This window comes from Mustela putorius, unplaced genomic scaffold (assembly GCF_011764305.1).
Source record: "Mustela putorius furo isolate JIRA1106 unplaced genomic scaffold, ASM1176430v1.1 tig00000129_pilon_pilon_pilon, whole genome shotgun sequence".
NCBI classification, from domain to species: domain Eukaryota; kingdom Metazoa; phylum Chordata; class Mammalia; order Carnivora; family Mustelidae; genus Mustela; species Mustela putorius.
This window is the reverse complement of record NW_025421290.1, coordinates 42,079,852-42,151,940: the sequence shown is the minus strand read 5'-3', so window position 1 is coordinate 42,151,940 and position 72,089 is coordinate 42,079,852. Positions and strand designations below refer to the sequence as shown.

Below are 72,089 nucleotides of genomic sequence, written 5' to 3'. Positions count from 1 at the left end.
TGGATTTTTATTAGGAGAGCAGATTAAGGAAAAGAGCACGAGAACATGGATCTGCAGATAATAAAACACATGATAATCATGGTAAGCCAGACATGAAATCTCAGCCTTTATCTTGTCAACAGTGGGAGAAATGCAATTGGGCTTCCATTTTTTTTTTTTTTTTATAAACATATATTTTTATCCCCAGGGGTACAGGTCTGTGAATCACCAGGTTTACACACTTCACAGCACTCACCAAAGCACATACCCTCCCCAATGTCCATAATCCCACCCCCTTCTCCCTAACCCCCTCCCCCCAGCAACCCTCAGTTTGTTTTGTGAGATTAAGAGTCACTTATGGTTTGTCTCCCTCCCTATCCCATCTTGTTTCATTTATTCTTCTCCTACCCACTTAAGCCCCCATGTTGCATCACCACTTCCTCATATCAGGGAGATCATATGATAGTTGTCTTTCTCTGCTTGACTTATTTCGCTAAGCATGATACGCTCTAGTTCCATCCATGTTGTCGCAAATGGCAAGATTTCATTTCTTTTGATGGCTGCATAGTATTCCATTGTGTATATATACCACATCTTCTTGATCCATTCATCTGTTGATGGACATCTAGGTTCTTTCCATAGTTTGGCTATTGTAGACATTGCTGCTATAAACATTCGGGTGCATGTGCCCCTTTGGATCACTACATTTGTATCTTTAGGGTAAATACCCAATAGTGCAATTGCTGGGTCATAGGGCAGTTCTATTTTCAACATTTTGAGGAACCTCCATGCTGTTTTCCAGAGAGGTTGCACCAGCTTGCATTCCCACCAACAGTGTAGGAGGGTTCCCCTTTCTCCGCATCCTCGCCAGCATCTGTCATTTCCTGACTTGTTGATTTTAGCCATTCTGACTGGTGTGAGGTGATATCTCATTGTGGTTTTGATTTGTATTTCCCTGATGCCGAGTGATATGGAGCACTTTTTCATGTGTCTGTTGGCCATCTGGATGTCTGGGCTTCCATCTTAAAATACTCAAGGAGTGTGAGTTGGAGGCATTTATAAGACTCAAAGCAGAGAGTCCATTTATGAAACACTTGCAAACTAAATGATGTCTACACTCACACAAAGGCAGTAGTAGCTGAGGGAAGAGAAAGGCTTACAGATATTTAGGAGACAGAATGGAAAGGGAATTCGTGACTAACAGATGAGCATGATGAGGGAGACAGAGAATGATTTCCAAGGTACTGATTTATTAGACTAGATGCCATTAATCAGATTAGGAATGACAGGTAACAAATGAGTAGATGAAAAAAGGGATAATGATTTATTTTTTAACATGTCCATGTAAAGTGTTGTACATGAAGTCTTTGCAAGACGTTCTGTACACTAGGGTTTCTCAGCCTTTGCACTGTTGACATTTTCGGCCAGATAATTCTTTGCTGGATGTATGGAGAGCTGTCCTATGGTTCGTAGAATGTTTAGCAGCATCCCCTACCTTCTAGTGTTTTCCTGGCTCCTCGGGGGTCTCTTAGAAGCTTAAAGGGGCAGGAAGAAGCTTTGGGCTACAGTAATGTTCCACAAACATATCTCTACAACAATGTTGGGGCTGTTCTATCCAGTTGAAGGGACAGCCTTTGGGAAGAGAGGAGCTGAGATGACATGACTGGGTTTATCTCTTGGGACTGGGCATGGAAGCTGCCTTACTCCTGATACTGTGCCCCACAAATTCCTGGGCATGATTATGAAATGGAAATGGATTTATGCGAAGTGACAAGAAAACTCCATAAATCTCTCTTGATCTTAGAACAATGTAGACCAACTACTTCATTTATGCTAATGTTCTGGAAATCCACAGAATAAAAAGATAAATACATCATAATGTTTTCTACAGGTATCCTACAAGAAAGGGGTTCTAACAAGTATTAAATGTATGGGTTTTTTTTCTCTCACTCTCTTATTTAGGGAGGAAAAAGCCAGCTACTTCATAATATAGACCAGGACAGAAAATTATCTCAGAATTCCTTAGGAAGTATTGAAAAGTTACCCTGGATCCCCTGAGAGTGGCCCTGACGGTCCAGGGAGAGATCAGTACCAAATAATTTGTTGTTTAAGGGTTATAAGAAAATCTAAACCACCCTTTGTGGCAAAGACCAAAACTTGACATGGGGTAATACCTCTTAAGGCAGCAGTTCAAAAAAATCTGAATAGTAAGAATTCAATCCTAGAATCCCAAACACAGAGCACAGGTTAGCTTAACACAGAAGGAACAGAATCCTTGGGATGCCTGGTGGTTCAGTTGATTAAGCAACTGCCTTCTGCTCAGGTCAGGATCCCAGAGTCCTGGGGTTAAGTCCAGCATCCACATTAGGCTTCTTGCTCAGTAGGGAGCCTGCTTCTCCCTCTGCCTACAGCTCCCCCTGTGCATGTTCTCTCTCTCTCTCTCTCTCTCTCTCTCTCTGACAAATAAAATCTTAGAGAGAAAAAAAAGAGAGAAGAAAGAAAGAATCCTTCCAAGAACCTCTTCTTGGATTCGTATTCTCATTGCAGGACAGTGGCCATGTATCCATGAGATTGTGTAGGAGTAAACCTCGTAACACTCCATGAGTCATCAAAAAGCAACAGCAAAGCTGGACTAAATTGATCAAATTCCAGTATGACATTCAAAGACAGCTAACAATTCTCACACCCTTTAGGTTGAGTATGCCCCTGAGACATCTGGCTCATTCTGGAGTGAAGCACAGGAAGTATCCCAAGGAAGATCATTGACTGATGACTGATATGGCAAGGAGAGCCCCAAAGGTGATGCTGAAAGTCAAACTGCTAAATCTCAAGTGACGATCCCAGCAAATTTTGGGAGGGAGATGGTTGTGGCAATAGCTTGGATATCTGCTGGTAGATCTGGCTTTATTCTTAGGGTCCTTCAAATAAAGGATTAGATGCCTTCCTAAACAAGATTACAGGGAAGAAGAAAAGAGTAATTCCTAGATCTTTTTCTTTTTAGACTTTATTTATTTATTTGACAGACAGAGAGTGAGAGAGAGAGACAGTGAGAGAAGGAACCCAAGCAGGTGGAGTGGGAGAGGGAGAAGCAGGCTTTCCGCCAAGCAGGGAGCCCGGTGAGGGGCTCCATCCCAGGACCACGGGATAATGACATGAGTCAAAGGTAGACGCTCAATGACGCAGCCAGCTAGGTGCCCCCGTTATTCCTAGATCTTATTAGTAATGAAATTGCTCATAGTGTTCTCATATTATCTTTTTAATCTAGGCTATTTCAGCACATATGTCCCCATTTCTAGGCAATTATTTTTTTCTTTTCTCATTATTAATATCACAAAGGTTTATCTAATTTGTATTTTTTAAAGAAAAGTTTTTAGTTTTATTGACTCACTCTATGCTTTTTCTATTTCACTTATTTCTGCTTATATATATATATTTTTTTTTAAATATCTTATTTATTTACTTGATAGACAGAGATCACAAGTAGGCAGAGAGGCAGGTAGAGAGAGAGAAGAGGAAGCAGGCTCCCTGCCGAGCAGAGAGCCTGATGCAGGGCTCCATCCCAGGACCCTGGGATCATGACCTGAGCCGAAGGCAGAGGCTTTAACCCACTGAGCCACCCAGGGGCCCCTTCTGCTTATATTTTTATTCTTTTTATTTTCTTTGGCTTTATTCTGTCAATCTTTTCCTAATTTACTGAGATAAACATTTAGCTCATTAATTTTCAGGCTCTAACCATTTCTTAAATAAGCATGCAAGGCTATAAATTTTCCTTGGAGAAACATTTTCATTGTATACCTCAAGATTTGATATATAGTGTTTCATTATCATTTCCTTTAAGCATTCATTAAGTTCTAATTCAATTTATTCTTTGACATATCAGTTTACTTATAAGTGTGTTTTCAACTTCCAACTACATAGAATTTCTAACCTATCTTCCTATTTACTTCCAACTTAATTGTATTATTTTCAGAGAATGTATTCTACATAATACCTATTCTTTAATATTTGCTTAGATTTGCTTTATGCCTTATATGAATCATGTGTGCTGAAGAAGGGTATGTATCTGGGACACCTGAGTCGCTCAGTCAGTTAAGTGTCTGCCTTTGGCTCAGGTCATGATCCCAGGGTCCTGGGACTGAGCCCCACAACCATCCGGCTCCCTGCTCAGTGGGGAGCCTGCTGCTCCCTCTGTTTGCCACCCCCTGCTTGTGCTGTCTCTCTTTATCTGACAAATAAATAAATAAATAAACTCAAGGGCGGGGGGGAGGGGAGAAGGATATGTATCCTTTAAATGTTGGATACAGAATCTGGAAGCATGAGATACTCCAGCTTCTCAAAATTGTCTTTCTTGATCTCCATGCCATGACGTGCTTCTAGTATCCTGCTGCTTCTCAGACCATTCCTTTTCTATCTCTTACATTGGCTTCTCTTCCTTTTACCTACAGACTTTCTTTTTCTTTTCTTTCTTTTTTTTAAGATCTTATTTATTTATTTGAGATAGTGAGAGAGAGCAGGAGCAGGGGGAGATGTAGAGGGAGGAGCTGATTCCCTGCTGAGCCAGAAGCCTGATGCAGGACTCGATTCCAGGACCCTGGGATGATGACCTGAGCCAAAGGTAGATGCTTAACCATCTGAGCCACCCAGGCGCCCCTACCCATAAGTTTTCTAATCCTTAGTTCCATGCTTCATCTTTTCTTTATTTTTTTTTTTTTTACTCTCCTCTCTAGAGGATCCAATTCCTACTGTCTTCAGATTCCATCCGTGTCATCATGGGTTACAAAGTAACCTAATCCTGAACTTTCGCCTGAGTTCCAGAAACATATTTGCAACTGCCAACTGGACAGCTCCAGCTGGCTGTTCTGTCTTGGATTGCAAGATTTTCACTCTTGCCTGTATTCTTGCCCTTAGCTAAGAAGACTTGCCACTCCTCTCTCTTACTGCCTGATTCCAGTGAAGCATCAAGTCCTGTCCATTCTCCTCAGGCTCCTGTCCTGCATGAGGGGCCTCCTTGGCATTGCCACTGCTGCTTTTCTAATCCCAACACCCGATCTGTCTTGCCTGAACATTGTTGCTAGGGGAACTTTACTTTTAAATATTTTTTTAAAGATTTTTTATTTATTTATTTGACAGAGAGAGATCACAAGTAGGCAGAGAGGCAGAGAGAGAGAGGGGAGGAAGCAGGCTCCCTGCTGAGCAGAGAGCCCGATGCGGGACTCGATCCCAGGACCCTGAGACCATGACCTGAGCCGAAGGCAGTGGCTTTACCCACTGAGCCACCCAGGCGCCCTGGAACTTTACTTTTAAAAGTGCTTTCTTGGGCGCCTGGGTGGTTCAGTCTTTAAGCATCTGCCTTCCGCTCAGGTCATGATCCCTGGGTCGTGGGATGGAGTTCCGAGTCAGGCTCCCTGCTCAATGCAGAGCCCGTTTCTCCCTCTTCCACTTCTCTTGCTTGTGCTCGTGTTCCCACTCTCGCTGTGTCTTTCTCTGTCAAATAAATAAAATCTTAAAAAAAATAAAAATAAAAGTGCTTTCTTGTTCTAAAATCTCTACCAACTCCCTGTTTTCTGCCCACAGGACATAAGTGTGCCCCAGCTTGCTTTTCAGCATTATCTCTCAACTCCAAATCACCACCCAATACACTGAACCCCTACAACACTGGGCTTCTCATAGATTCGGAAACTGCACAGGATGTTGATGTCTTTGAGCCCTTGGAAGTGGTTCCACTTAGAAACTTTGAATGCTATTTTCTCTCTTTCCTCACACCCTAAGCTCGATATCCAGGAAAACAAATGTGTATGCATACACAGGCGCACACACACACACTTAGAAAGACCTACTCATGTATAAGCAAGATTAGAATGATGGGGAAAGTATTTTAAAGGTTATTGCTCTGCAGATGTTGACAATTAGGGACTAATAAAATTTAGTTGGAGGAGAGCAGGTGAGTAGGGAGAAGCCAGAGAACGGTTAATAATACCTTTACTAGCCAATCGTCCCCTTCTCTTCATTTTCTCTTCTGCTGACTTGTTAGGAAATTTTCTTAAGTCCCCCATGAAATGATAACATGTTCATTTCCACTTCTCCTCAAACACTTAATTGCCCAGGCATTTAGATGATTGGATGACCTTATCTCCCAATCCACTTTCATGTTACTTTCTCTTGGGATTGGTTGCCTGGTAACTCTGATACCAGGCTTGCCTTCCTAATAATTATGCTTTTTGTATTCTCCAGTAATTATCTCCTGCTGAGTTTTCTTGTGGCTTACATTTTATTTCTAGATCTAAAATGTGTGGACATAAAAAAATAATAGTATTTTCTTAGGACCACGTATGGAGTATATTTATGTAATAACCCCTACCAAACACTCTTGGTGGGAAGAAAATTTCTGGGCTCATTTTCCATTTCCTGCCAGATAAAGTGCCCCTTCCCTTCATAGATCTCTGTCCTTGTGAGTATGGATTTATGTGAACCTGACATATAATGTGAGATAATTCTTAACTTTCCTGTGGGTGCTCAAGTGTAAGCGTCAATGTCATTTCATAGATCCATATTAAAAGAAGATTTGAAAAATTGACTTTAAAAACAGAAAAAATGTTTGAAATGACAGACTTTGTTATACAGTGCCTTTTCTTGTGTCACCTGTCCATGACATGAGTTCTTCCTAAATTATAATACCTGAAGAGTATCAATGCATATACCATTTGGACATACAGTATATCCATGTAAAATGTAAAACCATTTCGTACATGTGCTAACATTCAGGGCATTGTATTGTATTTTATTTTGTTGTTTTTTAATGATTAATGTGAGATTTATTTGGACAGCCATGCATATAGTCACCATTACCACACTTAATATGAGGTGTTAAATATTTGATCCAATTTTCTTTCCTATCCCAGTCAGTTTTGAAAACAATGGTAGAAGAAGAGGGGCCAAATTCCAAACTGAACTCCTCAGAATGAGGTCTTGGGTCTGAAATTGGGGTAGATATTTGCTGATTTTGTGTGAATCAAGGAAGGATCTTCAGGGGGCCCTTGGTTGTTGAGATCGTTGTACCAGAGCAGGTAGTCCTGTTTAAGTTGGGACCTTAGGCCAACCATGGCCTTGTGCCTTCCATAGTTTGTCGAGATTCATCATATTCACCTGGGTGGAGCATATGGGGCAGGTGGCCAGGTGCAATGGTTGGTCAGGACTTTGCATTTTAATATGTCATCCACTAACCTGAGAATATTGTCTGATTCATGGACAGGTCACTCAAAGAAACAGTTTGTCTTTTCAGCATTCATTCATCTATTCATTTTTATTTATTCATTTGCTTCTCAGTTGTGGACACAGAATGACCCTGTGAACCAATATTGTAATACAAAGTGAAAATTGAGGTGATACAGGTTATTACAGGTTTGTAGAAGAAAAGTCAACTGCAGAGCTGTGGAATAATAGGGGAAGGTTTCTATTCTCAACATGTTTAAATTTATGATTTTAGATGAATAAGACATAGTTGTACACATGTATACACTCAAAGATGAAACAAGTCATTCATAATTAATTTTTACTGCAAATTCTATTACCTTCTCTTGGCAGAAAACTGTATTTACATATAAGAGCTGGTCAGATCTCAAAAGCTAGATTAGAAATCACAATGAAATCTGTGGCATTTTGATATAGAATAGAAATAAATTTGACTGTGACATGTCATTAAATTGAAATAAATGGTATTAAAAGATCACACTTGTGTGTATAAATTCAATAAAAATACTTTTCTTTAATCAAGCGTAGGGAACATAGAAAGAACTTACAAACATAGGGTCTTTAAATTATTTGATTATGTCAATATTGCTTATTATCTGTGCAAAGTATTAAAAATACCTGACTGGACTCTAAGAATCCCCTAAGTACAAAAACTTGATCCTGGCTTAATAGTTCTTGATAGAACTAAATTTACAATATCACTACTGCATGATAGTTCCATACAATTTGTTCAACCATACTCCATAAGATACAGCTGTGGTAAAAGTTAAGGAATAAATAAACTAGAATTTGTAATGACTATTACCTTGGTCATTCAAGTTGCCCAAGCAAATACAATTCTAAGCGTAAAAGCTAGTTTAGCTAAAACATAACAAAGTTAAAATACAACTGAATTGAAGAAAATATCAGCAAAAATAGAAATAATAGTTAACATTTATATATGAAGCACTTACAATATGTCAAGCACTGTGCTAAGCACTTTAAAAAAAAATTTTTTTTTTTTTTTGGACAGAGATCACAAGTAGGCAGAGAGGCAGGCCAAGACAGAGAGGGGAAGCAGGCTCCCTGCCAAGCAGAGAGCCTGTTGTGGGGCTCCATCCCAGGACCCTGGGATCATGACCTGAGCCGAAGGCAGAGGCTTTAACCCACTGAGCCACCCAGGTGCCCCTGTGCTAAGCACTTTTAGAAGGTTGCTGCAACTGGCCCTCCCAACAAACTCATGTGCGGTGACTATTAAATCTCCAACTCACAGAACCGGAGGGTAGAATGGTGGCCTCCAGAAGCTGAGGGAAATGGGGAGATTTGGGTCAAAGGGTATAAACTTTCAGTTGTGAGACGAATAAATTCTGGGGATCTACTGTACAGTGTGATGGATTGTAGTTAATAATATTGTACTATATACTTGGAATTTGCTAAGAGAGTAGATCTAAAATGTTTTCACTACCCACACAAACCCACACACGCACACACAAAGGTAACTGTGAGGTGATATGTGTGTTAACTTGATTGTGTAAACATTTCACAATGTATACGTATATTAAATCATTACATTTATAATATAAATAAATATAGTCTTTATTTGTCAGTCATACTTCAGTAAAGCTGGGAGGAAAGGTTGCCGACTTACTTATGAGAGAACAGAAGCTTAAGGAAGGTGAGCAAGTCACTCAAACTCACAGTGATGAATGGTGGAGCTCCAGGTGCTTTTCTTCTCTCCTATTTTGCTCTTCTGCCCTTAATGTATTGAACATAACAACTAAAATTTGATCTAGTAGCAAAAGAAGAGTATGATGGCTCCTAGAAGAGGAATGTGCAATTTGCTTAACCAGAGAAATCACTGGTGCAAAGACACAGAAGTGGAAGGGATTTTGTTCAAAGGAGTGTGGGGATATTATGCCTTGAGCATATAATATGATGCTAGAAAATGAGACAGAAAGAGACTTAACTTGCTTTGGAGTTGCTTTTGTTGTTTTTTGTTTGTTTGTTTATTTGTTTGTTTTCTACTTAGGAGTTTTGATTGGATCCTAAAGGCATAGTCAATGGAGGCTTGTATTTGATAATAGGAACTCAGATGTCAATGTGAAGGGAGAATTGAATACATACTACACATTAGTTCCTAACAATCCAGACAAGAGGTGAGGCTGTACTAATCTATGGAAGGAACTATGAAAGTAATAAAGATACAGACCTTGCAGGGGTAAGAGAAATTTGCTCTTCTCCTCCCCCAGAGCAAGACACACGAGCACTTCAATTGACTATTGGCTATGGGCAAAAATGGGAACAGTCAGCAAAGGAATGCTGTCCTGAGTTTTTCACACATCAGTAATGTTTCCCACTGTGGATTTTTCTTTACCAGTCCAGATGGGGAGTCATCATTTGCAGACTTCAGAGGAAAAGGTAATTATAAAATTCATTAGGCTTCCTGAATAAAGAAGTGTAATGTCTTCCAAGAAAATAATTAAACTACCATGGGCAAAGAGCCTCATCTGTGTAATTTAAAGCAATGTAGCAGGTCATTGTTTAGTGTCTCAAATCTAGTCTACACGTAGCTAATTCATAATCATGCCCCATCTGGCCAAAATTAGTCACATTATTCTGTAGGCCAAGCAAAAATACTGCTTTTGTTTTAGAGGTTTCAATATTCTATCTAATGTTGTCTAATGTGCATCGGGATCATCCATTCTCTTTTTCTCAATATATTTGAATCTTGCTAGAGTGAAAAAAAAAATAGAATCTATAACATGTAGAATAAATAGGTCTTGTTTCAAGAGCCCAGAGCCTTTAGTAGAAGGAGTTTAGGATGGAATATTCTTATACCTGTTTAAAAGAAAAGGAACCCAACCAGATGTGGGCCAAAGGGTTGAGGATAACACACTCAAGTGAAAATAACGAGCAAACCTTTTTGTTTACTTACTGCAACAGTATAAACAGGAGGGAAAGAGAAGGGCACTAGCTCACCAGGGCACCAGTGTTCCATTTCTCCCCATGGCATGGCACCAGGCAGGGATCAAGTGGAAGCACAGCTGGGGATATCATCCCACTGCCAAGGAACCCTGAACGAAAACCCTTGCTTTTTTATGGACTTGTGGGGCCGCAGGAAGGAAGAGGGGAAAGGGCTTGGTGTGAAAAGGTACTGAGTCCAAGTGGAGAAAACTGCCTTGGCCAAGCTCTTGGTGGAAGTGCTGGATAAGTGTCTCAACAACCCCTCTCCCCTGCCATAAGGAAGCCTCCAAATAGAGGTGCCTATAGGCTGGGAATGCTGATATGCTTATGAGTATGGCTGGCTCAAAAAGAGCCTGAGTCCGGGACATCTGGGTGGCTCAGTGGGTTAAAGCCTCTGCCTTCGGCTCAGGTCATGATCCCAGGGTCCTGAGATCAAGCCCCGCATCGGGCTCTCTGCTCCGCAGCGAAGCCTGCTTCCCTTCCTCTCTCTCTGCCTGCCTCTCTGCCTGCTTGTGACCCCTGTCTGTCAAAAAAAAAAAAAAAAAAAAGGGCCTGAGTCCTTGACTGCAACGCCCTCCAGATGTACCGGCTGTGCATCAAATCTGGCATGGGGAGGGCAGCTTCCCCTGGGGAGCCTGCCAGGCAAAGCCCTGTTATTGCCTGTGGTCAGACCTGACAGATCACACATGGGATTTTTGGCCTGGAGCCACAGTTCTCACGGGGAATCCAGGAGATGGCAGATCTGGTAGTAAATCGAGGTGGACTCAGCTGTCCCGCACGCCGGTCTGCCAAAAGCCATAAATTGGGAAATAGGGGGCATAAAGGAAATTTTCTGGTCTAATGTCATGCAATTACTAAAAGTATTCAGCAGTTTTGATCTTGTCTATCTGGGAAGCCCAAGACCAAAGATTAGACGTAGGGCTTAGAGGAGAAACTGGCATTTTCCTTCTCAGGTCCCAGCTCCACTGGCTTCTCACTCATCTCTAAAACGGACTTGGAGGAGGGAAGGGAAGAGAAAAGGCGTGGTGCTCTGAAAATGTTTGCCCTTCCTCAGCCCTGTGAGCACTCACTTTGTCAGCCTCTATCACGGGAGAAGGCGACCTCAGCAGCTACTGTGTAATTTCAGAACACCGGCAAGTCCCCCGATCTGGGCTGGATGCAAGTTATATCTCAGATGTGTCTTAAATTTGTTCCCTCATTTCTACTCTCGCTGCCTCTCACTAAGACTTGTAATAGACCTCTGAGAACTGTCCCTACTTTTGGCTTTTTTTTTTTCCCCACTGAATATGTAGGAAGTAATAAAGGACCCAGAACCGAAGCCTCTTTGGAAGTTACTTCTGTAGAGGCGATCACTGAGCCCACGGGCATGAACAAGCTCTCCTAGTCGATGACATAGGATTAAGAAACAACCACCAAACTCTTCCACTAATGAATTAAGGAAAGAGCACACACCCAGTTTTTTTCATTTATTCAATAAATAATTATCAAGAATATTTATTTTTATGCTGTTGCTACATGCTGGGGATTAAGAAATTCTTCCCAGGACATAATGAAAGCAATGGGGTGGGGTTTTCAGCCAAGCAGGACAGGCCGGATGAGCAGGTTTCTCTGAATGCCACGGGAAGGGGGAAAAGCTGGGGGAGAAGGTAGGAGAAAGGAAGGGAAATGGAAAAATGTTGACATGAAGAAACACCCTGCCATATTCAAAGTTTTGTAAACATTTCCCTCTGGATATTGGGGCTTCAGGGGATAATGAGTAAGATGAATGAGTGTAAGATACAGCAAGAAGCAGATTGCAGTGCAGTAACTGGAGGGCTCATATTCCACTGGAGAAATAGATTTATTGATTTATTTATTTAAGAGAAAGAGAGCACAGGAACAGAGTGGGGGAATGGACAGAGAGAGAGGGAGAAGTGGACTCCCTGATGAGCAGGGAGCCCCCCACGAGCCACCAGCTGATCCCAAGACCCTGAGATCATGACCTGAGCCGAAGTCAAATGCTTAACTGACTGAGCCACCTCGGCGCCCTGAGGATTTTTTTTTTTTTAAGTGTTATTTATCTGAGAGAGAGAGCATGAGTGCACATGAATAGGGGGAGAGGCAGAGGGAGAGGGAGAGAGAAGCCGACTTGCAGCTGAGTGCAGAGGCCTCTGCAGTGCAGGGCTCAATCTCACAACTGAGACTGAGTCAGATGCTTAACTGACTGAGCCACCCAGAAGTCCCAGAGAATTTTTTACTTAGAGTAATGAAAAGGTCAGATTCTGACAGTTACATGAAAGACAGGTTGCAAGGTATAGTGACTGCAGACACTTCAGCCTATATTCTAAGTGAAAAAGAACATGGGTCTGAGTAGGGAAAATAGCAATGGTGTCAAGAGGATGGACATCGGGAGGGTATGTGTTGTGGTGAGCGCTATGAATTGTATAAAACTGATGAATCACAGACCTGTACCCCTGAAACAAATAATACATTATGTTAACAATTTAAAGATTAAATAATAAAGAAACTTTAAAAGAGGAAGGAATGGATGTGATGGACATCCAGTAGAATTTAAAGGACTTAGTGGCTGAAAGGTTTTGGGAGTGAGGCAGTCCGAGGTGACTCCCAGTTATTTGAGTTGAGTGAATGGGTGGATATCATTCATATCTCTTTTGGGTCATTAAAATAGCCCCCTTATTGATCTTCAGTCTCTACCCTTTCCAGTTTATCCTTAACATTCCCATCAGAGTGATATTTCTAAAATACAATTTATATATATCCTATCACTTAAAACTTCTCGTTGCTACCTATAAGTCTGCAAAAGAAAATCTGTGTGGCTTACTTTGGGGTTCTTGGCAGAGAACAGTGCAGCCTCACTAAAAACACATATTTTTTATAGCATACATCATAAGGACATAACACTATACAATTATTCCAAGAGTATCTTAGAAAGCAGTTCCCCAAACCCTAAGTACTTTGATTATTTTCTGGAAAGACAATAACTGATGGTCAAAATATCAAGCCCTCCATATTCTTGACAAGTTGTCTTCTTCTGTCACCATAAGGTCCCAGACACACCAAGAAGATAATTGCCTTTTCTTCCCAACTATGGATCTGGCCCCAAACCAACATAAACACCACCTAGCACAGGCAGCTCCCAAAACTATCGATGAAGCACAGATGAAGGGAGTTCTTTGGCTCCATACTCCTAGACCTATTCTCTAGTTATTACTCACAAATAGTTGTCATCTTAGAAACAAAGAACAACTAAAAGTGACCCAAGGAAAAGAAGCTTCTCCATGTCCCTAAATCTCTCAGATTTTATGAGCCAGAAATTTTACACTGGCAGCTGCTAGGCCAAATTCCACTTGCAAACATCTTTTGCCAGCCAACACACTGATGGTTTAAAAAAAATAGTAAAATGGTTTTTTAAAAAATAGTGAAATCCTTATCCCTTCCCTACTGTCAAACGTGAAAAATGAATTTGCAGTAGGGTTGGGGGCGCTCAGTACATTTTGGCATTCCCCAATCAATAGGAGCTAGAATAGTATTCCTCTTTGGATGGAGTATTTGGCTTCCAATTCATCACCCCTGGCCCAGTTCCCTCATGTGGGTTAGGCCTCTTGATCATTGATGTGCATACAAATCACCTGAAAAATGTTGTTAAAATTCAGATTTTTGATTCAAGAGTTCTTGGGTGAGGCCCAAGATCTGTTCTCGGGCAATGCTAACACTGCTGGTCCAGAAGCCCTACTTTGGTGACAAGGAACGAGGTAGGTAGCACAGTACTCATGTGCTCTCCTTTGGAGCCAACAGTCTGGTTTTGGATTCTAGTCCATCCACTTACTAATTGAGCCACTCCGAGAGAATCTCCTGCATTAAGGAGGGCTCAGCTTCCTCATTTAAAAAAGGATGATAATAATAGTCCTTAATTCAGAGGAGTTTAGAGAAGATTAAGTGAGTCATCGTACATGACCCGGGCTTCCAAACAGTGCGTGACACACAATAAGAAATCAATCAATGTTAATTATTATGATTCATTTTTGAAGTTATCATGGGTCATTCCCTTCCTTAAAATTATGGAATGGTTTTCCAGTGGCCTCGGCATGAGTTCCAGACTCCTTGACATGGATTCCAATGCCCTCCATGGCTTGGCCCTTATTTTCCCCTCCATCCTCATCTCTCTACTTTTCAGTAGAAACATTTCATCTTTCTCATCTTGACATTTCATCTCTCTCATCTTGATCCCACTGCCCTAGGAGCTCTCTTTACCTAGAATACTCTTCTGTTTCTTCAGTCAACTCCTAAAAGCCCTTCAACATTTAGTTGGATCAACTCAAGTGACTTGCATTGGAATTCTTCCTGGACCCTTCCCATCACCGCCGTGAGTTCTAACGATAGCTCTCTTACGGGTCCCCATAGCATTGAGGGCCCAACTCTGCCACAACACTTTCCACATTATATTGTAATAGTCAGGTTGTCTGTCTCTCTTCTTTGGGGAAGCTCCTGTGGTCATAAGCTTTCAATTAATGTCCACTGTGGAGTTAATGAATGAACAAATGACTAAATATATTCTTGGTGCTATTGTAGAGCTCTGTTGGCCCAAATGCTTTTATGAGGCCTCTTAGTTCATGGGTCACAGAACCTTGACCTTTAAGGATCCAGACAGGCTACAGCCCCATGCCCTCTCTTCTCAGGGATGCACACATACTTACCACTGCCATGACCCCCCCAAGTAACTGGTAACATAACAGCCCTAGGGGTAATATTCAGACATTGCAGTAGTTCCTGCATTTTCAGATTCAAGAATACAGCCAATCGAGGTATGGATGTGGGGCTCCGTCATCAGCTAAGCTACTAACCCAAAACAGTGATTTTAAACCTACATTCAACAGACTCAATTCAAATGCTGTGTGCTTTGCTTAAACCATATTCGCTTAACCATTTTAACTCATTTTCTGGCCTCTGAGACCTCTTCCAATCTTGCTCCAGTCTGCTTCTTAAACCAGGTCTCACTGCCCTCACAGTACTCCAGCCACACTAGCCTACTTTTGGTTCCTGAGGTATCCATCTACCGTCTCCAGGATCTTCACAGCCGCTCGTTCCTTGACCTGAGATGCATACTCCTCCCAGCCGCCACTCCTATACACACATACAGACTCCAGACTGTCTCTGCCTCCTTTTCACCTCCCGAATGCAAGCTCCTTGAGGCCCAGACTTTGTTCTTGTTTTAATTTTCCTTCCCCACTGCTCTATTTCGAACACTTAGTGCCATAGGAAAAGCTTAATAGATACTCGTTGAATGTTGAGTAAATTAACACTTCCTATAATGTCACTGTTTAACCTTGACGACCGCCCCTCCCCTGCTCACCCATTTAAGGGCAGCCTCCCCCGCCCTGCCCCACTTTAATTCTAGATGAGTTTCCTACTGGGTTTGTTTGTTTTTATGACATCTATTACTGATGATAAATATTTTCATTTGTTCACCTTTTTCTTCTTCTTTTATTATCTCCAACAGACTCTAAGAGGGAAGAAACTATATTAATTTTGTTCAGTATCTGGCACCTAGTACTTAGTTGATAAATATTTTTTCTTTAGAATTGTTCAGTGAAAACTAACTGGCCAAAGATAAATAGTGGCACTATTATTTCATTTTATTTGTCCGACATACAAAATCCTGCAAAAGTTTCGGGGCTGTTGTAGCTTTAAAATAGGACGAAACCACTAGTATTAACTTAAGAAAGTTAGAATGGGAAAAAGCCTTAGATGTTATGAGACCCAGGAAAGGGAACGAATTACACAACTGGTTAGGAGCAAGACTGGAAATAAAACCCAGGATTTCTCATTGTACATGATTAATTCATCAATGAGGAATAATTTGAGTCTTGACTTATGTGCTCAAGATGAACTAGGCTTATGCAGCGGCTCTTGGCCCTGGTTGCGTGCTGCAGTCACCTGGAGAACTTTAAAGAGTACTGACGGCTGAGACTCAACCCCAGAGATTTTTATGTAATTAAGTTAAAAATTCTAATGCCCAGGCTACAGTTCCAATCAATTAAATCAGAATTTCTGGGGAAGGGACCTGAGCATCATCATTTTTAAAGATCCCAACATGACTCCAGCATATAGCCAGGATTGAGAAACACAGTTTAAGAGGAAGAAAGGGATGTACATATTTTGATTCATTTGAAAACGGAACTCAAGACTCTTGGCTAATATCAGTCTAATTCCTTGACCAGGTTTTCTTCCCTAATTATCAGTTCTTGGCAAGTCATTTGTAAAGAGCCATCCCCAACTTATCAGAATAGAGCCAACTGTTCTTGCAGGTCTGGATCAATTAATTTTGTAGAGAAGGACTTTTGAGATGATTTTCGTAGTCAAGTTCACAATAATCCAAGGTAGACAGGAGGCGGGGTTGATTTCTTTGTGATACTTTCTACCCAGAAGAAATTTCCAATGGTTAAGAGGAACAAAACATATAAACTTATAGGAAGAAAACAGCTACTACATAAAACAAAACAAGACAAAAACAAACAAACAAAACCTTACAAAAGGGGAGCTTACAGATATTTTCACACTTATTCAAAATGTTATTCATGGAAATAGGAATGTTTTTAAAACCTCAGATTATGTTTCTGTCAAAGGGATTTAAACCACTTACTAGACTACCATCTTTTTCTTTCAAATTCATTATGTTATTCTAGAATGTTCCAGAGTCTGGGAGTTTTGACTGCCAGATCTGATCACTCTGGTGACATCTTCAGGTGCTCTGCAGCGAAAGCAGGCAGGACACCTGAAACTTTTCAGTAGGTCCATTCAAAGGCCGAGGGAGGTAAAAGACAAGTGCAGGTTGCTACTTTTTAGGAACAGATTTTTCCATTTAGAAAGTAGTATTTGGGCTTGTTCAGGAAAAACTGCATTCACTTCTATTATGCTCATGAAGAGTTCACTTGTAGCCAGTTTCGGGAGGTGGTGGTAGTAATTAGACCAATTACACAAAGACCGCATTTTGATAATCATGTATTGTCAACAAATGACTCACAGTTTTGGTATCTGCAGCTGGTTAAGAAAATCCTGTGGAGGCACAGTCACCTTGGCTCACGCCTTCTCAGAGTAGGCAATGGAAACTGGTGGGGGTATAAAAAAGTCTTACCCCCTTTGGTCATAAAGCACCACTATACATGCAGTCCATAAACAAATACATAATATAGCAGCCCTGTTAAAATTTCACAGAGACCACATATTAAATGAATCCTTTTATATGAAGTGTCCAGAAAGGCAGATCTATAGAATTAAAAAGTACACTAGTGATTGTCCAGGACTGGGAGAAATGAAGGTGGAGGGCTAGGAGTAACAACTAGTGGGAACAGGGTTTATGTTGGGGTTGATGGAATGTTCTAATATGGATTGAAGTGATAGTTGCACAACTCTGAATATTCCAAAAGCCATTGATTTGTATCTTTTAAATGGATAATTGTATGGTATGTGAATCATATCACAATGAAGTTGTTAAAAAACACTTCCCTCCTTTAAAAAAAAAAATCATGGGGGTGGTGACTACAGGGGGAAAAGAAAAAAAAATCTAAAGAGATGACTTAAGGGGCCAACAATGGAAAAAAGGGGAGGAGGGAGAAACTGCTTTCAGTCTCATTCCCAGCCCAAACATCAGCCATGATAGTTCGTCTCATTAGCCTGAGCAGTTCCTTATTTAATCTTACCAAAGCCAGGTAGTAACCCACATCTCAACCAATGGGTAGAGTCTGGAACTAGTTCTGCTGGCCAGAGTCTCTAGTACCAGTTGGGCTGAGGAAAGGGGTAGGGAGAGCTATGCCTTGTGCGGATCAGGCGTCATGGATGCCTTGCAGGGGTCATAGTAGAAACTCTTTCCTAAGAACCGGGATGCTTGAGACCATGAGAGGCTCCATGAGAACTTAGCTCTTGAACTAGTGTTGCAGGGGGAAATTCTCAAGGATATAACCTCTGAGGTGGTTAACAAACATGGCTTTTAGAGCAGATACTCTCGGAATCAACTCCTGTAGAAAAGAGAGGAAGGAAGCAGGAGTCAGTTGAGGGAAAAGTTGAGCTGTCATGCTGGCCTGGAAATGGGCTCAGCCAGCCCCAGGAGAAGCTCTGGAACTGAGACAGCCCTCCAGAGTTGTCCCAATAACTGAGCTTAAGCCCTTTATTCCTGAAGGGATATCTGAGGGTACATCACAGCATTCATTGCACTCAACGTTTTCTAAGAGTCAGAAGAACTCCAGCAGCAGCTCATGAGATATCCTCATTGTGTGGTGACTAAGGCAGACTACAGAAAATGGCCGTCAAGAGGAATCCATTCTTTCAGTCACAGAATCATAGAGAATGAATTTGTATAGCATCATAACATATACACAATTAACATTAGCTAATATCACGAACTTATAATGATATTGACAAAATGCACAAACCAACTATCATCAAGGAAGCCACATCTGTCAATGTGAATATTTAGTAAATGCTGCCAATAACATAACATGCATTTCAATACCATGCATTGGTCGGTTGTATTATCTCGCATGTAGGATCAGGTAAGATACACCATATCTGTAAGCCAGATTGTCAGATGATAATATAAAAAAATATAAATATGTTTAGCTTTTTCATATATATATTTAAGAATGTACTCAGTAAGATTTCCCATGTCTGTTGGACGTAGTTTTGTGAAACCCTGCTCTTATCAAAAGCTACTCCTCTTCCTAAGCCTTCCATGCTGTGCTCTTACCAGGTCTTTCTGGCTGTGATTGCTCTCCTTCTAGAGAATCCTATGAAGGTTCTATGAAGAACCCTATGAAGAACCCAAACTGTCTGGAGAAGGGCTTTGGAGAGACTGTGAATTCCCTAGAATTGAATGAGAAGTGTGTGTGTGTCATGGTCTATGTACATTTTTCCAGGACAAGAGTCCATAACTCCCATAAGGTTCTCAAAGTGGCCATTCCTTTGAGTTTATTAATCATTCCATCTTCCACGATGCTCTTTCTACTGTTTTATTGTATTCACTGTGTCTATTTGTGTTCCATCACATGTTAGGAACCAGACGAATTCCCATATCTCTTCTCTTCTGAAGTTCCTCCTTAAAAAAAGAAAATTGCTATGGGTCCTTTTTGAACAGATAAACTCTTAGCTGAAGGCTTGTATTAATATTTGGCACCTGATAGTGAATATATCCTAAGTAGGTCCATTTCTAACACATCCAAGAAGCTCCCTAGAGTGGTTGGTATGACTTCATGATGACAGCATGTTCAGGGTGTTCCTTTCTTTGCCTCAGTTTCCACTTATACTCCCTGTTCTGCTATGAAGAGAAATCCACTGGGCCTGGGACGTTATACAAGCAAAAAAAAAAAAAAAAAAAGGCATTGCATTGTCTTTTTGGTATAGTTACCATTTATGAGCACTTAAGCAAGTGTCAGGCAGTGGACTAAGTGTTATAGAAATAATTTCACTTAAACTCATATAACAAGCCTATAAGGTGGATGTTAACTGTTTTTCTCATTTTACGGAGGAGGAAACAGAGGTTGAGCAAGGTTAGAGTGCTCAAAGCCACACAGATGGTGAGTGGTGGAGGCACGTTTGACTCCCAAGCTGATTAATTCCAAGGCTCACACTCTTGACCACTGATATTGACTGTCCCGAACCATGAAGGCTACCTTTCTAATTTTGTTCACTGGAGGGGAGGAATGTATATACATGTGCATGTGTGTATGTATATATATATGTATATATGTATATGTGTGTATATTAAAAAGTTACAAAACTTAATAATTACAAAATGAATGCCATTTAACCACCACCTAGACCAAGAAATAGAACATCGTGTCTCTTCTCATCCCAACTTCTGCCCTCTTCACCGAAGGTAACCACAATCTTGACTTTTATGATAATAGCTTTCTTGCTTTTCTTTATATTTTTACCACCTAACGATGCATACCTAAACATAATTGATTGGGTCTGCCTTTTTGAGGGGGAGGGGGGGTTATATGAATGAGCTCATACAATATCTCTTTTCATATCTTCAGTTTTCATTTACTCAACTTTATGTTTTTGATTGATCTAAATGCTTATAGTTGTATTTTGCTCATTTTAATTCCTGAATAGTGTTCAGTTGTGGTAATATGCCACAGTTCATTCTTTCTGTTGTCAGGAAACATTTAGATTGTTTTCATTTTGAGGCTATTTTGAATAATGCTGCTATGAACACTCTTGAACCCGAGGCCTGGGGCACATGTGCATGCATTCCTGTAGGATATAAAGCTCCAGGAGGGATTCTGAGTCATGGGGTATACATGAATTCAACGTTAGAAGAAAATACCAAACTGTTATCAAAGTGACTTACTGGGATGCCTGGGTGGTTCAGTGGGTTAAGCCTCTGCCTTTGAATCAGGTCATGATCTCAGGATCCTGGGATCAAGCCCCGCATAGGGCTCTCTGCTCAGAAGGGAGTCTGCTTCCCTCCCCCTCTCTCTGCCGGCCTCTCTGCCTACTTGTGATCTCTCTCTCTCTCTCTCTCTGTCAAATAAATAAAATCTTTTACAAAAAAAGTGACTTACTACTCTGCACTCCCACCTGCACAGTATAAGATTTCCCATTGCTCCCCATGATTATTTAAAAAACAGACTGTAACTTTGTTCCTTGTCTTCTTTGGGGAAGAATCTCAAGTCTTTTCAGCTGCCTGCCGGTCTCTCTTACACAGTCTCCCAGGGCTGCTTTGGTTATTGAACTTCCATTTTCCAGCCACATTTCCTTTTTCTACTTATATTCTGTCTTTTGGAAAAGAAAATGCTTCTGAATTCTTATCAGAAACAAATTCGGGGGAACTCATAGGAGGAACAGGAAAAAAAAGACCAATAATGGAAATTTCCTAGAAAGATATTCTGTATCAGTTTAGCTATGCTACACAAAGGTCCCAGAAACAGGAATAATTGTCCTTTTTCCAGGTTTTTAGAAATCCAGTCCCAAGTTTAACAAAGTGTTTCCCACAGATGCTACATTAAGATTAGTAATGAAGACTTAGCAGGTTTAGTTTGTCAGAGGATTCAGTAAGCTTCAAGGATGAAAGCTGCTGAAAGGATTTTTGTCTGATGTTCAGAACAGAGTCCATCACATAGTAGGTGTTCAATGAATATTTGTTGGTTGTTCAGTGTAAGCCTCATGTGTCAAATGTCATTCCTAAATATCTCAACAAGAAACCCAGAGACTATATAGGTGTTTGAATCTGAAAGGGATGGAAACTTTTGATTGTTACTACAGTCAGCATTTCAACACCCCTGAATCAAGCACTTGGCTCACTCTCTCTTTTCTTTAGGCTACATGCACTGGACTGAGCATGTGATGAGATGAAAAGTCCCAATGATGTAGATCAAGAAAGCTTCAGGATCTTTCAATTTTCAATTACATGTTGATATCACCAACTGAAGCCGATCTTACCTTAAGAGAGCTGCAGTATATAAAAAATGATATTTTGTGTTATTACTCATAACTCATTTAATATATATAGAATGTAACATCATGGGCCAATCACTGTACGAGGTGACCGAGCATTGGCACCGAAGAAGATAGAGATGGTTTCAACATTTTGGTCTAGTGTGGACCTGGTAATTAAGCTACAGTGGAATTAGAGCCATGATGGAGAAAACAAAGTAGTGTGAGAGCATGAAATGAGGGTATAAAACACATGAGGGAAATGGGAGAAGGCGTCCTGGAGAAGGGGATATCTAAGCCGAGGCAACAAAGAGGAGTAGGAGTTCACCAACTGAGCAAGGGAGGTAAGAAAACGCAAGGCAGAAGGAAGAGCATGAGCCAAAGCCGAGAGGCAAGAGAGAACAAGAAAGTGAAAAATGACTGAAGCACAGAATATATGAGAAGATTGGGAGAGATAAGCGTAGAGCAGAGATCGGGGGCAGGATTACTGAAAACTACCTCAAGAGGTCGAGAGCAGTGAGATACTAAATGAAGATTCTAAGAAGACCAGTGACAGAGTCAAATTTGGATTTAGAAGTTTGTTATCATTATCTAAGCCTGAAAAGATGATGACCTATGCTAAGCAAATGATAGTAAGAAATGAACTGTATGTAGGAGGTGTCATTGATAGGAATTGGTGAAAAGCCCAGGATGAGGAGAGGGAGAATTCAAGAAACCTAGCTTGGCAGTTGGGTGAACGATTTACTGAGATAGGAAACATATGGAAGAGCAGTTTGGGGAACGGGGTAGAATAGCTGGGTTTTGTTTCAGTTGTGTTTGAAGTGCCGATGAATTATACAAGTGAAGTGTACAGAGCAGATAAAACCAAGGAAAATCTGTGAGTCTCATAGGCAAGCTTAGGCACTCTAGCAGCCCACTCGGTGTAGGGGCTGTGTCAAAATATTAAAGGAAACTGGTTTGGTGGATATATTTACTATCCCATCATGGGCTTACATTGATTTAATCTTCTGTCCTGGCTTCTCAGCCATGTTTGCTGAATAAGGACCTTAAAGTCAGGTGTTTATCATGATGCAGATTCCAAGTGCTGAAATCAAAATCCTTTTTTTTTTTTCAGGCAGCTCCGTGAGCTACGTTACAGAGTGGGGACTCGAAGACCGTGGTAACGGAGGTCACATTGTCTGGGAATAACACAAACAAGGACAACTAACTTTTTAAGTGTTTGGGAAAAAATTGGTGCCTAACATCCTTTATAGCTGCCACAGACACACAGTTCCACCGACTGCCTTCTCGAACCCTAACTCATCCCAAAGACCTAGGCGTTCTCCCAGGGAAGACCCAGCCTAGACTAGAATGAAGGTAGTTTTTGTTAAAACATAAGTATTAGGCCTTTGAATTCAAACCTTACTGAGCTTTTTGAAACCCCAACCTCTTCTAGATCACCCCTTCTTTTTAGATGACTGAAGTGGTTTTCCAGTTGGACAACAAACCCCTCTGTATCTCAGCTTATATCTCAGTTGGTCGGATACTGAGCTAAAGAGAGACTTCTTTTGTTTTTAACCTAAACCTCACAATAATCCTCTGAGAGGACATTGGAGTTGAGAGAAGTTAAATAGCCTTCCCAAAGTCAAGAGCTCACATTCTTTAGCAACGCTATACTGGCTCCCATTTTCTACCTATTATCTTAACCCTGGTGATGACAATAATTTCCACAAAAGTAATTAGCATGTATCAAACATTTATTATACCCCCAAAACTCAATGAGAACACTTTACATAGATTTTGGCATTTCATCCCCACAATAGTTTTACGAGCACCATTGTCTCCACTTTTAAGATGCGGATTCTGAAGCCCAGAGAAGTTATAGCCTGCTGAATGCACACAGGTGACAAGTGGCAGAACCAGGATTTGAACACAAAAGGCGGACCTCAGAATCCTCACCGGTAATCATTACACTTTGGTTGGGGTAACCTCTTAGGTCCCTCTCCCAACACCCAACCTCCTGCTGCCACCTGTTCAAAGTTTCAGTGATTTGTTTCTGTACAGGAGCCTTATCACATTATATTTGTGATGTGGGAGCCTTATCACATTATATTTCAAGTAAGTTACATCATTAAAGGTATGGTTTTGAATGGTTGTGTTGCGTTCATCTAGTATAACAAGTTTTTGTCTTGCTTAAGCGTTGGAAGTAGCTAAGGAGGAAGCAGGTGGAGCCAGTCACAGTTCGGCCCAAGGCCAATTGAGGTAGTGAGATTTATTTTTCAACCCTGAAGGTGCAGAGAAAGAGCTTCCCACGCCACAGCTTGGGAGAGCCTAGTGCTTTTGCCATTACTAGAAGCCACCTTTGCCAGCAGAGGTCTCTGCTTCACAAAACAATATCCTATTGGCTCTTTTGGATCCAGAAACAAGAGACTGGCTCAATTTTATTCTCAGCGCTCAGGAGGAACTCCAGAGTCCAGATTTACCAGGACAAAACAAACAACCAAAATAAGACAACATTTTACCTTTCTCTGACTATTTTTTTAACTGAGAGAAGATTAGTAACAGGCAACTGCAATACCAAAAAAATGTTTAAGTGATCCTGAGAATGTTGCCCCCTCCCAATGTCTTCAAGCTAATGCACTAGACGTGGAAATGTACATTTGGCCTGCTTTGTTGGCACTTGTACCCCAGCTGTCTGATCATCCTCCCTTCCCACAATACCTTTGTCCTGCCCTTCCAGCCTCTCCCCTGCCCCAGTTCAGGTCTATCTGTTTTGATTCTGAACTCTCCTCCAGACCCTCCCTGTCTTCTGCCTCCTGCAAAGGTGGTTTTGTTAATGCTGGTACTTTGCCAATAATAGCCAACTCAAAACAACGTGGTGCCTTCCTTCTCGGCGCAACAAGATCCTTGATGACTGTAGAACAGATGTATCAACTATAATACAACTTAGTGGCTGGTAAATAGAAGTAAAGGAAGATTGGAAGGAGAGAAAAAAGAAAGTAGTGAAGAAGAAAGAGAAACTGTTGGGACAGTCGGTTAAGTGGCTGCCCTTGGCTCAGGTCATGATCCCAGCGTCCTGGGCTTGAGGCCCACATCAGGGTCCTTGCTCAGCGGGGAGCCTGCTTTTCCTTTCAGCCTCTGCCTGCCACTCTGTCTGCGTGTGCTCTCTCTCTCTCTCTGTGTCTCCCTAAAAAAAAAAGAGAGAAACTGTTAATAAACTCCTCTATATGGTTGATATGTCTTTCACATGTTTCTCTCCTAATATTAGACTTAAGAAGCTTCCTGAATTCCCACCAGTGAGCCTGGACTTTGATTTGCTGAGGAAGTTCAGAGAGCTGTGAATCTCTGGGCTTAATAAGCCAGATATTTTAGATAGCCAGATATTTTAGATTAACTGGGAAACAGGTGTAAATGAAGCTGTATATTCATCCTCATTCTTTTTCTCCGCCCTACCCACCCCATGTTTAAATACCTCCCTGCCAGGCTCTCACTTCAGCCCTGAATTTACTGACAGAGCCTCTGCAGCCTGTGAGTGGGAGAGCTGGGGCAGAATGTAAGAAAAGGAAATAAATAATGGATGATGAGCTTGGCTGGTGACATATTGTTGCAACAGCAGCGGAATCTGCAGGAGTGTAGATGCAATTCTGCAGATCGGAAGCAATCTTCAGTACAAGAGAAAGGGAAGAAACTCTGGCCGTCTTCAGCAGCTCCACAATTTTAAGCCTACACTTCACAGTTATCGTAAGGCAACCAGTGTGGTCCCACACATCCAAACGTAAATGGTGGTTGGAGGTGTGAGCTGAAGTGCATGAAGACAGCTACCTGCTCAAAAAACTGTTCTCAGTTAGCCTGAAATGCCCCATTCATTCATCAAAAATTGATAGTTCCCTAGTTCTAACATCATGATGCCAGGAGAACAATATTGCATGAGTCAGGTACTCAAATTCAACTGATCTGAGTAAAAAGGGATTCATTAAAGGCTGTGGATGAAGAGAAAGACAACAGCAGGATGATGGACTAAGAAGCTATAGGCCATCCTTTTCCAAAGAGACACTCTGTTAACAGTACACTGACAAGAACACCTCTGTAAGAACTCTAGAGACCAGTCAGTAAGCTACAGCACTCAAGCACACTAAACCAAGGAAGGGTTCCAACAAAAAGGGTAGGAAAATTTGCGGTATTGGATCATTCATCCCTGCCCTTCCCTCAAGCAGAACAGTGCTGAATGAACAACTGGGAAGAAATCCCTCAGACCATCATGATGGAAACAAAAGAGTGGACCATGTTTCCATCATTCTAGTTTGTCTGGGGAATGCCTGGGTGATTAGTTTCTATCTTGACTAGTGAGTTGGACCGTTTATTAAGAAACTGGTACCAGTGTGGAAGTCACTGAAAACAAGTGAGCAGGATGTCAGAGCTGCAGAACCACAGGTAAACACTAGGGGGAGCAATAGATCAGAAAAGGTTTGAGATGTCCTAGAACCTGCCTTGGAGCTGATGGGTGAAGGTCTTCCCCTGCACAATATGAAAAGACCAATACTGCTGGGAGAGGTGTTTGTTTCTTTAAATGCCCAAATCCCAGCAAAAGATTATAAGGCAAACAAGAAATATGGGCCAATGGAGAAACAAAAATAAAACCCCAGAAACTGACTCCCAAACAACAACAACCAACCCCAAAACCATATCTATGAGTTGTCTGATGAAGAATTTAAAATAAATATCATGAAGCTACCCAATGAGCTAAAAGAGAATTCAGACAACTAAATCAAATCAGGAGAATGAATAAAATAAGAATATCAACAAAGAGATATAAAGTACAAAAAATAACCAAATAGAAAAGATGGAGCTTTAAAATATAGTAATAGTACTGAAAAAAATCACCGAAGGAGTTCAACGGCCAACTTCATAAAGCAGAAGAAAGAATCAGTGAACTTGAAGATGAGTCATTTGAAATCATTGAGTCAGAGGAGTAAAATGAAAAAAGAGTGAAGAAAAGCAAAGAAAACACAAGGTACTTTGGGAAACTATCAAAAGAACTAATAGACATATTAGGGAATCCAGAAGAAGAGTCAAAGAAAGGGGTTGAGAGCTTACCTGAAGAAATAATGGCACAAACATACCAACCATGAGGAAAGAAATGGACACAGATTCAAATAGTTTAGAGTCCAATTATAAGGTGGTGCCTGCATGGTTCAGTCAGTTAAGTGTCTGACTCTTGATTTCGGCTCAGGTCATGATATCAGGGTCTTGAGATCAAGCCGTGCATCGGGCTCCACACTGAGCATGGAGTCTGCTTGAGATTCTGTCTCTCCCTCTCTCTCTGCCCCTGGTCCCCCACTTGTGTGCGCACATTCTCTCACTCTATCTCAACGAATAAATAAATCATAGTAGACAATGATAAATCCAAAGAGAACCACCCTGAGACACATTACAATCAAGCTGTTTAAAGTCAAAGACAAAGAGAGAATCTTAAAAGCAGCAACAGAAAAGTAATTTGTAACATACAAGGGAGCTTCCATAAGATTATCGATGGATTTCTCTGCAGATACTTTACAGGCCAGAACAGAGTGGCATGATACACTCAGAATGCTGAAAGAAAAAAAAAAAAAAACTGTCAGCCAGAATGCTGTATTCAGTTCAGAAAAACCGTCTTTCAAAATTCAGGAGAAATTAAAACTTTCTCTGATAAACAAAAGCTGAGAGGATTTATTAATTACTAGACCTGCTCTACAAGAATTATTAAAAAGAGTCTTTGAGTTGAAATCAAAGGAGAGTAGACTGCAACACAAAGATGTATGGGAAATAGAAGATTCTCTGGCAAAGGTAAATTCATGGATGAATATAGAAACCTGTACTACTGTAATTTCGTCCAGAGAATTTAAATGACAAAAACATTTAAAAATAACTATAAATGTATGTGAACAGGTATATAATATATAAAATTAGAAGTTGTGACAAAAATAACAAAGTGGAGGGTGGTTGTTGTGAAAGAGTAGAATTTTTATATGCAACTGAAGTTAAGTTGTTATCAGTTTAAAATAGAATGCTGTAACTTTAAGATGTTTTATGTAATTGTCATGGCCACAAAGAAAATATTCTGTGAAACAGCTAGTCGGGTTCATAAAACTAAAAGTGGAAAGGTGGCTGAGAAGAGGGGGAGGTGAGTTTTTTTAAATGGGTATAGAGTTTCAGATTTGCAAGATGAGCGAGTTCTGGGGATCTGTCTCACAGCAGTGTGAATATATTTAACACAACTGAACATAGATTTTAAAATGATTAAGAGGTTATATTTTATGTTGTTGTTCTTGTTGTTTTTACCACAATAGGAAAAAAAAAAAAGACTACTGGGGATGAGGGGAGAGTTAGCATTTATTGGGAACAGAGTTTCAGTTTTGCAAGATGAAAAGAGTTTGGGAGATGGATGGTGGCGAAGGTTGTCTAACAGTGTTTGTGTATTTAATGCCACTGAAATGTATACATATATACAGTTAAGATGATAAGTTTTATGTTTTGTGTATTGTACCATAATTTAAAAAAAAAACACTAAGTCCAAAATAATAAGTGTGACTATATCAATGAATTCATTTCAGAATAAATTGTGTTCCATTTTCCCTGACAGAGCACATTCACAATCCATTACATAATATTCTCAAAGATTTGCCAATAGAAATAAGTGAAACACTGCCCAAAAACCTGGTATGGGGTAAGTTACAGAATCACTGGGGCTCCATTCAGGGATACACAGGCAAGAACAATACCCCCAGTTCATGCCATGAAATAAAGGCACAAAGTCGGCATCATGCTACCACCACAAGACACTAGACACTGCCACCCGACCCCTACTCCTAATTCTGTCACTGGCAATGCTTGTCCAAGCAGTCCACAGCCTCTCCCCCCAGAAGACTAATAACCAATAAATTATAAGGTAGCAATTGACCGAGGAATTTTATGGAAACTTCCTATTAGCAGAGTAGTAGAGGGTATAGCTAGGTACAATTTAAAAATATATATATAATACCCATTTCTTGGGGCAGCCGACCTCCAAAATGTTCCTTTAACATTTATGCCCCTGTGTCTTCCCTGCCACCTTGTACCAGGGTTAGTCTGTGTGACCAACAGAATAAGGCAGCTATGATCGTATATCACTTTTGTGATTAGATTTTAAAAGACTGTAGATCTGTTAGGGATGCCTGGGTGGCTTAGTTGATTATGTGTCTGCCTTCAGCTCAGGTCGTGATCCAAGAGTCCTGGGATCCAGTCCCACATTGGGCTCAGCAGGGAGCCTGCTGCTCCTCCTGCTTGCGCTCTCTCTGTCATATAGGTAAATAAAAATCTTTTTTTTTTTCTTAAAAGGGCCCACATTAGCTCCAAATAGCTTTCCCTACTAACCTAAAATTTCACTAGTAGAGATAAATTTCACTGGGACTTACAGTAGATGGTCTTCGAAGGTCTCCGGAAAGGCATAACATCTTAAAATAGCATTTACAATAAGGCCGTGACAGGAAACAAAAGCTAACTCCAATGATGCGTCTAAAGAGACTCTTACCCTGGAGACTATTTACAAAAGTGGAGGCATGGTTATAGGAACCAGGAAAGAATGTTGAATCTTCCAGCAATTAGCAAGCTATGGAAGATATTTGGGCAAAAGGCAGAAATTGCATTAAGAGAGTCCACTGACAGGTGGATCCCAGGAGTAGGGGGCGACCAGTCATAACTTTTGTAACAAGAGGACATAGCCACCCCCAGAACCATGGTGCCAAAGCAGGGAGGGAATGGAAAAGAAATGTATTAAATCTCTCTCCAGCCCCATCCCCCAGGCTCATGAAGCAGGTGCTCTCCTTTGGGCAAAGCTGAGCCCCAGAGAGAGGACAAAGAAGCTCACTTGGTGCAGGAGTCGGTCTCCCCAGGGTACAAAGACAGACAGAAAGGGGCAAAGAATGGATGGTGGGGTGGTACAGCATTAAAGCATTTCCCGATTCTTAAAGAACCCTAGAAGTTATCTAAGACAGTCCTTAGACGATCTGTGAAAATTGTCTTTATTTCATCCCTAGCAGAAGTCCAGAAATGCCAAAGGCATAGCTTTTGGGGTCCAGCCACCCTGCTCTGGCCTTCCAAACTATGTGACCTTGGGCCAATTACCTAACCTTTGAAATCTCAGCTCTCTTTTTTGTGAAGTGAGTGTCATAATAACCTAATAGGGTCATGGTGAAATTAAATAATATTCACAGAGGTAAAGAGACTTATAACACTTATAATTTAATATAGATAAGTAGGTAGGTAGACAAACTCTGGAGTGATGGATAAGAAACAAGTAACAGCGAATGTCTGTTGGGAAGAATTTTGGAGGAATGAGTCCAGAGTAGAAGGAAAATTTAATTTTTATTATCTGCTCTTTTTATGGAGAGGACTGCTGGAATTTCCCCCTTGCATATGTACTATCTTTAAAAAAAAAAAACTCCTTTGATACCAACAGTCTTTCTAGTTGGTGTCTTGTATTCTGCTGCTTATTCCATTTATTCTGCAACTATTAGTTACTAAAATGCTTTCTACTGTACTAGGTGTTGGAGCTACAAAAAAATTAAGATACCATCCCTGCTTTCAAGTAGCCAAAGTCTAGTTGCAGGGACAAAAAGCAAGTAGATAAGCATTATGGAGTGTAGTTAAGTGTGGCCTGATTTTTCTTATTTAAAATTTGAAGACACACACACACACACACACACACAATCCCCCTTAAATGACCCCCTTTTTGGTTGCATTTATCACATTCTAACATCCTATTTAACTTATTTATTTCTGGTGTTTATGAAAATTTTTGCCTGTTCTGTTCATTGATAGATGTCCAAAGTTTGAAATGGTGAAATTTTTCAGTAGATACTTGTTGAATGAATAATTGCTATGTAATAGAAAAGCATGAAAAAGGAACTGCCAGAACAAAGCATAAGGACCACTGAACTTCTATATGGAGGTCATTAAGGCTTCCCAGGACAGGTGACACCTTGTGCTAAATCTTGAAGCAAATCTAGTGACTTTGGCTGAAAGACCTAATGTTTTAAGAACATGCAAAAGAGAAATGCAGAGATGAAACACTCGGGAAATTCAAGTCCAAAGGCATAGAGGTATAAGAGAGATTGGCACATACGGAAAATGGCATAAATATCGGTTGCTGGTAATTGTTTATGCTGGCTGGGTTCTTGAAGATTTGTTATACTGTTCTTTCTCTATGCTTAAAATTTTCCATAATACAAAGTTAAGAATAAATGAATAAACAATTTTAATAAGTATAAAAGAATTTTTAAAATGAATGGTTCTAGACAGTGGGGCATAGCGATATTTGCCAACCACGGGTAACAGCAGCCAGGCTCGGGTGGCAATAGGTGTGTGTGTGTGCGGGGGGAGGGGGGGGTAGTTAAATACCTGACAAGAAATACATAAATCAGTAGTTTTCTAATCATGAATAACAACTCAAACTAGCTCAAGGAGGAAAGGGAATTCATTGGTTCACATACTAGGGAGTACAGACAGGGTGTACCTGGCATTAAAAACTAGTGGATCTAAGAACTTCATTGATACCCCCAGAGTTCTGTCTTTCCTCATATCCTTTTTGTCTCTGTTCAAATTCGTTTTCCAGATACTCCTCCAGGTGGTGAGTGAGATGACCATTGAGAGCCTGTACCTCAAATCCTCCCAGCTTAAAGACTGTAAATCTCATGGAAGTCTGTGATTGGCTCTCTTTGGGTCATGTGCCCCTCCCTGAACCAATCACTGTGGGACAGGGAGATGAAATAATATGATTGGCCAAGCCTGGAATAATGTGTAGCAAGTGGGGACTGGAGGGGGTGGGGAAGGACCACAGACACCAAGATTGACAGCTCCACCAGGACCACATGGAGTAGGGGAAGGAAGGGATGCTGGCTAATTGAAACAGCTGACGTCACAGCTCCACAGAGAGCCACAGCTGATGTTGGAGATGAGAAGGTTGTGGGGTGCAGAGTGGATTGAGTAGTAGGAGAGAAGAGGGATAGGCAGAGAGGCTTTACTTTTCTAAATCAGGCTACACAGGGCTGGACACTGGAATTATAGAGAAAATTGTTGTTGGGTTGGGGGTGAGTGGACAGAGGTGGGAAGAATGAAAACACGAGGCTCACATTAGCCTCCTACAGCAAACGCTACATCCAGGCATGAAGTGGTTAAACGTCTCCCACGCTTCCATGGAGGATGATTGAAGATTGCATATGGATAAAAACTGGTGATGGGAATGCTGTAATTTTCTCAGGTAAATTGTGAAGTTGAACGCAATTAGAAAAACATCCCCAAAATAGCTTTGGTTTGGTTGGCATGTGACCAAACCCTGAACAGCTTAGATTAGTATAAAGGAGATTCAAATATATGTCTTTTGCATATGCTTAGGAAACTGAGCTGAAGGAAGAGGAAAGCAGCTCATGCCATCTGTTTAGGAGGTATGCAAGCTTCTGAGGGAGTTTGGAAAGAAAAGGGGTTTTAGTCTTTTAAGACCAGTAGGCAGTGAGAAAGGCACATACTCAGAGAAACAGAAATAAGGTCAGAACCCAGGACAGACAGACAGTCTGAGACCTGTAAAGCCAGCAGGAGCACTATGACTTCCGCTCTGCACCACACCAAGTTCTTGCCATCAGAATAGTTCCATACACATCTCCTCTAAGAAACCCCCCTGTGTATCTCAGCAGGACTGAGCCCTTCCATTCGTGGTAAGGTCATTCCTAGGATTCACTGACCTGCACCCAGAGCTTGCCTGTTAGGAGTGAAAGGAAAGGTTTTGATGACATTGAGCCCAAGGACCACAAGTGTTGGAAACCTACTGAGGCTCAGTCATCTTTCTCCCCTGTGAGGTTCACGAGCACGTGATACATTCAAGAGCCATCAACAGAGGAGAAATCAAAATACTCCTTTATTTTCCCATGAACAGATGCTCAATTTCTTAGCACAGAGCTCTCTTGTAAAAACAAGGTCAGAGCAAGCAGCCGACAGTAAAGGCCTCCCCAAGCCTTTCCCTCCCCACTACACACTGAAATCTTCTCACCCTCCGTCTTGCCACACTGGATCAGAAATGGAAGCAATAAAAAGTATGCTCACCTATGCACTGGAGAAAGAGAAAACAAGATGACCAGATCCCAAGAGGGGGCCTTGGCTCAGCGTACCTATTCCTGCCCCATAAAGTAGAAGAAAAAGCTACATGGAGGTTCCTATCCCTGCCCTTGTTAAATATGGTCCAGTTAATTTCCTGGAATCTGACCGAGCTAATGAACACGTCTTCTCTGGGAGAAGGCAAAGTCTGGAGAGAATGGGAGACATGAAACTACCCTTTCCTCTAAATACTTGCTTCTCAAAATATGGGCCCTGGACCAGCAGCAACAGCATCACCTAGCAGCTTGTTAGAAATGCACAATCCTGGACCCCACCCTAGATGAAGGGAATCTGGCAGTTGCATTGTAATAAATGCATATACACATTAAAGTCTGAGAAATACCGAGTTTCCAAATCCGTGCCCAAATTGTCGTTTTGATTTTTGCTTGCTTCCAAAAATAGGGCTCTGCATATGGTCAATAGTTAATGAAAGGATGTTTGAGAAATTCTCTTTGGCACCTATTTAATTCCATGTAAAGGGAGACCATTTCTGAGAAACCAGCACCCATTCACCAATGAGTGGCTTAGAGACAGAAGCACACTGAAAACAACCAAACAAAACAGTCCTAGACATACACGCACAGCTCCACTGCATAGGACAGATGGACATAGTAAATTTCCTCTCACTTCACCCCCCCCCATAATATTCTCTCCTTTCCTCACTCGCACTCTCCATCCAAGATACTATGAAGCTTTTGTGTTGGGCTGACATCATTCTCAGGCTATTACCCCTGCATCACGTGTCTCTCGCAGCCCTGTCCTCAGACCCAAAATCTAAGAAGGAGACAATGCACCACTAAGCCGGGACACCGTAGGCTAACAAAAAGCAATTTGTCACATCAGTATTTCTCGCCTTTAAACAGTTCTGCCATGACCCAATTCATACCTTATCTCCAACAGTAGCAAAATCCCAGGCCTAGATCTTCATCCAACATGTGCCTGAGTATGAAATTAACGATAAAAACTCAGAGCACTCAACGCCAATTTCTTCTCTTGGCTCCACCTGATATAATCCCTTATAGGAAAAAGGGCCAGGGGCTGACAAGTATTTATGGGTTAACAAGCATCTGCCATAATATTATTAGGGGACCCAATAATGACAGGATATAATGAATAATGATTAAATTACCATCTGCTGAGCACTTATAATGTACTTGACAACAACCTCATGAAGGAAGTAGTATTCCCATATAATAAGTGAGGGAATTTGAAGTTTTCAGAAATTGAATAACATCCAGGAAGCAGCCCAGATAGATACCCAGCATATCTCTTAAGGACAGAGCCTCTCAACCACGACAATAATACTATGTTTCACTTGTCAGAAAACATGGCAAACTCCCAGGATGAGTAAAGAATCATTTTCCTTCTCAGGGGCTAATGTGAGGATTAAGCAAGATTAAAGATGTTAACGCAGTTAGAAAAGTAAGATACTGCAACATACAAGGTATCATTTAGTACATTAAGATCATGTCCAAATAAAAGTCCTCCGTACCATACAAGTGACAACGATACATGTGAAAAACGTTCACCCTTATAATTAAAGATACCCCAGTTCATTCAATATCCAGTTCTCATTCATCAAATTAGAAAATACTTTTCAAAGTTTAACCCTCACTGTTGGCAAGGATGTTGTGAAAATACTACATTGCTGGTGGGAGTTCATGTTAGTACAACCTTTCTTAAATAACAAATAGATAACATGTTTCAAGACATTTTTAAAAATCGACATAATCTCTTGTAAGGAAAAATAAATTAGGACAAAATTTTAAGTGCAAATACAGATTGCTTGGACTTAAATCCCAGCTCCACTGCTTACCAGCAGTGTGCCCTTGGGAAAGTTTCTGCCACCTGGTGTCCAAATGGGGATAATAATAGTACCTATTTCACTGAGTTGTTATGAGAATTAAATGAATTATTATACATAAAGTACTTAACCCAGTGCCTGGCACAAAGAAAGCATGATATATAAATGGTATCCATTATTTTTATTGTCTTAGCACTATTTATAATAATTGGAGTCACTGTCTGACTAGAGAAAAATGGTTAAGTACACCATGATATGGACATAAAATGAATATTATGAAGCCACGAGACTTTAAAAGACTATTTAGCCTCATGAAATGTAAAGTAAAAAGAGCAGGAAACTGTATCTATCATCCCCATACCATTCATGCCTGATAAAAGGGCACTTTGTACAAATAAGGATGTACAGAAAACGAGTGGGGACTACATCAAAATATCAGCAAAGAGTATATGTGGGTGAAGGGTAGGGTTGGGGGTCCCTTCCCTTTCCGGGCTTCACCAATCTACCGCAGTGCTTCTCACGGTCTAGTATCTTTGCCCCTTAACCCCAGCCCGTTCCCAGCAGACAGCGGACACTCAGGCTGCCTGGAAGAGTGAGTGACGGAATGGAACCTCGGGACGAAGGGCACGGAACTGTCCTGTAAATGGAAACTGGAACGCATGCAGCCCCAGCCGGATGACCCACAGTAACAGGTGTTTTCCATCTCTGACCTCGGTGATTCATTCCGCACAGCTGCCCGCGCACAGGGGTGTCCGCGGCTCCTAGAATACAACGCCCCATACGGGCAAGTGCACAGTGTTCCGGACGCCTGGGCGGCCACACACGGAGACACAACCCGGAGACAACCTGGATCCACAAAAAAGAGGCCCTGCCACCTTAAATAGGTTCTTTGCCTGACTGCAAAGAGCAAGAAGCTCTGGCTTGTGCCTACGCCCCTTGCTCCCAAACGCACCTTTCTTTCTAGTTTTCAAGCAATCTATTGAGGGTGAGTCTGCATGTGTCCGGTCGCTGGCGGACCCCCTCCCTACACACACGCACACGCACACGCACACGCACATCCCTTCCCCCACTCGTCTCTTTCAGACTAGGCGCGTCTCCGAGGGTTGGCTTGAATGGGAAAGAACGGGGCCGTCTTTGTCATTAATCCTCCCCTCCTTCGGGCGAGCCAAGCTTCTTCCGGGTCAGCGACAATCACCGCCACCCCAGTCGGGCCCGCGGTCCCCCATCCCACTAGCCTCGCGCCCGCGGGGGCCAGGTCGCCACCGCCCGCAGGTTGCGGGAGGGGAGGAGGGCGAGGAGAAGGGCGGGCGGCGCGGGAGAGGGGGAGGGAGGGAGGCGGGGAGGGGACGGCAATCCGAGGAGGAGGAGGAGGAGAGAGCAGCCTCCCGCAGCTGGCGAGGAGAATGGGAGTGCGGGGCGCCAGACCGCCGCGGGGTGTCACGGCCGCGGCCGAGCTTGCCGGGCGCGGGGCCGGCGCCCGCCGCTTTTAAACCCGGGCGGGCGCGGCGGCGGCGGCGGCGGCGGGCGGATCGCGGAGCGCGCTGGGCGCCGGGCGGCGGCCGGATGGAGAGGAAGGGCTCGGCGGCCGCGGCCAAGGGGAACCCGAGCCCGCCCGCGGCCGGCGAGGCGCAGCGGCCGCCGCCGCCACTGTGCGTCCCGGGCGGCGGCGGCGGGGTCCCGGCGCGCGGCCAGGCTGGGGCGGCGGCCGAGCCCGCCGAGTTCATCCGGCGGGCGCACGAGTTCAAGAGCCAAGGGGCGCAGTGCTACAAGGACAAGAAATTCCGCGAAGCCATCGGCAAATACCACCGGGCGTTGTTGGAGCTGAAGGGGCTGCTGCCGGCGCCGGGGGAGCAGGAGCGGGACTCGCGCGCGGCCTCGCCGCCTGGGGCCCCCAACCCCGGCCGCCTCTCGGAGGAGCAGAGCAAGACGGTGGAAGCCATCGAGATCGACTGCTACAACAGCCTGGCAGGTGAGCTGCGCCGCGCCGCGCCCGGCCCCTCCGCCCCTGCCCGCCCGGCGCCCGGCGAGGGACCGGGGCCCTCGGGTCCCAGCCCACCGCAGCGGCGCGCCCGCGCTGCCCACTTCCCCGCCGGCACCGTGCTGCTCCAGGAAGGAGCACCCGGGAGGGGGGCGCTTTGGAAAAAGTGACTTTTAGGATTGTACCTCCCCAAACTCGTCCCTTCCCCGTGGACACTCCCGAGTCCCTTCCCCCTCGTCCATCGTAAATCTCACCTAAAAATAACTGGTCAGACAGAACGAGCCCGGGCTGGCCTGGTGGCGATTGCTGCTGCTACTGCCCACCAGGGGACCTGGGTCCAAACGCGGGAAGTAGCGCCCAGGTGGGTACCCACACTCAACGCATGCCCAGCGGCCGCTCTCCTCAGGTATCACTGGCACCAGAGCTCGCCCTCACCTTGCCCTCCACCGACCACATCCCCCTGGGCAAGGTCCTTCCTGCCCCAAGTTCCCTTGGCCTCGGTAGCAAAGGGCAGTTTGCCACGATGCCTTCGGCATCTTGAGCAAAATGGATTCCAAAATGCCACTTTCTTCTCTCTCAGCTCTGCTGGGGCCCCCGGTTGCCAGGTGAAGGGAGCGAGCTCAAAGGGAAGCTGGTTCATGGTTGGGCTTGCTCCTTCACTGGTCCTCTTCCAGCTGACTGCAGGACCAGAGGCCCTTCTGTTGGGATGAGAAAGTATATACATTTGGGATGAGAAAGGTACATTCATTCCAGAGTTCCAGAGTTCACTTTGGGGATTTAGGTCACCGTCAGGCATTTTAAAAAAAAATAAATAAATAAAATTTAACTTTGCCACAGGAAATCAAAGTCTCTTTAAAAAAAAGGAAGAGCGTGGGTCCTTCCAGGGCCTTCCTGTGAGAAGGTGGGAGATGTGAGCAGGCGCAATGGCCTTACATTTGGAGAGGCATTCTGTACTCCTCTCGCCCCGTTTGGTGGGATTTGGGCACCGTCCAATGCCCAATCCAACGGCCAAGTAAAAGGCCATTACTCCTAGTCCCTAACCCTTGAAGTTGCCTAAACTAGCTCCGGACAGTTGGAGAAGAGTAGCTTGGGGAGAAGGACTGGGTGTGGCCGCGGAAGGTGAATGTGTTTTGGGCACAGGAAGTTGGGGGATGAAAAAATATATATCGATAATGCTGCTGTGTCCCCTTTGAGGCGTCTTGTGCCAGCCTGCCTCTGTGTTCCCATAAGGCCATGCCCAGTATCACCTTCAATCAGGCAAAACCAGCCACTTTATAAACTGTGGTTTACAAATGGAAGGGATTAATACACCAGTAGTAGTAGCAGTTGGAAAAATGGTGGTGCCCATAGCAGTCCTAGTAATAATGACAGTAGGTAAAGTAGTTGTATAGCAGAGATGGGCTATCTCAATCCGTGATCGTGCACAGCTTGGTTCTCTTTATTTCCTGTAAGCCTCTGGCATACTTGCTTCTGCCTGATGAATAGTTAAAGGGCAGAGTGGGTGTGGGTGGAGGAGAGGCCGTCTGGATCACTAATGCGGTGATTTCAGAGTGGTAATGGAGTTTTATATTTAGTTTTATCCACGGGCATTCTAGGGTTGCCCCTCACCCCACGCTTTTGGCCGCTGGCCTGTGGCTAGGACTGCCTATTGCCAACCCGAGAGGCGGTTACATTTCCATGGCGAAACCAAAGATGTGTCCTTGGTCAGGCAAGCCCAGCCAGGGCGGGGCTGAGATCTGACCAGCTCCTTCACCCTCACCCTCACCACGCAGGCAACTTGGGAAAACTTCAGCGGTGAGAGAATGGAGAGTGGCAATCGCGAGCGGATGGATTTCCCCTCTGCTGCCTTCTCCAGCCGCTGGCCCCTTCTTCGTATTAATAATTTATTGTGTGCACTGTGCTAGTCACCCTATGTGCAATGCGCTTTTTAACCTTTAAAACAACTTGCTGAAAGACTGCAGAGAGAAAAAAACAAAAATAAAACCCAAGGTTCCAGAGCCATCCAACTCCAAAATCAGTGACCAGTGTTCTCGACATCACACCCTGATGCGCAAATTCAGTGTCTTCTAAGCATCTGGCTCCCTGAATCCAGTCTTAGGTGGGCTTCCGTTTGGAGTCCTGAGCCCTGGGAACCAGGAGAAAGAAACACAGAACCTAATTCAAAACCCTGATAAGGCTCTTCCTAAACATTTTCAAGTTTCAATGAAAGAGAAATGAAGAGTAATTACAAGCTGAGCAGTCATGTCAAAGCCAAAATCTGTATTCTGGGTAGAAAATTCAATTGGGAGATAGGATCCTGGTAGTAGAAGCCCAATGTTGGTTTCCTCTGGGATAATGCATAAAATCTCTTACTACTGTCTGAGAAGTCCTAGCTGATAGGAAAGTATCCTTTCTTGTTGGACAGCACAAGTAATACATACCTTTAAAGTATATTTTCTCTTAGAAAATATCAAAAAGTTTAAAGAAGAAAATGCAAAATTACTCTTAACCCTGCCACCCAAGGACACCCCTAGTGATATATTTTCTCCCTGTATTTTTCTCTAGACATTCATGTGAACTGTTTTCAAAGCCAGGACCTCCTGTATCTGCTTTTATTCCCAGTTACCATTATTTTCAGAAGCGTTTTTTACATTTCTTTAAATGTGAAGATTATTTGAAGTGGCGACGTAAAATTTTTAGTGTTTATAATGACCATTTGATGGAAAGGGAAGAAAAGATCACTGCTAATGTTGTAAGAGCCAGAACAGTGCCGTGAAGCCTATAAGATACCCTGTTCCACCTCGTGCCTGCTGATAAGAAGGAGACAGCAGCTGCACATTCTTTCTGGCAGAAAGGCAACTGACCCTTCCATCCGGGCTACAGTGCCGACTGAGCAGCCCAGCCTGCTCCTGGTGGGAGCAGTCTGAAAGTGTTTGTGCTCTCAAAGATCTGTCCTTCTACACAGCTGTCCATAGAGAGAGACATTTGGGGTTTGGAAGGAACTTGGACCAGCCCAGAAGTACCTGGAGGATTAGGCTATGTTGCTAAGGGCAGCTCAGCACCCAACAAAAGGCTGTTGGGAGGCTTCTGGAAAACACCTAGGTCTGGTTGGACCCTGGTACTTTTCACGGAAGTCTCCAAGAGGATAGCAAGAGGGTGGTGGGGATGTGCAATGTACTAAGAGATGTTCATCTAAAAATCCATTTGGATGACTTGAGGGGGTCATGTGAAGGATGTGTAGACAGTTGTCAGAGTGCCCGTGGTTGCGGTCTGTTCCGGCTTGGAGTTCCTCCTGATTAGGAGGGATCTAACCAGTACTGCAAGACCCCTGGACTTGATTTTACCTGTCTTATTCGTAATGGAATTAAGAAAAAAAAAACTGGGAAGTTCTTTCAGAATTTTGAATGACATTGATACAGTGATCGAAAAGATATTCTGACCTAACTAGGGCAATGTAGGACTCTACTCCTTGCCAAAGCTGCAAAGGAAGCGCGTGTTAGCCTGTTGATCAACTCCTATTGACCTTGAACAAGACACAGGACTCCCCTGGGGCCCTGGAATGTTTTGTGCAGAGTTTCTTGAAAGACAGAGCCTTTTGCTCCCCATGGTTCCCATGGGGCTGTGGTGGCCCCAGCGGGGTGTGATCAAAAGATTACAACTTGTAATGACTTTGTTCATATTTTCAAATGACATTCAAGACTCAAATGCCCGCAGTGTAGATGAGGGCCTACAGGCCGTGGCATTGGATCTAGATGAGAGTCAGCTTGTGCCTCTATCCCTGGCATACCCTGTGACTTTGATTAAGCCCCTACCATGTCATTTTGTTCATTTTCCCATCCAATTATGGCTATGTTTAAGAGATTTTTTGTTGTTTATTTTACCAAAGGGATAGAGAGTACCCACTGATCCTATATGAAGCTCCAGGACAAGGGTATGGCAAGGCCTAGAGAGGTCACACTGGGAAAAGGCCTGGGATGGGCATGTCTTAAAGCCATGGGACCAGGGCTGGCCACATAATTTGTGCAGCCCAGTGCAAAATGAAAATGGGGAGCTCCTTATTCAAAAAATGTGTGTGGGATGGGGAGAGGTGTCATGAAAGGTGTTGAAAGATAAAGCTTTTCTCCTTTCTTTTATGACCTTTCTCCCTCTCGATTTGACATGGTGCTTTTATTTGATATTTAATGTCATTATAAGAAAATTAAAATTTTAAATGATTGTCATGAATTTTACTGTTCACCTTTCTATTGTGCAAAGCTAGTTTTAAATGGAAACACGAAAGGACTTACCTTTTATGTGAAATCACATAAATTACACAATTCACATCTTGTAGCTTATACATGCATATGTAGTCTCTTCTTCCTAGAGCAGTGGAAATGCTGACAAAAACAAACCCAACTATTTTTATTTCATTTCTTTACATGCATTCCTTATGGGGCACTTTCCACCAAGTTTGGCTTTCTACCGAGTAAGGAAAGGAAAAGGCACTATTCCCTACTCTTACCCCACTCTTTCCTTTTATATCATCATTTTCAGCACAAGCAGTTGGCTCGTGCAGGGTAGAAACGTAAGTAGGAGAGGATATGATGGGGCTTTAGGTCATCTGTGCTTCTTTCTGCTTTCTTTCTGTATCTGAAGCAATTTCTGGGTTGAATGGAAAGCATGCCCCTTGGGGCTGTCAGCATGTCTGCCTGCTTACTTAGTCATGGACCTGACAGTCATACTCAAGCTGGGTCCTGCTGAATTCTCACGCATTGTGGGTCCACCAGAATTCTGTGCTCATGGGGCACCCTGAGTGCTACGTGCAAGTGGGGTTGCAAAGAATGGTTGTGCCTCTCTCTTCTGCTCATGTTCGTGCACCATCATCCCATCAAACTTCACTTACAAAACACAGCTCCAAAGATAAAATTGTTAGGAATTTCAAGGAAGCAATAACAGAGCATTAAACCAAATACCCTTATGTGGCCCTTCTGACCGCATAAGGCACCCATCCTTGAAGTCACCCCCAATGGGATACCAGAAGCTGACTGGGTAGATACACCTAAGGTGGACAAAATTCGACACAGACTCTGAGGCAGGTTCTAAGACCAAGGGTACTCAACAGAAAGGGGTATGGAGCCAGAGAATCAAGCATGAAGACTAGAGACAACTGGTAACCCAGTAGCTAGAAGATAAGTTTTGGAGGTAAGAACTGGTCAAAGAAGGGGAAAGAAGAAGGACTTCATGCTAAGATGCTCAGCCAAGATCTTGCCATCTGAGAGAGCTTGACGGGCCATGCCGTTGTTGATCCAAGGCTGTTCCTTGGGCAGCACCTTTGCCAAGAAATCTCTGCCTATAAATGTGGCTTCTAGGATCATGTGAGAATTGAAACTTGTAGGATGCTTTCTAGGAAAGAACATTCTGAACATAAACTTCTGGCTAAGTTTCTAAAGAAGATTCTGAAGGTCCTTAGTCTACCTCCAAGGGAAGTGAACTGGGTGGTTCTTAGCCAGAAACTCTTTAGGATGTCCCTACAGCCACAATACATGGGAGTGTCCCATCCAAGAGAAGGGGATGCAGCTGCAGTGAAGACAGGATGGCCAAGATCTGGAGCAGCCAAAAGCTGTTCCCAGAGCTTTGCAAGTTGGGAGTGACCTCCAGATGGGACAGTCTCTTCTTATAGCTACTCTCTCTTACCCCCAGCCTGTGCCTTCTTCAGATAGCTAGGATGAAAACCAAATGTCTCAACCCACCAACCATCAAGTGCCTAAGTCCCAGGTGACTTTGGGAGGTCAGAGGTTCAGTTGGGAACAGAGTTTTCCATTTTCACCAAGATAATTAGTCCTGTCCCAACCACATAGCAGAAACCTCTAGCACCAGCCATGGTATTAGACATTAAAAAAAGAAAAAGCCAAAGATAATGCTATCAAAGATGAAAGGAGTTTAGTTCCTAGTGGTATTCATGTGGCCTGGAAATCATTCATTAGCAATGTAAAGCTCATTCATTACCTTTCTCTTGTACATGTACATTTTCATCTCAGCCATACAATGATGCCATGTCTAGTAGGACCCAAACCAACAGTGTCCAAATATTTTTGAAAAGGAGGTGGGATGTGTAGTGCCGAGGAAGGTTGATTTGAGCTGAGCTGAATCTCAGGTTGAAATGCATCCGAGTGGATCTTCCCTTCCCTTTCTGCCAAAAAGACTTTCAAAGAACACTCCAATTATAGACGACGTGACATGGAGCAAGCTCAGGGGCAAAGGTTTCCCTTCCATCGTGTTTCTGTGAGTAAAGAACAAAAGTGAGAAGTGATGCTAAATAACTAGCTGTCTCTAGAGTTATGTAATCAGTTACATTTCAGATTCGGATGTGACCCCAAACTTCACACAGGTGTGTGAATTTTCTTGGTAACATAACCAGCTTGGCCTCTAGCATCAGCTTAGGCACCTCCAACAGTAGAGGTAGTCACCACCACCTAAAGTGACCCATTTAACAACTACCCCCAGAAAACAACAACTATAATAGTAACAACTATAGGAACAGCAGTGGCAGTAAACACCACCACAACCAGCCCAGTTCCTAGCAGCCAGTCGATGTTTCATGAATGAGTTAGAAATGAATGAAAATTCTTATTCCAGCAGCTGTCTCATAGTAAAGATCCTGTAAATCCAATCATGCCATTAATATTAATTGTGCATTTAATACGTGCTAGATGCTGGGCATGGGGCCTGAGTATACAGGAATAAACATGAAGGACAAGGTCCCCGCCTTTGATGAATATACACACACAAACTTATACATATAATACATACATGTACATGAAGATATAAAATTATATATAATTTATACATATCAATATACATACTTAATATATATAATTTCATTTGCTCTCACTTCGTGAGACAGAAAGCTTAAGCTTAGAGCAGTTAAGTCACTCACCCGTGGTCACGTGGCAGTATGTGGCAAGCAGGGATTTCTCATCTGCCACTCTGTAGTTCCACAGCCTATGGTCCTAACCATTCACCTCGCAGCCTCCATTTTTAGGAGTTTCCTCCTTAAATACTAAAATTCACCTCTGTGAAATTTCTATTGATCCATCCATATCCTTTTTTTAAAAATATTTTATTTATTTATTTTATTTATTTGAGAGAGAGCATGTGTGGGGGGCGGGGGAGGGGGAGAGGCAAGCAGACTCTATGCTGAGCTGGGAGCCCAACGTGGGGCTCGATATCAGGACACTGAGGTCATGACCTGAGCTGAAATCGAAAGCCGGATGCTTAATCAACTGAACCACCCAAGTGCCCCTGATCTAGTCATATTCTGTCTACCCTTTGGGGCAACACAGACTACATCTCATCACCCGTGTAACAAGGACAAGCCTTGGCATTTTCAGGGCAGCTCAGTTTCCCCTCGTCCAGTCTTGTATTCTGTAGGTCAAACATCCTCTTACTGCGATTGTGCCTTGTGTGATTAAGAGTCCCCTAACATGACCATTCTGGGCGGTTAAGAGACAAGTGTCCTGCGTTCTGTAACCGGGTCAGAATTTCCCTTTGGTCGCCAGGAAGATGACCTGAATTTGTATGGGCAGAGAAGTGCGAGGAGCTGGTGAGCCCTGATTTCCGGTGAGCCGAGACGCTGCAGGAGCCCCACCACACTTCCTCCTCTTTTCTGTCCCCCTTGCTTTGGAGCGTGTGAATTCCAGTTGGGAGGTCCTGAGAAATTTGAGTGGAAGTGTTAAAAGCTGGAATTCCCTTCAGCCATTACTGTCTCAGTAATCGCTCTGCAGACACGGTGAGGAGAGACGATCCACTAGATGGATAACGTCTGGAATTGTCCAAATGCATTACTCTAGACCTGGTCGGTTCTAATGTCATGAGAGCCAGGACGCCATCCTTTAAAACCATGTTTCCGTTTTAATGCCAAATGAAGTTGGGCACATTATTATTCCGGGTGGTGTGGAACATTTGCTCTCCTAACATCCTGGAAAGTAATACTTACGTTTGCGTTTGTGTTTTTATGACTGGCTGGTTCTAGGTTCTGGCTTTGTGGGCCAAACTTCATCTCTCAAGAAGCAAAAACAAAGAGTCCCCAAAGCCAGCACCAAAGAGACCAGTGGCCCTGTGTCTCGTGGAATATTGACTGGGGCAGACTCACGGGACTGCTGGTGGCACATTCGCCGTACGGGAACTTAATCTGACCTTGGTTTGCCTCTCTTATTAAATGGGTATAATCATGCCGGTTTGACTCACAGGGTGCGGGCGAGGAGTAACGTGAATATATTTCCACAACTATAAAGTATGAGTGGTGTAAATTAGCATTTTAAGTGGGTAGGGATACATAGGAGAAAAAAAGGTAGAGGAGAAATAAAAAGTGAGATCTGCCCAATGAAGGAAAATGCTCACGTCCAATGTTAATAATTCTGGGATAAAAGGCATACTTGGATAGTATCCACTAGGAAAACTCGCTTGATGCCCGGTTTCTGTATGAAATATCTATCCACACTGACTCTCCCATAGTGTTTCAAACACACATACTAAAGTAGTCCCCCAAATACTGGTTTCTTCATAATCCACACACAAAAACACTTGCTTAAAAAAAAAACGTCTAATGAGAACGGGGGGGGGGTGTTCTCTGAACTAAGATTTCCCTGCTTCTGACATCCCTACCTCTGAGAACAGAATGGAAGCTTGGCTTGGTGAACAAGGACTTGGACTCCCAAGTTCTCCACGTACGGGTGCCTTGTGTCAAAGACTCTTCTCTGGGCTCTAGTCTTCTTATTTACAAAGACTAGGGTTGGATTCCAAGCTCTCTGAGGTCTTTGCCAGCTCTTCAAAAAGGTTGTCTTCATGCCACACTTTCTGAACTGTGTGGTCATAACACGGGATTGGGTCATTCTGTGTGTGCAGATCCATACCAGTCTCCGAAAGCCATTATGACATGAAAAGCCAGAAGGAAGGCCCCTCTTTAACACAAGTCCCTTGTGTGAGTAGATACAAGCTAGCATCAATGTATCTGTGTCAGGAAGATCATCTGAAATCATTCAAGTGAAGCTGTTAACCTCACTTGAAAAGGAGATTGGGCAGATAAATTAACCTTAACTTTTGAAAAAAATTATTAAGACCTTATTGTTTGTAGGGCAGTATTCACAGCAAAATGGAGGGGAAAGTGCAGAGATTTCCCATACAGTCCCTGCCCCCATGTGCACCACCTCCCCCATTGGGGTGTTTGTTACAAAGGACGAACATACGCCAACACATCGTAATCACCCAAAGTCCATAGTTTACATCAGAGTTCGCTCTTGGTGTTATGCATTGGATGGCTTTGGACCAATGTATAATGACATGTATCCACCATGAGGGTATCATACAGAGTGTTTTCATTGCCCTAAAATTCCTCTGTGCTCTGCCTGTTCATTTTTACGCCCTACCCCACAACCCCTGCAACCCCGGAGCTTTTACTGTCTCCATAGTTTTGCCTTTTCCAGAATGTCATGGAGTCGGCATCATACAGGACGTGGCCTTTTCAGATTGGTTTCTTTTACTTAGCAATATGCACTTAAGGTTCCTTCATGTCTTTTTTAACTTTTGGGTTTTTTTTGTTTTTTTTTTTAACTTTTTAATTTTAAATCTTTCTGTAGTATTTGACTTTTCTAACTATATATATGCATGATGGCTATTATTTTTTAAGAAAAATGATGACAGGGTTATCGCTTAGAGAAATCATGGTAATCTGGCTTTCTTCTTTTTTATTTTCCTGAAGAAAAGCCACCTCATAGACATGGTTTTTAGAGCCATGATAGATATTTTCGGTCTTGTCTAGCCTCGTCAGGCAGTGGCACCAAAGATGTCAAGCAAAATTATCCCAAGACCCCCCAGTTTCTCTTAATATCCCACAGTGGGATTCATCCCCCATTCTGCAGTGCTGCCACCCCAGTCGGCACACAGAGCTAAATCCTGACGGCCTGGAACCCCCCCGGTGGGAGAATGCCCCTCAGTAGTACGTTAGTGACAGCTCGAATCTGGCAGTGAGGCAGGGAAGGGAGTTTGGTCAGATCTTGTGATATGAACTGATCCTGAGCTTTAGCAATGTGCCTCTGATATGGAAGAAGGCGTGCCATGTGCTATCAGTGTCCAAGATTCTTACTGGCCCCTGAATTTTGAAACCCTGGCCATTGGTACCTCAGATACAGCAGCCAGAGCATGGGAAGGCAACTTGCTTATTCCCTGAATCTTTCCTGTGCACTTTCCTGGGCTTCTTCCAGCCCAAACCCAAACCTTCCCTGTTCTCCTCAAACATGGCACAGGTGTAGTGGGAACTGGAGTTCTAGTCCAGAATCTGGGGCTAACTTGCTCTGTGACTTTGGACAAGTCCCATCACTCTGAGCCTCAGCTTCCCCAAATGTAAAGAGTGGGGGTTGGGTCATTGCCCTCCAAGTGTCCTCTCACAAGGGCTGAACTGTTTAGGATTTTGAAGACCTTCTAGCTCCCCGCTCCCTGGCCTCTCTTTCTGGGAGCAGCCGGATTTAGGAAAGGGACAAGCAACAAGCTCGCTTTTATTCTAGTTTACTGGTATGTGCTGACAAATAATCGCTAAAACATCCCAACTAAGATTTCCAAGGCAACCCTTGCAAATAGGGAGGGTCAAGCGAAGTAAGCGACCTCACAACCTCCCAGGATGATAGCTTCAGACAGAGCGTCTCTGAAAGAAACCAGAGTAAGGATTGGAGGGCTATTTAAAATCTTCTGTGGGCTCTGGAATCTAAATTGATGTCACCAAATATTACCTATTACTGCTAATATTTCCAGATGATTTCAAAATTCTGGCTTGGATTCTGAGCAGGCAGTCACTCACCATCAGAAACCTGGCAGTGCTGGTTAGACTAGGCTAGGAAGGCCTGATGGCAAGAAAAATAAAAGTTTTTAACAGACGGTCAGGATGCCGAGGTGGCTCCGTTGACGAAGCGTCTGACTCTTGGTTTCGGCTCGGGTTGCCATCTCAGGGTTGTGAGAGGGAGCCCATCGGGCTCCATGCTCAGCTCGGAGTCTGTTTGAGGTTCTCTCTCTCCCTCTGCCCCTCCCCCCACCGTCTGTCTAGAAATAAATAAATTTTTTTAAAAAGAGAGAAAGGAAAGAAGGACAGAAGGAAGGAAGGAAGGCAGGAAGGCAGGGAAGAAGGGAGGGAGGGGAAAGAAAGAAACAGTGTCAAGGCCAAAAGTTACAGGCAATAGGTGCCTGCCAAGAGTGTCTCAGACAGTTGCCACCCGTGGCCCAAAGCTAAAGATCCCGCAGGAGTCCAGCCACATCCAAGCATTTAGGGATATGATTCTGGGCCTATTGCTCTCACCGAGTGAGAATTGAGCTCCTTCCTCTAATGGGCCTGCACCCTCGGGCTGTGGAGGGAACTGGGTCACTGGGAACGTGTGTGGACCCGTCCCTGACACCTAGAGAGTGAGGAGGCCTGTCACCCCGAGTTTGCCAATGAGGATGGAAGGGAAGAAGGAGAGCACAGAGGAACAGATGGGCAGAAACCCTGCAGAGCCACGTGGCCTAATGGGAGAGAACTTTGCTTAGCATAAGCAGGTCTGGGTTTGAATCCTGACTTTCCGTTGACTCCGCCATTAACCTCGGACGGGTCCTTCTCTGGGAGTTTGTTTCTAGTAAAGGGTGGGAGCGATGATGTGCCCTGCACGGGATTGTGATGGTAATCGACATGAAACGATACATGCTCACGTGCCTGCACAGAGCCTGGTACGCAAGGAACGCTTCATACATGATGGTCTCGGTAAATCCAATTCCCACACCAGAAGGTGCTAAGACAACAAAGCATGTGAGAGGCGAGGAAAAAGGACTCCGCAAAGGAGGTTATGGGGGACTGTTGGATGCAAGGGAGCACACGGGGAAGGACAAAAGAGTCATCAATGACTCCAGGGCAGGGGAGGTGAGTGAGGCGTAACCCGACAGCCTTCAGTGTGGGTGTTTCCGACCTGGTATGTTCAGTTGGGTTCCCTGGGGAGCTTCACAAGCAAGCAAGCTTACTGGTGGGAAGGGGCACTGGGAGAAGGCAAGGCCTGTTTGAGAGGGAGCCATCCAAGGGAGAGGCTGTGAAGTGGCAGCCTGGTGCCTGCCCTGCCTACCCTGATGTGCTGCATGCTGGTGGCACCAACTTCCTGAGCCTCCTCCCTGGTGTCGGAAGAGGAGAGCCTTTGGCTTACTTGGTTTACTTGGGTGTCCTGAGAGCGAAAGCACCAGCAGGTGTGTGTTCCTTGGAGCCTCCTTGTAAATCCCGCTCTTGCGGGTGTGTCTCTGCCAGGATGCCCAGGACCCTCTCAGGCCCCCAGGTCTTCCCAAGGCAGGGGCCCCGGGAACAGGCAATGCTCTTTGCTTAGGAGACCCTTCAGCCTTCTCTGCAGCCCTAATGCCAAGTTCCATCCACCGCGCTCTCTTTGAAGACACAATGGGTGGAAGGGAGTTTTAACATAGTTTCCTAATTACAGAAGTAAGATGTTGTAACTATAGAAGATATTAGATAAAAGAAATTCAAAGGAGGGGCGCCTGGATGGCCTGATCATTAGGCGTCTGCCTTCAGCTCAGGTCATGATCACAGAGTCCTGGGACTGAGCCCCTTATCGGGCTCTCTGCTCAGTGGGGAGTCTGCTTCTCCCTCTCCCATCCCCCCTGCTTGTATTCCCTCTCTCACTGTTTCTCTCTGTCAAAAAAAATAAATAAAATCTTTTAAAAAGAAATTCAAAGGAGAAACTAAAACTCACAGCCATCCAGCCAACTCTTCCCTATTTGGGTTTATTTCCTTCCAGTCTTTTCTTCTCTGTCCATATAAATATGTATCAGCTAGTCCACTTCAAGGTCTACCTTTCTCCAGTTTACTTAGGAAACAAGGAGTTTGGGTCCTTTGTGCTGGGACCACCACCAGTCTCCTTCCCGGTACCCCCAGGATGTTGCTCATTCTCCCCAGGGGGTTGCCGGTAGTGGGGGGGGATCAGTTCTGCTTCCTCTTTTTGCCCCTTCACTTTCACACCCCCGGTACCACCACTTGGGGTTGTAGAGTTCCTGAAGGTTATGGGATACCCAAGGAGTTTACATGTCAAAAACTGAATATTTTAAATTCTTCTTCTTAGCATTCATTTGGCTGGCAGACTACCAGGAGTTTCTTACGGACCGCTGAACTTCTTCTGGCAGGTTCTAAGAACGTGCCATGCTTCTCAGACTCTTTTACCCCCTCCATCCCTGCTCTGTCTCTTAGGCTCTTCCACTCTCAAATTCAGGTCATTTCAAACACAGAGCAGTTTGCTTATCTTTTTTTTTTTTTTAAGATTTTATTTATTTATTTGACAGACAGAGATCACAAGTAGGCAGAGAGGCAGGAAGAGAGAGAGGAGGAAGCAGACTCCTTGCTGAGCAGAGAGCCCGATGCGGGGCTCCATCCCAGGACCCTGAGACCATGACCCGAGCCAAAGGCCGAGGCTTAACCCACTGAGCCACTCAGGCGCCCCAGTTTGCTTATCTTTTTATCTACCTTATTTGCCTCCGACTGCTCTCAAAGCTTCACCTCACCCCCTAGAGCAGTTGATGAAGGTGTTCTTAAAAAAGGATACTTTCGGGGTGCCTGGGTGGCTCAGTGGGTTAAGCCTCTGCCTTCAGCTCAGGTCATGATCCCAGAGTCCTGGGATTGAGCCCCGCATCAGGCTCTCTGTTCAGCAGGGAGCCTGCTTCCCCCTCTCTCTCTGTCTGTTTGTGATCTCTGTCAAATAAATAAATAAAATCTTAAAAAAAAAAAAAAAAGAAGGATACTTTCTTCCCTAAGAAGAACCTGATGCCTTCTATTAAACTCTTCACTGTGATACAAACACATTTATTTTTCACAAGGTTCCGCTTCTACCACGTAAATGTTTACCACCTTGATTTTTCCACCAATATTTCCCACTAAAAACATTTTGTCAGTATCACTAAGCATTTTTCTTCAGCATGATGTCAATGTCTGTGTCATGTTCCATTGTACCTGTGTCCCATTATTTATTTAACCAGTCTCCTGCTGGTGGATATTTCGGTTATTTCCAACGCTCGGCTATTACACGTGGTGCTGCCACAGGGAGACCACAAAGTGCTTTTCAGTGACATGTGTGCCTGTTAAGTCACTCAACCCCAAAGTATCTGGTGATGTTTGCACTGGTGCCATGGAAGGATGGAGGGAAAGGCCATAGGAATAGGAGAGATGTTGCTGGGTCACGAAGGGGTGGCTGGGGAGGTGATCAGACCAGGGACAACGTTCTTTAAAGTCCAAAAGGAGAACAGGATGGGAATTTGGCTTCTGAGATTTCCCCTCATCCTGGCTGAGAGTTCCTGCCAGTAACCATGAACATGTGTCTTGCTTGGCCAGCGTCAGCAAGGTGAAGATGGATCTCTACTATTGCTGGGTATGTTCTCATCACCACATTCTCAGTGACCCATCTGGCCCCGCCAAATCCCACTTCCAGCCCAACGAAGGGGTGTTATGCAGACTCCAATAAGCAGTAATCCTGTACTGCTTTCTTCCTACTACTCCCTTCTCTCTCTGCGTCTACCACGATGAGGTCAAGAGGGAGAGATAGGGCCACAGGGGAGGGATGACTTGTTAGCATGCTGCCAGAGCACCGACAACCTGAACTGACCCCAGGCTTGGGCGTTGCTGTCCTATGGAGCATACTCTGATGTCCCTTAAAGGACTGCCAATGTGAGCCTGCAATGTATAGGATTTTCTATTGGTTTCTCCACTTTAGCTCTCTCACCTGCAGCTTCGCCACCTTAGTGCTGGCCAAGAAAAGGTGGAAAAGAAGAGGATGTGCTCCTGGAAGATAGCAGTATCTTTTCAACGCTCTCCGTTTTCCTCTCCCATGGCATGGGCCATGATGAATGAATCTTTATCAAATACGTTTACTAAGAGCCTCTGCCCAACATTGTGTGGCCATGGCGAGAGGGATGCAGCATCCCTTGACCACTGGGGACATCCACGTGAAGAACTCAAAGGATGGGCAAAGCAGACATCTCCAGAAACAGGGTCACTTACACAAAGAAAACAAAAGAAATCATTGGCAGTGCTTGTTTGAATCAAATGCAAGCATGTGCTGGATTGGAAAAGCAGAAGGTCAGAAGTGAAGGTGATGGTGTCAAGGGACGTTCAGCCCACTAGACAGAGTCACACGACTCATGGTAGTGGGAGTCGCGGCATCAGTGTATGAGAGAGCTCTTGTCTGGGCACCAGGTAGGGCAAGTCTGGTGTGAACAGATACAGCTGTCTTTTTGCTTTTCTTAGAGCTTACCAGGGCCTTGCATTTAGAGATCATGGAGTCCAGGTTTCCATTCTTTCCCACCAGCCCAGCTGGAGTGGAACCAACATGGGACCTGGGTTTAGATAACCTTGGCCCTTTCCTTCAAGTCAGATGGCCTTAGCAAGTCACTTAACTTCCTTAAGCCTCTGCTTCTGGAAGCAGAGCTAATCATACCTATTTTCCACAGTCATCATGAAGGTCAAGTGAATTGTTAAACAGTATAAAAATGTTAGGTATTGCTGCTTACCGAGCATACACTGTATGCAAACCACAGTGACGCCATTTTGCCGTGTGGGGATTGAAAGATGCCCCACACAGGGGCACCTGGTGGCTCAGTCCGTTAAATGTCTGACTCTCGATCTCAGCTCAGGTCTTGATCTCAGGGTCCTGAGTGTGAGCCCCGAGTTGGGCTCCATGGTGGAGCCCTAAACAAACAAACATAAGATGCAGAGAGCATAGGACAGAGGAACCGTGTTTCATGATGAGCTACAGTGACGGGCATGACCGGAGCATGTGGCTGTGAAAAGTAATTTTATTCTTTGGAAAACTAAACGATCCATTTGATGGTGGTACCTGTAGATCTGACCTCATTGGGAAAAGACTACCCAGCGTGATGCCATGACCATCAGGTACTAGAAAAACAATAATTTCCCAGCAAGTTAGACATAGAAGGAAGTTACCAGATCTTGATAAAGAACCTCTAGAAAACAACTACAGCTAACACCAAGCTAAATGATGAGTGATTGAACATTTTCCCTCCTGACCTGGGAATCGCCCTCTTGGGCATCTGTCCTGGAGAAATGAAAGCTGTCTGTGACTGGTCATAGCAGCATTATTCACAATAACCAAAAAACCAGGAACAGTCCAGATGTGCTTCCTCAGGTGGATGGTCAGACAATGGCTACGTCCACGCCATTGAATACTACTCAGCAGTACAAGGAACGAACTATCGATCCATGCAACAACTTGGATGCATCTCAAAGCGATTATGTGGAGTGGGAAAAAAAAAAAAAAGCCAGCTCCTAAAGGCTTCATACTGTATATAATATATAATATAATATATAATTATATATAATATAATATATAATATATACTGTATATAATATATAATATAATATATAATCTCATGCCTCACGAGAAGCAGACCTCACACCTCGAATCTGTCTGTGAAAGACATGAGTTCAAATGCATTCTAGGTAGTTGAGCATATATATATTATATATTATATATGTAATATAATATATATAAAATACTTTGAAATGACAGATTTTAGAAATGGAGAATAGACGAGTGGTTGTCGGGGGTAAAGTAGACTTGGGGATACAGGAGGGATATGGACGTACTTCTAAAAGGGAGATGGGAGGGATGCTTGTGGTCATGGAACTGCTTTGTATCTTAACTTTGGAGGTAGACGGAGGAAGCTACATATGTGATAAAATGGATAAAACCAAACACACACACACGCAGAAGCACGAGCAAAGCTGGAAGGATCAATCTGTGGGTTGTATGAGTGTCCATCTTGTGGTCAGTGTCTTGCACGATATTTTTAGAGGATGTTACTTACCATTTGGGGGAGACGGGGTAAAGTGTACAGGGGAGCTCTTCGTATTATTTCTTGCAACTGTATGTGAATCTACAGTTAGCGCCACAAAAATTTCAATTAAAAAAATCAGACCGTGGGGGTTCGTCTTACCAACGCCAGCTGAGTTGGGGATTGTTTCAGGAGGAAAGGCTGAGACTTGTCGTGTCAGCCCTATGAGGTTAACTCGTAGACTCTGGATGGAGTTGGAGATGCTGGAGGTTTTGGAACTTCAAAACAGAACAAAACAAAACAAAAAAACCGTGGTGGAAACCCTGCACGTGGTTTTGTTTGTTTCCCTCTTCGGCGCAGAGAAACAAGGAGGGTAGAGGGTCCTAGAGGGTTACATAGGAAGCTTCCAGATGAGAAATCTGCATGTGAAGAGAGCACAGTCTGGCACCGCAGGACCTCACGTTCGTGCCTCCCGAGAAGCAGACCTCACACCTCGAGTCTGTCCGTGAAAGACACGAGTTCAAATGCATTCTAGGTAGTTGAGCATCCTGGGGGGGACACTGGGTCCAATGCTTTAGGGGCACAGTCTCAGGAGCCGGATGGCTTAGGTTCAAATCCTAACCCGAACACTTAGTCACTTTGTGACCTTGAGCAAGTGACTGAACTTCTTTAAGCCTCTGTTTCCCCCACCTAGAAAATGGGTGAGATACTAGAGTCTACCCCTAGGTTGTGATCAAGATGAAATGAATTAACGCTTAGAACAGCACCTGGTCCATTTAGGCTTAATAAAACTGATCTGTTCTTATTCTTCTGGAGGGATGGATGAACATGGCCTACAGGACCAGATTCTCTTGAGCTCACCCTGGAGCATCTCAGGCCTTCTGCTCTGTTTCCCCATTTCCCTGGCCTAGGCTGCTGTTCTCCAGGCAGAAGTCTCTAATGACTAAGAAGAGAAAAACCCCAAGATGTCACAAGCTGATCATCTGTCTGAGAACTGTTGTTTTCCCACATGTGCAGATTTTTTTCCAGCTCTAGGACTTGGCCATCTGGGACCTCTTTGGCCTTGTGGGTAATCCTGAAGCAGCTCACAGCTTTCCTGGGCTCTCACAGTTGGTTGAACCGACTGTGTGGTCCTTAAGACACCTACATCCAAAATGCTAGAATATAGAGTACCAGCTCAGGAGGTGAAGGCCCCAACAGACGCCCACTGGGGACTTCTTAAAAATGTGTATTACTGGCCTCCACCCCGGCCCTTTGGAATCTTCATCCTTGGGCATGAGGTCTAGGATCTCTATGTTAAACACGTTTCCAGAGATGATTTAACGTGAAACATTTGTCTGTAGGGTTCTCACCAGATGTCAGACTTCTTGTGTCCTGCCAGCAAGCCTTCAAGGAAAAGGTAGATAGCCACCATAATTATTTTTATGCTTATGCACTAGAAAGTTGAAATCCAGAGAGGTGAAGTGTTTTATCCCAAGGACATACACGTGAATGCCAATGCCAGGGATATTGTCTCAAATCAACTAGCTCAGAGGCACCGAAACTGGCCAGCAACTTCTCTGCTAAAAATACTTCGCTCTTTCCTTCCCAGACTCTCTAAAGCCCTACAGAGTCGGGAACCAGGCCTATTCATTTTCCTGCCACTGCTGGCGTTTTGAGCTCCTAGTTCTCCTGAAATATTAGGTCCCCAGAGGAGCTCAGCTACTTTGGGTCCATCCCCTCCCCATCCATAAAGCTGTCAGCTAGATGCTGCCTGGGGAACCAGTTCCTCTACGGCAGCGAGAGAACAGGTGCAGCAGCACTCCCGTTTGCTGTTTGGGGGTGTAATGGGCTTGAGGGTAAAACCACTTGTTGACTCAGAGGCCGGCTCCTGTGTGAGAAGAAAATACCCCCGAGCCCCACGCCATTCTTTCCTTTAAGCTCCCTTTCCTGGCGGCAAAGCTCCTTCTGTAATGTTCTCTGCATCTCCCAGCTGCTTCCCATAGAGAAAACACATCTTCAAAAAGGAAAAGGGTCCGGGAAAACCAAGCGTCCAACCTACGTTTGGGAAACACTCAGAGCAAGTGTGAGTTTGTATACATCCCCGACCATGAAACCAAAATGAGAAATCCAAAGAAGAGAGTTGTTTTCAGAACTCTGGATGCAAGCATTTGTGTACACAGAGGGGGAAATCAGCGCTCTCAGGGAAGGGTGGAATCAGGTGGGCCATGGCAGACCTGGACGTGGAGCCACAGGAGGAAGATTCCTGTCCTCTCGCTGCCCAGGTCACATTCCCATTGCTCTGCCGCAGAAAGACCCTCTAGATCACCCTCCACCGTGTCTCTGACCTAGTCTTGAAAATCTGCTTTAAATCCAGCTCTAGCTTTGTGTATGTGTCATACACTCTGTGTAGGACTCAAAATGGAAATTTTCTCTGGTGAATGTGCGTGTTGCTGGGGAAACCGTATTTGACTAATGGGTTCCTAAAGAGAACCCGTTTCTGTGCCCAGCACTGTGTGAAGCACAGAACATACATTAATTATCTCATTTTATCATCACAAGGGTTCCCACAAAATAGGTATTATTATCTCCATTTAATACACGAGAAGACCGAGGCCGAGGGACATGAAGTGACACGCCCAAGGGCCTGGGCTGGTAGGTGACAGAGCTTGGACGGCGGCCCGGGACTGTATCTCCAGACCCAACGTTTGAAGTTCAGCCAGGACACCCCGAAACTGGCTTGATACTCCTTGCCTCTTCAGTTTGGCTGTGACCTACCCAGTTATTAGATATGCCCAGTGTCCCCTCTCTTCACCAAACTCCATCCGCTTTACGACTATGCAAATGCCCCTTAAAATAAATATGAAAACCAAATAATTTTGTCCCTTTCATGGAAAATTTTCCCCAGTAAGTGACAGACACTTGCCGAGCCCGCCTCTCAAAGGAATGACCTGTAAGGTGTGTTAGTTTCCTAAGGGTGGCTGTAACTATCCCAGCTCTGGAGGCTAGGAGTCCAAGGTCAGGATTTGGGTAGCACTGGTTCCTTCCGCCAGCTGTGAGGGAGAGTCTGTTCCATGCCTCTCTCCTAGCTTCTGGTGGCCTGGGGGTTCCTTGGCTTGTACATGGCTGCTTCTCCCTGTGTCTTTTCACATCATCCTTCTTAGGTGTGTGTCCATCTCTGTGTCCAAATTTCTCCTTTTTATAAAGACACCCGCGGTATTGAATTTAGAGCCCATTCTAGTGACCTCATGGTGACTTAATGCTCGCTGCAAAGACCCTTTCTCCAAGTAGGATCAAATTCTAGATATTGAGGATGAGAATGTCAACATCTCTTTGGGGGACGACACAGTTCAACCCATAACGTGAGGCAACCTGCTTCTCCTCACTCCTGGCCCCAATCTGGCCTTTCCTTCCCCCACATCCAGCCCATGCTTTGCTTTTCTGGACAGCCGGTACGGGCAAACTGTAGCGAATCACCGGAGGAAGAAATCCAGTGTTTGTATGAACTTGTTCTCCCGGTCTCATCCAGTGTCCCTTCATCTCCTGCCAACGAGCGGCACCTTGCCCAGGCAGTCACTATGCCCTGCGTGCACCAGGAAAAACAAAAACAGAACAGGTGCCAGAGCCAGTAGAACCTGACCTGTTTTAGCCTGAGGTCTCAGTGTGGTTGTTTGGGGAACGTCCAACATAGGATTTCCACATGTCTACCGTGGACATGTCTCCCCACTTCGTACCCCTTCTGCCACCCAATGACTGCATCTTTGAATCCAAATATATACCCAGAGTCAAGGCCACGGATGGGAACAAGCTCCCTCTCCATCCAGCAGGAGACCTGCCTTCCTGAGTTCTCAGCCTTCTCTGTGGAAACTGACAGGCAGAGGCAGACCTTACTCCCTTCAATGAAGATCTTGCCCTAGAGCCTGGCCTTGGGGAGACTGTACAATTCAAATCTGTGCTGTGAAAAAAAAAAAAAAAAGTCTCTATGTAGACAGAAAGTTGTCTTACAGAAGCCCTTTTGATCACTGCCCTCTCCAACAGAAGATGCCTCGCCATAAGTAGTAGGGAGAACAGAGTTCCTTTTGAAGAGGAACCGGTGAAAACAATGTTGTCCTTCTATTCAGTGGCCAACAATTGTATTCACAGGATGTTCGATTGAAATGGAGAGTAGAGATTATTCAGCCAAGTGGAGGTCCCTCCTTTTACAGAAAGGAAACACAGGCCCAGAAAGGGAAACTGATTTTCACACTATTGGCTAGTGGCAAAGGTGGGACTAGAATCTAGCTCCCCTGATTCCCAGCCCAGTACTCTTTAAAATATGGACCCATTCCATATAGCAGAGCACATAGGCCGTCATGTGCTGGTCATTCAGACCAGGTTACAACAACGTGGAAGAAATTTCTGAATCATCAGTGAATCCAAAATGGCAGTCTGAGCCCTCCTGGATGAAGGGCTCTAACCACACGAGTGTAACAGGAGAGGGAAAATATTTCAGGAGCTCCCTATTGCGAGTCAGTTCTGTCTCCTAGATGCCTCTTAAACTGCTCCCTCTCCCCTGTCTTTCTGCCTCTGCTTCGATCAACCCAGTCAAAGCATTTCATCATTCCACTGTGACCAAGAATAAAGTCCCAGATCCTTAACGTGAACCAGAAGGGCGCAGGTGTCCGCGTGGTCTCTGGCGTTTCTACCTTCCCTTCCTTTTACCCTTCCCTCAGTCTCTCTGCTCCAGCCAGGCACAGTTCCTCAAAAATCCTCAAGTAAGTCAACCTCCCCCTCCTCCCCCACCCCCGATCTCTTCCTCTGTTGGTTCTGCCTAGAAAGTGTTTTCTCCTTTCCACCTAGATCACTGGTTCTCAGGGAGGATTTTACCTCCCCCTCCGGGACATTTTGCAATATCTGGAGATGTATTTTTGGCTGTCATGACTGGTATGTAGTGGGTAAAAGCCAGAGATGTTGCTAAACGCCATATAATGCACAGCACAGGGCATCCTCCTGTGACAAAAAGTTATCATCCTAAAATGTTTATAGTAGGGGAGCTACCAGTTAAGCAGCAGCCTTTGGTTCAGGTCATGATCTTAGGGTCCTGGGATCGGGTCCCACATCGGGCTCCCTGCTCAGCGGAGAGCCTGCTTCTCCCTCTCCCTCTGCCTGCTGCTCTGCCTACTTGTGCTCTGTCTCTCTCTGTCAGATAAATAAACAAACAAACAAACAAATAAATCACAAATAAATAAATAAATAAATAAGCAAAATGTTTAAAGTGCTAAGGTTGAGAAACACTCAGAGCCAGCTTAAATGCCACTTCTTCCATGAAGCCCTCCCGGGATACTTTGTATTGGCAGAGGGCTCCCCTCTCTCCGTGTGCTCCCTCTCTTCCCTTCTCCTTGTCAGTGTTGACACATGGTTGTATTTAAGATACTGGAACATCTGCCTCCCCCACCAGCCCATTTGCTCTAGGACGGAGGGTGGAGGGGAGTTTTTGTTCACAACTGATCCCAGCGCCCAGGGAAGTTAGGCATTGCCTTTTACCTTGTTGATCTTGGAGCACAGAGAAACGTAGTTTACACAGGCGATGTGACTTTTACCACGGGTTACGTTGGTTTTGGAAGGCTTCAGACGCAGACCCACAGAGACCCATAGTCAAGAGCACACTCTGGGGATCCTGGCAGAAGTGGGTGGATGTCATAATTCTCCCACCTCCCAGTTGAGCGACTTTGAGCAAGTTACTTAATTTCTCTGGAACGGGTGTCATCGCCGGTAAGAGAAGGATCAACATTGAACCTGTTTCATGGGTACCGTGAACGTGAAAAGGTATAAGGTCCATAAGGTACCAAACGCCACCTCTGACACAGGGTAAGGGATTAACCGCGGAGAGGAAGCAAGGGCACTGGGATGATGGGACCGCAGCCCACAGGCCCTGGGTAGTGGGCCTAGGGGTGCAGCAGGAACTTCGGAGACTGCTGGTCAACCTCTTCTTCTGAACTTTCTCTACTCTAAGGACGTGCCTACAAACGTCACATCTTACCTCTCCCCTAGGCTTGTTATGTGGATCCCAAATAGCTCCCTACCCAAACTACAGGGATGCCTAAAAATCACCTACAGGTAGGGCTGAGGGTAGCTTTCCAGACTTTCACTTACCCCCTACCTCAGAGGAGCTCTGGCTAACACCCCGGGTTTCTTGCCTGACATCCCCCAACCTCCCCCGGCCCGGCACGCAACCTTCAGGATGGCGGCTCGTTTGGACCCACGCTGGCTCTAGATAGCTCCACCTTCCTGAGCTCTGCTGGTGGTGCCAGCAGGGGCCCCACACCCTCTAGCCTGCCTGCCTCACCTCCCACGGGGTCTGAAACCCGGGCTGCTGCCGGGCTGTCCCCGTCGCCACTGGATCTGGAGCCACAGGGGAATTCAAAACATTTTCAGCGAAGGGTTCCCAGAATCTGATGGCTAGCCTTTCCTCTCCCCTAGGGGAGGAGGATCTGTTTCCATTTCCAGGACTTCTTGCTTCCTTTCCCCACACCCCACCCTCATTTTAATCACTCAAAAGCTGTTTTTAAAAGAGACAAAGGTCCATTTCCTTCACTGCTCAGGTCAGCCAACAGAAGTGTCTGTCTGAAGATGGACGGGAAGAGGTTTGCCCGTCTGGGCAGAGAGGACAGCAGATGAGGCACATGGGAGCCTGACAGGAAATCCTTTAGCCCTGGGAGCCAGTGTTGGAGCCAAGACCCACACAGGTAGCCCGGGAGGTCCATGCACAGGACGCTCTTGACAGAAACCTCTCCCCGTCCACAGAGCTGTGTGAGCCCCAGGACGGGATCCAGCGGCTTGGGGTGTGGGACGAGGTCCCCACAGCCAAGGGAGGGGAGGAGAGGGGGCTGGTGGCATCAGCGCAGCCCCATGCCCGGCTGCCAGCACAGCCTGGTTTTCTGTGACTACAGCCACCCACGCCCAAGGGGGTAGCAGCCCCTCGCTTCTGTCTCCTCCTTTGGCTTTCTGCCCTGGGGCCTGTGAAACCTGATGGGTCAGTTTCTAGATCTGGGCTGATTCACTTCCACTTCCTGGTTCTCACATCTTCAACTTCCGAGACTGTGTGGTACACCTCCCCCTCAGTCGGCCAAAAGGATGTGGGTGAGTATTTTGTCTTTTTCCCCAAAATGGCCAATGAAAGAGCTGATCTCCTAATCAGCGATTCTTATCCCTGGGAAGTTATTTAAGGGATCAAAACAGCTTAAGTTAGACCTCTGAAGATTTAAATCAGTGACTCGCCTGTATCCCAGAGAGAGGACGGTTCCTCCCATGTGGGAGGATTCTCCAGGAGCAGGCATCAGGCTTCTCCCCCACCGTCCAGTCTGGTCTTGGCGGGAAGAGCACTTTTGCCTCCTCCATCTCTCTCTCTCTTTATCTTTTTTAAGATTTTTATTTATTTTAGAGAGAGTGAGCATGAGCCGGGGAGGGGCGCAGAGGGAGAAGCAGACTCCCTGCTGAGCTCCAGCCCAGTGCGGGGGCTCCATCCCAGGACCCTGAGACCATGACCTGAGCCAACGGCAGACAGTTAACCCACTGAGCCACCCAGGTGCCCTTGCCTCCTACATCTCTTTTAAGTCACTTTGAAGAAGCAGAGGGGTGCCTTTCCCTGCCCCTTCCCTCCCCCTTTCTGGTAATCCCTCCAAGGTGTGTAACACAATCTTCCTTCAGTGCCTACTAAACATCTGTGTGATCACATGGAGGGGGAGGTAGCTCAGCAGGGCGGGGAGTTGGGTGAGGGAGGGGAGGCCGCTGGGCACCCAAGGAAAGGGGGCATCACTCTCTAGGGTCCCATGAGCTTTCTGGCCCTGGCTCTGGCCCTGCAGCTGATGGCTGGTGAGAGAGAGCTTCTTCAAGGAGAGATGGTTTACTCAGAGATGGCTGAGGGACAATAGGAGGGGTCCCACCACGGGCACCTGCCAGCCTCGGCTTCCTCTTGCCTAGGACAAGGGTCCCGAGATATGCTCTGTGCGGGCTTTTGCACTGGCCCCATCCGAAGGCCCTTGGTCCCCAGAACTGCAAAGACAAACTTGCATGAATGAGAACTTGAAGAAAATGAGAGGCAGTTGTCACGGCAGGGGCACAGGGTTGAAAAGAATTCTAATAATATTAAATGACACTTGGGGTGACCTACTCTGTGCCAAGCCCTATGTTAAATATTTCATGGCCATTATTTTGGGAAATCTCCTCAACAACTCGATAAAGAACTTGGGCACTGGAACCAGGCGGCTTTGATGTAAGTCCCAGGCTTGGGACACTTGGGTGGCTCAGTGGGTTAAACATCTGCCCAGGTCATGACCGATCCCCACATCGGGCTCCCTGCTCAGCAAGGAGCTTGCTTCTCCCTCTGCCTCTCCCCTCTGCTTCTGCTTTCTCTCTCTCTCTCTCTCTCTGACAAATAAATAAATAAATAATCTTTTAAGAAGCCCGCAACCCACCCATCCATCCATCCCAGCCTTGCCTCTGTCATGTTGTGTGCCCTTGGGAAATGACCTAATCTTACCGGGCCTCAGTTTCCTCATCTGTAAAATGGGAATAACGGTAGGCCGTACATCATGGTGTTCTGAGGGTTATGTCGGGGAATGCAAGCAGGGCAATGACACGAATAGCCTGCACCCGGTGGGCACCCAACAAGTGTTAGCCACAGTTGGCATTGTTAGGGCCTCTTGTGGCTTATTTCTAGGGTCACCCCAATGTAAGTCTCATTAAGCGGCAGCTTGAACAATAGAAATGCATTGTCTCATCGTTCTGGAAAGCAGGAGCCCAAGACGAAGGTGTTGGAAGGTTCGGTTCCCTCAGAGGGCTGTGCGGGAGAGTCGGTGCTGTGCTTCTCCCTCACCTTGTGGGGCCTCTGGCGTTGCTCGGCTTCCAGACGGTCATCTTCTTCCTGTGTTTCTTCACATCGTCTCTCCTCCGTGTGTCTGTCTGTTTGAGCTGCTATGTCAGTAGCATAGACTGGGCGGCCCAAACAACACAATTCATTTCTCACAGTTCTGAAGACTGGGGAGTCCAAGATCAAGGCAGGAAATTCAGCATCTGGGGATTGTGTGCTCGCTGGTTCACAGACAGCCGTCTTCTCACTGTGTCCTCATGGCAGAAGGCGAAGGAAGCTCGCTAAGGTCTCCCTCATAAGAGCACTAATCCCAGTCATAAGGGTCCAGCCCTCGTGACCGCACCCCCTCCCAAAGAACTCACCTCCAAATACCGTCCCACTGTGGACTGGCTTTCAACATATGGATTTTGCGGGGAACATAAACAATCAGTCTATAGTGTATGGTTTTTTTTTAATTAAAAGAAGTTTTTAAAAAAATTTATTCATTTGAGAGAGAGTGTGTGAGGGAACAAAAGCAATGGAGAGTGTTAGAGGGAGAGGGAGAAGCAGACGCCAGGACCCTGAGATCATGACCTGAGCCGAAGGCAGACCCTAACTGACTGAGTCACCCAGGCGTCCCTGTAGTATGCGTTTTTATAAAGACGCCCATTGTCTTTATTGTATTAGGACCCATTCCAAGGATCTTACTGTAACTTGATTACCTTTTTTGTAAAGATCCTATTTCCATATAAGGTCACATTCTGATGTACTAGGAGTCAGGACTCCAACATATCTTTTTGGTGGGGACACAATTCAACACATAATACAAGGCTAAGTAACTCACTCAAGGTCACACAGCTTGCTGGCAATGAAGGGGGGTCCTGGAACCCTAGATCACTCGGTGACAAATCCCACAGCAATACACCCCAACATAAAGCCCCAACAAACACTACTCCACCTTTTCTGGACAAGGAGAAAGAACCAAAGAGAGACCCTCAGAGTCTGCTGTATGATAACCCTTTTCCTTTCTCTCTCCTTCCTCCACAGCCTGCCTGCTCCAGGCTGAGCTGGTGAACTACGAGCGAGTCAAGGAATATTGCCTCAAAGTCCTGAAGAAGGAAGGAGAGAACTTCAAGGCTCTTTACCGGTCTGGTGTAGCCTTCTATCACCTTGGAGACTATGACAAAGCACTCTACTACCTGAAAGAAGCAAGGACCCGACAGCCAACAGGTAAGGTGGCAGTTACTGTTTTCTTACTGGCAGTCCCTCTGGCAGCCTCCCCATCATGGCGCCCAACTGTCATGGCGGGCGCAGCCAGGTGTGGGCCAGGACCTGAAACCAGGAGCGCGGACAGTCCACGCATTTGCCTGGCGTCTTGGTTCCAGGGAGCTTGGGCACCTCTTTTCAAATAGAATATGGAATTCTCTGGGGTTTTTTCCCAATCCAGAAGCCAACTCTTCCCACTTATTCAATAAATACATATTGAGTTCTTAGTTTTGTGCCACAGTTCGTGCTGGGTGCCAGGGATGTAGATGAGAAGATGGAGTCCCGGCTCGTGAGGACCTCACAGTCCTGCTGGCGAGACAGAATGCAGATGGATACTCTTGGTGCTGAGCTCAGCAACTTGCGGGAAGGGTGCTCTGACTTCTCTGGTCAGCTCCCCTTCCTCAGAGCCTGCATTTCCTGCACCGTTCGCTCAAATTCCTGTCCACCAGCTCAGCGGCTCATTCATCCCACAGACATTCACTGAGCAGGTCTGGATGTGCTCTAGGAGCTGGGTAGACAGCGGGGAACAAAAGGAAGCTGCTACCTTCTAGGACTTTGTGTCATGACGGAGGAGGAGGGACAGGAAACAAATACATAGAAGTACAAAAAACAAATAGGTAGAAAATATTTAGTCGTGGTAAGTGCCGGGAAGGAAATAAAGCAGAGTAAAAGAATCAGGAGTAAAGGGGGTTCTGTTTTACACCAGGGGATCAGGAAGAGCCTCTCTGAGGAGGTAACATTTATTTATGTGTATGTGTGTGTTTTATTTAATTATTTAATTTTTTAATAAACATATTGTGTATTTTTATTCCCAGGGGTACAGGTGTGTGAATCTCCAGGTTTACACACTTCACAGCACTCACCATAGCACATACCCTCCCCAGTGTCCATAACCCCACCCCCCTCCCAATACCCCTCCCCCGAGCAACCCTCAGTTTGTTTTGTGGGATTAAGAGTCTCTTAATCCCGATCCCATCTTGTTTCATTTATTCTTTTCCTCCCCCGCAAACCCCCTACATTGCATCTCCACTTCCTTATATCAGGGAGATCATATGATAGTTGTCTTTCTCTGATTGACTTATTTCGCTAAGCATGATACGCTCTAGTTCCATCCACGTCGTCGCAAATGGCAAGATTTCATTTCTTTTGATGGCTGCATAGTATTCCATTGTGTATATATACCACATCTTCTTTACCCATTCATCTGTTGATGGACATCTAGGTTCTTTCCATAGTTTGGCTATTGTGGACATTGCTGCTATAAACATTCGGGTGCACATGCCCCTTCGGATGACTACGTTTGTATCTTTAGGGTAAATACCCAGTAGTGCAATTGCTGGGTCATAGGGTAGCTCTATTTTCAACTTTTTGAGGAACCTCCATGCTGTTTTGAGGAGGTAACATTTAAACAACGAATTTGAACTTGGTATTACCATTGTTGTTCACATAGCGGATTTTTTAAAAAATCCAATCCTCCTTCCAAGAAGAATTTAAGAACTTCACGATCAGTTTGCAGACACCCAAATGTATAATTTTTTCTATATTCTTAAGGACTGCCCACATCTTTATTTTTATGTGTCACAGTTTTGCTTTTTGTTTTGGGGTTTTTTTCTGTATATAAATGTGTTCTAGACTCGAAGCAACTTGAGAACTAAGAACTGGACTCATTTAACAGAATTTTCTTGAGCGCATCCTATCTGCTAGCACTGCTGGATGCTAGAGCTGACATTGTTGAGTGTTAGTATTTGTTTCTGCTTCCTGAAGTATAACATTAACATTAATTAATTAACAATGCTAATTAATAACATTTAAAACATTTACATTCAGTTAGTATTTACTGCTCATTGGATGAAGCACCTTTGGACTTCTCTATCTTGGTCCTCACGGCAATTCTGTGAAGAAGGTAGACGCTCCCCGGCGGTGGGAGACCACCAAGGCAGGCTCACCCCTTAACCGTGGGCATCCCTGGGCCTCTTCATCTCTCCAGGGGCTCCGTTCTCCCTCTGTCACAGTGAGGACGAGGATCCGGACTTGGCATGACTGTAATGAGGTAGAAATAGATGAAGATGGGAACAAGCGTGGCCCTCCGTAGGATTCCTGTGTAGACCTGACCGTCCTCCTCCCCACGCCCGCCAGGTGTTCCCTAAGGTGTGCTTCTCTCCTCGCAGACACCAACGTGATTCGGTACATCCAGCTGACGGAGATGAAGCTCAGCCGATTCTCCCAGAGAGAGAAGGAAGCCATGTGACAGCTGCAGCCGCCCCCGAGGACGGACTTCCAGGCAGCCCCCTGGCGAAGGGCCCCTCCTGGGTTTTGCTCCCTTCTCCCCACTTCTGCCAGCTCCCCCTCTCTTCCTCCGGCTGCCCCTCAGCAATCTGTCTGCTCCCAGTGGGAAAGGAAGGAGCGGCAGATTTGGAACCTGGCGGGTTGCCTGCCATGGAGACACCCCTTCTCTAGCAGGTCCGCTACTGAGAGGGACCGCACTTCTGCGGGGACAGCTGGAGAGGACTCTTACAGGGCCCAGGACGCTGATGCAGCAGTGACTTCGGCCAGTGCTCCTGACACAGGCAGAGCCGGGGAGATGTGCCGTCACAGGCATGGAGCCCACGGGCTGGACCCCTGCACACTTTCCGGACAGACCAGAGCATCTCAAGGCCACTGTGACCAATCCAGGGAAGAGACAAACACCAGAAGCATCAGGTTAAGCCAAAAGACCGGGCATTTGTACACTGGGTTCCCCCACTCCCCACCCCAGCCACCTCACCTCAGCCCCTGCCTCCCTCCCTCCGCTTGTTGTCTCGGCCTGGCTTTCTCCTCCCCCCTCGGGGATCTGAGACTGCCAGGATTCACATGCCTCTGAAACCCACTCTCAGTGCCCTCGGGTGACCACACATACCATTCTCCCATACTCCCACCCAGCAGGCCGCTGTGACAGCAGAGGGACAGGGTGAGGAGGGCCACGGGCTGGAGCACGTAGGTGACGGAGGGGAGGGGAGATGACCTCTAGGGGAAGGAGCATTGTCTAGCCTGCGGCGTCGAACTGTGGACTCAGTCAGTGTAAATAAAAATAAATTCACAGGCAACAGCTCCTGTCATTTCTGTTGGAAGCAGCCCACTCCCTCGCTGTCACTCCCTCCCCCAACTCTGAGTCAGAGCTACTTACAGCTTCCCCCAAAGTGAGGGCCCGTTTGTCCAGGGGTAAACAATGTTGGCTGCCGCCTCTGTGCGTTGGAGTGGGCTGGCCTTGCGGAGACTGGCCGGGAACTTGGCCTTGTGGGAACTTGTAGAGCCTCCTTTTGATGAAATTATCTGGACTCAATATCTAGCACCTAGAATGTGTTCAACAAATATTTGTTGAATGAATAAATTATGACTGCAGACTAGCTCTCCTGCCTTAAACTAATTTTAGCCCAGCCTAGTCTCCTGATATCTATGCTCTTTACGCTCTGCCGTGTTGCTTTAGTCAAATAAGAAACATTTACTGAGGGCTTATCATTTGCCGATCATTGTGCAATATGCCGTGGGACGGAGGACACCGTCCCGGTCTTTAAGGGGATGGAAGAGTTGAGAAATACTCGTATGAGATTACCACCAATGACACCTTTGATTTATATGATGCTTTAAATTTTTCAAAGCACTTTCGTGTATTTTTTTGTGTGATTAGTGAGACAAGATTGTACAAATTAAAATATATACAGATGCAATAATGTTAATAGTTAGCATTTATTAAATGCACTATCCTCAGACATTTACATGTATAATCTCATTTCTTTCCTGCAATTACTCTCCGAGATACTATTCCCATTAGGTGGGTAAGGAAACTTAAAATCCAGAAACATTCCCTCCCCCAAGGTGATAGGGCCTTAAGTGACGTGGCTAGGATCTGAACCAGGTCTGTCTACCCAGAGCTCTAAATGCTAACTACCCTAGTTAGCTGCTCTCTACGAAGTAGTCTATCGAGCTGTTACGACCATTAGGGAGCAGGACAGTGCGTATTCCGTTGAAAAGCCTTACTAGGCCAATGATGGTATGTGGGCTGCCTCTGTATTTAGCCCAAGGTTTAAAAAGGTCCCTAACGCCGACTCCCTAGTGGTCAAGGCAGTGACAGGCCAGAAAAGACAGCTGAGACCTAGCAGTTACTTCTGTGTATGATTCATTGTACTTTCTGATGTCAGCGCAGATCCAAACCCACCCGCCATTCCTCCAGCCTTGGGGAAGGTTCACAATTATAGGTAGAGATTGAAAGGAAACACAAAGTTAATTATGGGTTCTTTGTGCAATCAGAGACTCCACCCCTGCAGGATCCAATCACTGCTGAGAGGCCCAGAAGCCAGCAGTCCAGGTTATAGTCCCATAGCTGCTGAAAGGCTTCCAACAGGGGTGTTAAGAAGGTGCAAGAAATACCCAGGGGCCCGCAGTTGCCTGTCTATAGCTCACTTCTGGGGAAGAGGAAAAGGAAAATGCTGGTATGGCTGCCACATTCTCGCCCCACTCCCCACCAGATCCTTCCCTCTGCCCTTTTCTTCCAGAACGGGTTCACATTTACCCAACTCAGAACCATCCTGCGTCAGACACAGCATAGGCATATGTGCAAGTCTCCCCCGTTCCCAAGCCTCCAGCCCAGGAAGCTTGTGAGTTGGCAAACTGCTTGTCAGGGTCTGAAGGATGCGGGTGATTTCAGAGAGGGGAGGCAGAACCGGTTCAAACCAGCAGGGTCTTCCTTTCATCTTCTTGCCATCAGGAAGGACTCAGACTAACTATCTCCAAACCAGAGCAGGAGAGAGGTCTTGCCTCAGTGAGTAAGTTGGGGCAGAGCTGGACAGATGTGGATAAGATCGTCGCCATCCTTCTAAAGAAGAAGGTGGAAACCCGGAACTAGATGAGCACATCCCTGGGCACAGATCCCCTGCCTGTCTGGGGGTTTGCGTACACTTGCTTACTGGAATCCGTTCAGCTGTGACCCAACGTTAAGTGATTCCCAAAGTAAAAAATTTGCCTGGGAGTGTTGTCCGATGTTTGGGGTGGAGGGATTGAAATTGCTGTGCATTTTGTCCGACAACAATTTCAGAAAGCTGTTAAGCAAGATCAGGTCTATTCACTTTAGATGACCTTCAGCTTCCTGCCCCCCATCCCTCCTCAAAACACAGACTGTGATTTCAAGACACCCTTTGTTTGCAGACGTCACTGCTGACCTGGAGACTAATCCTGGATCTGACCTGCTGTGTCATCTCCTGCTTGGACTTTTGTGATAGACTCTTTGGGGAAAAAAATTATACTTTCCTTGTTATTGTTATGAAAGCCTCACATGTGTATTATAGAAATTTAGTGGGGGTGGGGGGTGGGTAGTCCTCCTACTACCCAAGACAAACACCGCTGTCCTTTTAGATTTATCTTTCAGTTCTTTGGGGGTATAAATGTACACAGGCACAGGCAGGGTTTGTTTGTTTGTTTTTAACAAAAACTGGATTACACTGTAAATACTCTTTAGTAACTTACTTTTCAAAATGTGTATTTATATTTTAGAATATGTAAGACACACACAGGTAATGAAATTCAAAAAGTACACAAAGCTCTAGAGTAAGAAATAAATCTCCTTCCCACCCTGTCTGCCAGCATCCAGTTTCCCTCCAAATACTTGTACTGTATATTCTTTCAGAAACATTGATGCATTTTCGAATATATGTGTATATATTCTTTTGTCACAAATGGTAGCCTATCAGACACACCTTTTTGCCTCTTGTGCTATTTCACTCACTCGATCATGAACGAAACGTTTTGGGCGGGTGTCACTCGGACTTTTTCAACAGCATCTTCATTATACGGACGGACTCTCACGTGGTAGCCTGTCTCTTTACACGGATTATTTCATTCATTCCCATTCTTTATTGTAAATAATGTTGCAGCAGACATTCCTGTCGCTAAATTTTGCACACACCTATGGCTGTTTCCTTGGGATAAAATCCAAGAAGGAAATTGCTTGGCTCTCTTTAAGAATTTTGATATATGTTGCCAACTGCCCTGAGAAAAGTTTGTACTAAACTTCGCCCCCTCCTATTTGAAGGCTTGAGATCGCCCTGTTCCCTGCACCCTCACTAACAGTGGATATAGTCACTTACCAACCTTTACCAGCCCGGTAGGGAAATAATAGTATGTCAGTGTCACTGGAACTCACACTTCTTTGATTATGAGTGAATAACGTCTTCAAACACCGATTGACCCTTTGTACTTGTTTCCTTGTGATTTTCTGTTTATTTGATATTGGTATGTTTACCTTTATTCCCAATATGTAATTTTATTAAGAATATTAATTTTGTCAAGAAACATTGCAAATATGCTTTCCAAGTGTTTTGCTTTTGAATTTTGTTTATGGTGCTTTTTGACACACATAAATTCTTAATTCTGCAATTAATTTGGATCTCTGTTGCCAGCTCCTTCTGCCTATGGGTCACCCTCTCATTGCTGTCAGAGCTCCCCCTCTCAACACACTCTGATTCTGTCACTCCACGTCTTAAATATCTTTAATGGCTCCTCACCACTTTTAGGATAAAGGCCAAACTCAGCATAACACACAAGGTCCTCCATGTAATTTCTCCCACGGACTCTTCCTGGCTTCCCTCCTGGTCCTCTTCCAAAGGTATCCTACATTTCACCATTGTTCAGCTCTTTGTGATTCCCCAAACCCATCGCTGTGGGTCTCTGGGTCTTTCCATGAGGTTCCCTCTGCCTAGCAGGCCAAGCCTCACCCCTCCGACCCCCTCTTTGCCTTGCTAACTCCTATGGGACTCGACCAAGGAATCATTGCTCCAAAGCTTAGCTTGACCCCATGGTTTGTACTCCTAAAGCAACATGAGCCTGCCTCTGCATAGCATTTGCTCCAAGGAACTGGAACTTCCTATTTATGTTTGTCTCTGCCACTAGCTGACCATTCCTTGAGGCAGACACTGGGGTTTACTCATTCTTTGCAGCCAGCATCTTGAGCACAGTGTCTGGCACACATAAGTGCCTGATAAATGCCACTGAGCCCTGAATCTGAAACGAATGAATAATGGCAAATGAACAGCAGCAAATGCTACTTGGGGAAAATGCAGGGTTGGACTGGATCTGTGCTTCTGAGAACCGAGAAACCCTAGGAGACTCGGTATGGAAGAGAAGCCACATGCTCCAGTGTTGTGCTTTCCAGAACATCAGAATCACTTGGAGTGGCTTTTTAAAAATACACAATCTCAGCCCCTGCCTTAGACCCATTGGTTCAGACTCTCAAGACATTATAGTTTGTTTTTTTTTTAAGATTTCATTTATTTATTTGACAGACAGAGATCACAAATAGGCAGAGAGACAGGGAGAGAGAAAGAGAGAGAGGGAAGCAGGCTCCCTGCTGAGCAGAGAGCCCAATGCGGGACCTGATCCCAGGACTCTTGAGATCATGACCTGAGCTGAAGGCAGCAGCCCAACCCACTGAGCCACCCAGGCACCCAACACTATAGTTTTTTAAATGTCCTGAAGTGTTTCTGATGACCAACCAGGTGAAAGAGTGCGGTGAGGTAGACCAGCAGACAGTGCAGAGCACCTGGCATTTCTAACCATGTGATTTCTAGGAGTGGACTGATAGAGCTCTGACATCCACTAGCTGTGTGACCTTGAGGCTGTTGCATGACTTTTCTGATCCTCATTTTCCTCCCTTATATATGAGGATAATTTTATATTCTTTAATGGGCTATTGGGAGGATTAGGGAATAACTTGGTTTCTAGCTCAGTACTCTGCACCGAGTAAGCATGAAATAAACATTCATTTCCTTCCCCCCGTCTCCTGAGCCCCCAGTTCCTCAGTTATGGTAAAGGTAATACCTTGACATTCATCCTCCGTTTTCCCACCCTGCACTCTAGAAGGAAGGACCTTCCAACAGGCCTGCGAATTACTCTCTCATCAAACAGGACAAGGATTTGGTTGGGGGAAGGGGCAGAGGAAGCCACATACTCTCTCACATGTCTTCTCCCAACATGTCAGAGACTCCCCAACAATCACTTGGAAAAGTTCTGTTGGTTGGCAGAACCAAGTGTTTTCTAGTCGCATCCAAAGATCAACCTAGTTTTCCTCCTGTGGTAGCACACAGAGGCCAGTGCCTTCTGTGCTGCAAGAGGAAGGCGACCATCAGGAAACAGAGTAGCCACTGCCAGCTAAGGAATTGGAACTTCCAATTCCCTGGGATCCTACTCACCTGCCTCAGGGCAGGAAAGACGAAACTGGCTGTAAGGCAGAAATAGCTGATTTGCACTTGCTCTGATTAAGGTGCCCCTGTGTCCTGCTCCCAATATCTACTTGCCCTCTCCCCCCAGCCCAGAGCGGACCACACAGACAGGGAAAGAGCATTCAGCCCATCAGGCATGACAGAGTTCAAATTACCAAGTCAGCATGAAAAGTCCCACTCTAAATGGACTGAAATTGGATTCTATTAAAAACCACACTCAGTGAGGCCCTTGGCTATTAATATTTGTGAAGACAGGGAGGAGGGGGAGAAGGCAGAGGCCCCTGCAAAAGGTTGGGGATCTCAGCTGTTCAGTTGAATTGCTTGTCTGGAAGCAAGCCCACAGCTGAAAGCCAGTTTGCCCTGTTTTCAGCATCTCACAGCGTATTAGGACCAGGAGGAACCTGAAAGCTCACTAGTTTAACCTTTCATCTTACAGCTGAG

At 44.8% G+C, this 72,089-nt stretch overlaps 1 protein-coding gene across 1 annotated transcript; it reads left to right on the top strand.

Moving 5' to 3' along the window:
• The first annotated feature begins 36,003 nt into the window (after window positions 1-36,003).
• On the top strand, window positions 36,004-69,725 carry TTC9 (tetratricopeptide repeat domain 9). The gene is made up of 3 exons (XM_045072947.1): window positions 36,004-36,515; window positions 63,184-63,366; window positions 65,571-69,725. The coding sequence occupies exons 1-3, from the start codon at window positions 36,110-36,112 to the stop codon at window positions 65,648-65,650; spliced, it is 669 nt and encodes a 222-aa protein (XP_044928882.1). The 5' UTR covers window positions 36,004-36,109; the 3' UTR covers window positions 65,651-69,725.
• Window positions 69,726-72,089: the final 2,364 nt, after the last annotated feature.

Bases quoted from the DNA above. Each gene is read 5' to 3' on its own strand.
- TTC9 (XM_045072947.1), top strand. From the start codon at position 36,110: ATGGAGAGGAAGGGCTCGGCGGCCGCGGCCAAGGGGAACCCGAGCCCG. The intron at 36,516-63,183 runs GTGAGCTGCGCC...CTTCCTCCACAG, and splicing joins CTGCTACAACAGCCTGGCAG to CCTGCCTGCTCCAGGCTGAG. The intron at 63,367-65,570 runs GTAAGGTGGCAG...CTCTCCTCGCAG, and splicing joins AAGGACCCGACAGCCAACAG to ACACCAACGTGATTCGGTAC.